The following is a 72,089-nucleotide window of genomic DNA, read 5'->3' on the forward strand; positions in this document are numbered from 1 at the left end:
TCAAGAGAATCCTTATCTCGTTGGGCCGCTGAAAACATTCTGGGCACCAGGGTCACTTCATTTTATTTTATGCAAAATATATCGGCAAACATTGGAAACTGCTTGAAAATAAATCACAAGATGCTGTCTTCGCCTACACTCGACCTCTTGAATCTCGCCTCGATATTGCGCGAATAGGTTGTAATATTAATAATAAATCATTTTAGTGAATGGGAGTTTAATAGAGCGAGAAGCTATGTTTTGCTCGTATATGAAACGAGCTAGCCACTCTCCAAGCGACACTATAAAGGAAGGATTGTCGGTATCTATAACCATCAGAATCCTTCCTGGAGGTACACCGGCTCCGGCTGGAATTGGTGATTTTATCTTATTCTGTTACAAGTTAATATTGCAGGATTTTAGCACTCTAAAAGTAATTTTAGATTGAACAAAAAACTTTGAAATAACATGCATGTCTTTATCTCTACTTTTATTTCTTATTCGTTAAAATATTTTGGGTAAGAAATCTTTTTTTTTTCTTCTGTATTTTAGAGGCTTTTGGTAACATTTCGACCATGCTCGCCCCAACATGGGTAAGAAGTCTTAATTTCTAAAAAACACAGATAAAGGCTACAGCCTGATGCCATAATTTTTTTAGGCGCTCGAAACCCTCGGTAATGCTATGTGTAGGACAGAAAAATAGGCGTCATAATTAGCAATATGATCCCTTTGACCTTTTGGGTTCAGATTCCCAAAATTCTGCTCAAGAATTACAAAACATTCATACCACGACTGAAACAAAATAGTTTTATTTATGTTGACATTTTGTTTATATTCGCGTGTTTTAAAGTCGTGAAAAGTTTACGAGCTGACGGGCACACGGAGCTGTAGTTTTACATAGAAGCTATTTGGCAGGACAACAGAAACATGGATGTAATAACATACATACATAACATCACGCATTTTATCCCCGAAGGGGTATGCAGAGGCGCAACTAGGGCACCCACTTTTCGCCAAGTATGTTCCGTCCCATGATGTGATAGGGGCGAGCCTATCGCCATATCGGGCACAAATTCCAGACTCCGGGCTGATACTGAGCAGAAAAACCCAAATATCACTTTGCCCGACCCGGGATTCGAACCCAGGACCTCAGAGCGCTATTGTACCGGACGTGCAATACAACTACGCCACCGAGGCAGTCCTTGGAACATGGATGTCCCTTAGATGAAAACAGAATTGTATTTACAAGAACATTCAATAATTAGCAGTGCTATTTTAGCTTCTGCGTGGTGCTCTGTTCTTTCCCTGGAGATAGGTCCCTTCTTTTCCTGGGGACGGGAGACCCTCTGTTTTCATTCTGGAATGTAAAATCGCTAAAATTAACTTAATGTATTTGCGTGCCAATTTTCAGATCAATTAAATTTTATTAACGCCTTCTTTTACGCACATTGAACTGCTCGGTAAATATTTTTAATAAACTGGAACTTCAATTTTCGTTTAGGATAGAATATAAAGCGAAAAGAAAATATTAAAATAATCATTACTAATGCAGATATTGAAAGACATAAGGTTCACACTAGACTATTAATTTACGGATATAAAGAAAATAAAATTGAAATTACATTTAAATCCGTCATCCATAGTCATGAGCGTTGTTTCTGTAAAAACAGGTGATTCTGTCGTGGTGAACTATTCGCAGAAGGCCGCATACGTAAATAGAGATGCCATCAAACGGCCAACTGGAGGCATTCCAGGGGTTATCGCGGATTCTCCAGCTATCCCGACACGAGAGACGGCAGGTCAGGTCATTCATGCCGTCTTTATTGCTGTGTAAATATGGGTCAAAATATAAAATAGGGAGATGTTTTTGGGAGTACAGAAGTATGGGGAATTAGACTGATTTAAAATAACGATTTAGTTCGATGATCATTTTCATAAATAAATTACAATAGAAAATTAAAATTTAAAAACCAGGTTTGGGGAGTCCACTTTTGCATTTTTTATTTAAAGTAATCGCTGTCAATAAGAAATTAGTTACATATTTTACATTTTTTTGGTAAGGCTATAATTTGTATCTTTTGTATTAATGAGAAGAAAATATAATGTATAAAAAAACTCGTGCGCAGGTATACAAGTGTTCTATTTCTAAAATTTATTTATATATTTTTTTTCAATTCTTTTCAATATCATAGTTGAAGATACTCACAGAATTATAAAATTGTATTTTCAACGCCATGAACCACACAAAGGATATTGACTAGCATTTTCAGTAAAATTCCAAACATCCCGATCGCGTTCGATACTCTTATAAAATGCCGTTTACCTATACAAGTCTATCGGTAGCATACTGCACAAATAAAACAATAATGCACCTTCTCACCTTCAGAATAGAGTTTATTTTGCATCGAGCATCGACCTACAGACATAAGAAAAAGAAAATGTAATTACGATCGTAATTGCTTCATATTAAAGTCTAATTTGATTTACCAAGCCGAACTAATCTATAGCTAAGGGAAAATGAACTCAATGCTTATGGAAATAAGCCTGTTTTTGGCTAATAATGACTGGCACCTGTTATTAATAATAGATTTGGCAGGGAACAAGTGCCGAGGTGGTACTGAACGTGACGCTAGCCAAAGTCGGTGACTCAGAGCTTTGACAGGTCAGTTAACTAGACTTGCCTTACTCCATCTGTATTTGATACCTGGTGGTAGTAACATAGGTTTTAAGACCAGGGTTATTTCGGATATTTGTTACCTTAAAGACTTATGAAATCAAAAAGTATGAAGATTCTTGTACTATGAAATAATCTATCGTCACCTTTGTTCCTTTCTACAATAATGGAATCTTAAGCAAAATATGATGATACAATTTAACAGTTCAGCATAATGAAACTATCAAAAAATGCGTTGATTGATTGTTACGTCTCTCACGTGTGAGAGTTCGCCTGGCTAGGTACCACCGCAATGTCTATTTCTGCCGCCAAGCTACAGTGTGTAGTCACTGTTGTGTGCCGGCTTGAAGGAAGAGTAGCAAGCGTAACTAAGGGACATAATGACTTAACATCTCATGTCTCAGGATAGCGAGCGCATTGGATACTAAATAATACTTACTTTGTAAGTCAAAGTGTTGGATGGTGTGTCTACTGTTTATTGGCGGTCGTGTCGCTTACCATCAGGCGAATGGCAAGCTAGTTTCGTTATTCAAACCAATAAAGAAATGCGACTCTCGCTGCTCAACATTTTTGCTTAACTACACTTCCCACTATTAATATAATCATATTGTTCTGCAAGTTTAGACATACAACATGGCTCATCTTTCCTATTCAACCGATAAATACCGCAAAGTGTAAGAGAAATAAAACAAGCGTGCGGCCTATAGCTAAAGAATGAATGCGCAACTTGCTTCCGAAAAAAATATGGTATTGGCCTCATAGACCCCAGGTTTATCATAGAACTTATATCTATATTTCAATAAGAATTCTCCAGAAGAATTTTACACATATGTTTGCCAACTCCACTAGGTCTGCATGGTGGACTAAAGTCTAAACCCTCTCAGTAGTAAAGATGTACCGTGCCCAGCAATAGGACAGCCTAACATAGACCTAGTATTATTTTTTCATTGTGCAATCCCTTTCTGATATATTTATCGTCTACATTCTTGCTCTAAAACCATTGTATTATTATGAAATTGAATTAAGTTTCACCAAAAATATTATTTTGATTCAAATCTTTCGAAAAAACTACATGATATTCAATCGTTCGCAAATATAATCTAACAACTTGAACAGCTGTGCTCGCTCTTTATGTTCGTAAACAATTGTAGCTAAAAATAATGAAACGATAGCCTTGTAGCTATGACAAAATATCGTGAGGTAATCTGTGATGCCGCGAAATGCCGATATTATGAATTTTGATTAAATAAATATGTGACCAAAGACTTTGGGATGTCTTATCTTCTCGATTAAAGACGAAACAGCTAGGAGATAAGCAAAGGGTTTAGTATAATTATAGCAAGAAGGTTCGTTCGTGTAATCTTCAAATAAATAATGATAATGGACAAAAAAGCAGGTACTATCGTATTTCCGCCCTGTGGAATGGGGGCGTTTGAAGAATTCCACCACGGTATCCCCTGCCTGTCGTAAGAGGCGACTAATAGTGGCCACGAAGGGGGTCGTCGGCGGGCAGCAGGGGGCTGTCCGCCCTAGTGCATTTTTGTGCATCCTTGCACATTTTTCGGTTGACCCCCGGGATGGACGGCAGTGTGTAGTTGGCCTCATGCTGCCGTAGACGCTGAGGGCGTCCTTCGGTGCGTGGGGGCTTTTGAGCCCCCCCCCATAGGAGACGGGCCGCAAGGCGGCACCGCGCAGGGGCGGCTGCGGACGAATACTTAGACACTTCCGTCAGAGGAAGCCCGCAGTCGTCCCTAATGCGCCGAAGAGGGCCACCGCGGAGTTTTAGCTGGTAGGCCGTGCATAGGTTAGTTGTACTCGGGTTAGGGACTCGGCCCGGCGGTCGCCCGAAGGTCGTCATCAAATCCGGGCGGCTCAACGCCGGGCCGTAAGGCACGGTTACCCCAGCATAACCGCTCAGTCGCCCCCCACGAAGGCTGGGCGGTAGTAATAAAAAAAAATAAAAAAAAAAAAAAAAAAAAAAAAAAAAAAAAAAAGTACTATCGTATTTATTTATATTTTAATAAGGTCTAATTACGTGTTTATAATGTAAACTTACTATATTACAAAACTGTATAATTAAAATACTTTACGCTTTTGAGAAGGGGGAAGAAGAGAATTACTACAATTATTAACAAAGCCAAACTCAGCGAATTTCATTTAGACGAAAGCTGTAGTCCAACCAAAGCAAAACGACTAATTCCTGTAGCGCTTATATTATAATATAGTTTATTCGGAAAGAATAAATTCCTTCCCATATAAGTAGACAATTAAACATAACAGTCTCCTTGCGAATTTTTCGTTTACGCGTGCTGTAAAATATTGTTTCTTGCCAAATGTCATGATTGTAGGTCAACGGGCAGTACCTTATATGGTTTTGATTCAATTGCGAAATCGAGAAATATGTATTATAAATGGTCAAATCTTTTGATAATTTTGACTTATAAGTTTGATTTTTTTAGGGCGGACAGAGGCTGTAGACCTGAGTACTTCATATAGATTTCAACTAGATACGTCTACGCGTTAAACTGAACCTATAACGATTCTTTTTTAGGTATAGAACCCTAAAATTATCAAATTACTTACCTTAATGGTGGTAAGTACTAAAGCTAGCGAAATATTTTACAATAGTACCACTCGTTCCAGTGAAGACACTCATCAGAGATCACGTCAACCGAAGATATCTGATAGATTTAATCACAATTCACTGTTGCTCGGAGTTTCCCTGCGAGATCGAATCAGAAATGAGGAGATCCGCAGGAGAACCAAAGTAACCGATATAGCCCTTAGAGTTGCGAAACTCAAGTAGCAGTGGGCAGGACACATAGCTCGTAGAATTGATGAGTCGGCCGTTGGGGCGGAAAAGATCTGGAGTGTGCGACCATGAACCGGAAGACGCAGCGTAGGCAGGCCCCCCACGAGATGGAGCGACGACCTGGTGAGGGTTGCTGGAGTCCGATGGATGAATCCCTATGGCGCTCAGTGGGGGAGGCCCATGTTCAGCAGTGGACGATTTCCAGTTGAAATTCACTGTTATGGCAATTTTTTTCTGAAAGTGTCCATAGCGGTCTACTAATAAAATTAACGCTTTAATTAAATTCAAATACTATAATATGATACACAACGACATAGATAGCATAGTTGGAAGTGGAACGAAATTCCGAGACGAATATCCGCAGTTTTACTTACTTTACTACACACATAGTGTATTCTTTCTAAAATATTGCTTGCTTTTAACGGTGAAGGACAACATCGTGAGGAAACATACATACATCAGTAGTTCTGTATAAGAATTGGCCAGCATGCCGGACTAAAGCCTAATCCCTTTCTGTAGTATTGGAAGCCTATGTCCAGCATTGGGACAAGAAATAGGTCGGGGATGATATTATTATTATTTTACATATTTATAGCTAAAGAGAGCAACACGACTTTAGTAAACGATATTCAATACCTATTTCTAAACAGCTGAAAATTTCGTATGTTCATCACTCATCCGAATCTATTTCAAGTGTCATACTAAAATTTATTGAAATTTACGAGCACTTCTGCAACCAGTTTCAAATTTGTTTCTCTCGTTTTTTATGCGAAAATGTAATTGCTTTTACATTACATCCTTTTCATCGTAATTTACTTACATTTTTCAATCATTGAATCTTATAATTTGAGACTTCCTTTATAAGATAAATTTAAAACGCATGACTAACAAATGTTCTGATAAATATCTTTAACAAAATATATCAGCAAAATAAGTATCTATTTCTAAATAAACCGAATTCGAACCAGTATGTTTGAAACAGGTCAAAGCGGTTAGCAGTTGAAACGCTTCCTACTAATAGATGTTCGTAAGCTCGGCGGGTCTTTCAGTTGAAAGGAAGTCGGTTTGATTACCATCGACCGATATTCTCACTTCCTCACTATTTAGTGGTTTATCATCATCAGCCACATAAAGTCCACTGCTGAACATAGGCCTCCTCCAAAGATTTCCAGACAGACCTGTCGAAAGCGGCCTGCACCCAACGTGTTCCTGCGAACTTGTCAAGTCGTCTTTACCTGTATTTAGTGTTTAATAAAAAAAGAAATACGAAAAAATGGGGAACAATAATCATGTATTTGCAGATTGAAATAGATACGTTAATTTTCATCATTTATAAATAAATCTATTCACTGTATCAAAAAACTAAAATGATACCGAGTGATCACGCACATTGATTTTAGCAAAATTCGCAACCAAATTTAATCATGTTATAACACGATATCTACAAATCTGACTAGACACATCCAAACACCGAGACCTTCACTATACCACGAAGGATACAACATAAATTAGATACATATAAAAACTCTAAGCATAACTGAAAGGCTATCGTTACAGGATAGCTTGTAACCACGGCGCCATGTCGCGACAATGCTCCACCAACAAATGAAGACGATGCTAATTCTGTCCGCGCCCTGACGTCTATTTCAGCTGTGCTATATATAGTGTAGCAAAGAGCGGCGATGTGGGTCGCCATACGTTTTGCTCTGCCTTATTGCGGCACGTGTGAAAATTGCATAATATCATCCTTTCTTCCCTTTGAAAGGTGTGGATTACCGTGCAACTGAATGAGAGGAGAGGCTCGTAAGCTGCCCAAAATATAGCCACATACGTTGTATAAATGAAACAAAATCTATAGTTTGATTAATAGAAAAAGCTGAAGAGTTTCTTTGAAGTAATTTATAACTAAACGGTTTGAAAATTGTCTTAAAATAAGATATTTTACCCTAGGAACAGACTTTAATGCAGGTGAAACCGCGAGCAGAAACTAGCAAATAAATAATTTACAACGATTCAGACTAGATTTACTTAGCTTTTATGTAATATAAGAACTGCCTACCAACACCATCCAGACTAGAAACAAACATATCCGATCAGATATTACTGACACGGGAACCGAAGTCCCGGCCTCTAATCTGAACCTCACCGTTTCATCTGTGAAGACTGCCAAATTTCATTAATTGCACTCCTCTCAAATCACAGAATGCTTTTGATGCCAACTTCATCGGTGTTATAGTAAATATCTTGCATTTGATGAATAATGCAGCTAATTTAAATCCACGTATGACTTATTGCAGTGGCTGTTACAAATGTGTCTGTGTTTAGGACGTCAATTTGAGATACAAGTTATGAATTCTCATATAATTCTTCTTCGTGGGGCAGTGAGTAACGTTTAATTAATATATGAGTATGATTTGTGAAACGTATTATATTATAGCGTAGTAAAATCTCTTGGCCTCCACCTCGAGCGTCAGTGTAGCCTTCAGCATATTTCATATTGAATTATATTTAAGATATTACAAAATACGGTGGAGACAAAAATGTTTCTCTAAACCAGTGAAAAAATGACCAAATTAACTTGCACTAGACCAGCGTGATGATGGTATATGTTGCTACGGACTCTGAACAAACTAAAAAAAAGATGTTGACATTTTAACGAACCAATAAAGAAAGGTGTCCTGCTTTTTATTTACTACGATCTACCTATTTCCTAGTATAGATTGACTATCTAAGAGTAAAAATCTCAATAAGTAGTATGACGCTAGAGTATAACCATTCGCCATCATGCCCTTTGCATTAAATACTATAACTAGGCTTACAGTACTGGAACTAACTACAATAATATTGTTCTGTCTAAATTCTTTCATAATATTTCCCATTTAACAATGTAACTATTCTTAACAGTTAGTCACAGTTGTGTCTGGACATCCGTCTGTCATTCACAATCTGGAATCTGATAAGACGAATGATGGCCTTGCTGATGTCGCAAAATTAAAACCGCCTACTTAGAGGAAATTTATACGTCGTGACGCGACTAGCTTTATAGTTCCGGTGAGTCATTGGAGGAATTCTTTGAAGGCATAATTTGAAATGTATGCCAATATATCTATGGTTCTGTTTTAAACGTTAACTTTTACGTCAATTGATACATTGCCTTTTTTCATAATATTCTATAAATAACAAGACAACTGTATCTTCAATGTATGTTTAAGCCTGCTGTTTTTCTGTGTGAATTTTATGATATCCCTGAGCTTCTGTGTCCTCCCCCCATTAAGCAGTAGGTTGATACTCTGACATTTTATAATAATTTTCGATTCAAAATAACGCAAAATATGCGTCACCTGAGAATGTTCGTGCTCGATATATCTAGCACGAGATTAAATTCTACTAAATAAACTGTGGGACGTGGTATTAGTTGTATTGGTGCCCAATTCTTCAAGTATAAAGATTTATAATATTAGCCCTGTATTATACTGTCCCACTGTTGGGCACGGGCCTCCTCTACTATTGAGACGGATTAGGCCTTAGTTCACCACGCTGGTCTAGTGCGGATTGGTGGACTTCACAGACCCTCGAAAATTTCCTATAGAGAATTTCTCAGGTATGCCGGTTTCCTCACGATGTTTTCCTTCACCTTTATAGCAAGCGATAATTCACAAAGAATACACACATATTTTTTTTTTAGGAAAATTAGAGGTGTTGCCCTTGGGATTTGAACCTGCGGACATTGGTCTTGACAGTCCGTTCCATAACCAACTAGACTATCGCCGCATAAAGATTTTGGCTCAAATAAATATGGTTTAAATCGAATTCTTTGGCTTAGTTCTTCGACGGGTCAGATTTCTTTGCACAAATTGTACCATCCTTTGGTTATAAAAGGCAAATGTTTGTTTAAATTTTTCAAGAATCATTTAATTTAATAATTTATAATTTATTGTAATCGCAAAAATATTCGTGTAATATCTACTAAATAAATCATTCTCGCGTTGCATTTTGAATGGACAGCCATCATTTATAGCGGACATTTATTATTTTGAACAGTCTTGATGAGTGACATTTGGAGATGTCTCTTGGGATTATTTGGAAGTGTTTACTTGTATACAAACACTTTTTCATGAAACTGCGTATAAATTTCAACTTCTCATTGTTTATACGTCTCTGAAAAATCAACTTGAACTTCTTATTTCCTGCTCCGCCAGAAATCCATCGAGACTCGGGAAAATCATGTTAGGTGAACACAAAGTCTTGCTCAACCCTGGATTCGAACTTAGGGCCAGGTCGACGATCCATATACGTTGCCATGAAACCAAGTACACCAACACGCAAGTATATCTAACAACCGCATTTACAAACAATACTATGAAGACACACAGTGCGCCCCGACGACGTGTCAACAATTTCATAGTTTTCTTTGTTTATCTGACAGCCAACTGAAGTAAAGTCGTATTTTGGTATAAGCCAATTACAGCGCCGCTTTGTTTTTTTTATACGAGCATAGCAAAGTGACTCCTCTGCACCTGATGGTAAGTGGAATGGAGTCTAATGGAAAGACGAATGACGAAAGATGAAAGGCTGTACAACTAACTAACTAAACTACTGCGAAGATTGTTATGTCGCAGATATTGAGAAGCAGACTTATGCTAGATTTGCTCCTTATTTTGCTAAGTAATGTTTGTGAATAGTATATAAGGGCATTAGATTCCAACTTATGATCTCTAAAAGCTCATGATGAAATATTGAGTACAATGTTTACTCAACGAATTCTTTTGGAAAACACTTTCGATTTAGTAAACATAAATTAAGTATTGCATAACAAATACATTATAGGATGGCTTGGCAAGAGTGAATGGCATAATAAGACGAAGGTATCAAGTTCAATCTAGGTAGTATTTATTAGAAGCTACTTGCATCGTTTATCTGATCTTGTCCCATTCCGATGTAGATTATCGCTCAAATTTAAAGGATATTACAGAATGAATATGGTTTAATTTGTACGAATAATAATGTATATAACGTCTCTGTGACGTGCTCTGTACATACATAAACACTTACGCGTTTATTCCTCCAGGGTAGACAGAAACTATCTCACACACCTCAGTCGCCTCTTCCACTGACTTCTCACCTATTTCCACTTATCTTTCAAGGATACATACCGTCGAGTTGCCCTATTCGGAGATAATTTGTTCGACATACTTTTCTTCGAATACCCACTTTGAACCTTTTTATACACATTCGCTGCATTATTCATCCCATCAAGCTAAACTAATTACATGATCAAAATAAAACTATGTTTAGGATTTTATCGCGGTTTATTATATTATAATTTTCTCCATGCCGTTTCGAAAACTTCAGCCTTCATGGTCACGGGGGGGACTGAGTTGTAGTTGTTTGAAGTAGTAGTTGCAGTAGTGAATTGTGTGAAAAGTCAACGTATCCTAAGTAGTTTAAAAAGTGAAGATGATATACCTTCATTTTATAATTATATTTCTTTTTAAATTAGGAATGAACTAGCTGGTGACGGTAAGATCTATGAAGGAAGAACTCCTAGTGTCTACAAGTTATTTCCATGTCTAACATTCGCGTAAACATAAGAGCTCACTACATGTTCTCTGATAACCTGCTCAGTCCATGAGAACTGAACTGGTTTATTATTAATAAAATCTTCAAAGGAGCAACATCTGGCGACCGCTGTACGATCATTTGACACGTGTACAATAAGTAGGCGTAATTATTATTGATTGTGTGACTGAAACAGTTTGACCGCGGTGTTTGCAAATTGTTGAAGTATTAATATTTCTTGTTTTTCAAATTTATGCTGTATACATACGCTGTTGCGAGGAATTTGTGTATTTGTAGTTAGTATAGATGTGTGTTTTGTAAATCTTGATTTTTAACGGTATTTGTCAAAATAAATGTACGCAACAAAAAGGTTTTTAATTTTTATGAAACATTGTTTCAAAATTTTCCGTCTCATCCGCTTTTTTTGTTAACTTCGCAATATATTAATTTTATGTATTTATTATTCGATATAATTAAGGTAAGTACGATATCTTATTTATTTTACTATTTCAATAACTAATCCACTCAAACATAGTTTGCCCTACTAATATAAGTCTAATATTAAATAATATCCAATAAGGCAAACCGGCATAATACTAGCAATGGTGGAGGGGAAAACGTCTAACTCTGGTAAACAATAGACATTCTACACAAAGTACCGAGTATAATTCCAATCTTACTAAAAGCAAACCAAAAAAGATTTTCTATTTCATTTGTATCATACAAAAACTATCGCAATTTATAAGACTCATCTCAAGGAAGGATAGATTAAAATAAACATCGGGATAAATAAAACGGCAGTATTGAAATAACAAAGAGGAGATCTGCCGAAAATAGCCGTGCGTGCGGTCGCGGCTGACTTCCTTTCGGTTTTTGATCAACGCTGCTATTTCTGTGCCCAGAGACCCTGCTCCACGCGTTAGGTAAATGTTCTGATGTATTTTTATGGGAATCCTTTTGTTTTACTTTAAATGTATTACTTTATAGTTCTTATGTATTGAGATCTATGCAGTCTTGCTTTTGCTGTGTCATAGTTAGATTTGGCTCGTGGCAATTCGGATTAAAAGTTTGTTATCAATATTGTAGCACCATTATTAGGGAACGTTAGCCGGCTACATAACTACAGCTATGGCAGCGGTCAAGAAGAAAAGGTTTTATAAAAAATAGCTATGTGCTTTATTGAGGTTTAACTTTCCCCAAACACTGTTATTACAAACTTTCTAAAGTAATTATTTATTTTAAAAAACAAATCATTGGGAGCGTATTGCCATCTAAATATAATTTGTATGTAATACTTATTCTTACTTATTTCGATAATACGAAGTGATTAAAGACATCTATTTACAACGAAAATTAAACACAAAATTAAAACAATAAAACTAACTTCTTATTTTTAATAATCTCTGGCAATAAATGTAACTACACTTTGTTATCGTGCAGATGCTTTAGCTAGACATATTTCCAAAGAAGTAACACCACACAGAATAGAAACATTAATGTAAATTGTAAGAGATTATCCTACACAAAATCCGCTATAAATACATTCTATAATCCCGTGTTACTGGGCGATAAAATAAATGCTTACAGAACATACCGTATTTAGTTAAGTTTGGATTTTTGCCAAAAATGTCAAATACTCCATTTTGTGTGACACGCGTAATGAATCTGTTAACACGTATTTCATTAATAATGTTGCACCAGTCGAAGATACCATCAAGACCAAAATGGGGATTGGATGGAATAAATAAATATTAGTTTAAGAACAAACGAGCAAATGCTCGTATTAACTATTATCTCTTATGATTGTAACTGTTTTTTCCTTAAATGTTCTTAAGCTGTGGGTATCAGAAAATGTCGCCAAATAATGATTCTTCAATGATGTTACATCCTTAAAATGTGAAACTTGATTTAAATAATAGAAATTTTTGACACTGAGTACTGTTGTTAGGAAATATAAAAATACTACAGTTGATTCAATAATAAAAAAAAACGAATATTATCCTGATATTTGACTCGCATGCGAAATAATGGAATTTTTAAACATATGACAAAGTAAATAGCTCTAGTGTCTAACAGGTGGCGATATGAATCGATATAATGATAGGGACTTATTGTGAGATAGGCTTTTCACGCAGGTGAAGCGAATAACACCTAGTACGAAATAAATATTCTCTGCTATACGCTACTTTGTGTTTTCTTTCCTTCTCCCTGATATAGTATCTAGCTTTAAAACCCTTATGCTGTTAAATTATTGCAATGAACCACGGCTACTGCTTCTTTTCATCAATAGATCATTTATCATTAGACATTAGGACCTCAGCATTAAACAGCGACAGTAAATAGGTGTTTTCGTTTATAGAATTGGACGATGCGTTGTTATCGTCGTGTGGACTGTATCGCCAAGAATCGCCTCTGATTCACGATGTAACATCGTAAAGCAAAAATATTTCGGCGGCGGCTTCAGCGTAAATTATACTAGCGATAGACTAGGAGACGTATATTGTTTTGTTAATATAATCACCAAGATAGAAGTGGTGATGGTAAGCGCTATTGCTAATAAAAATAATATTTGCAGAACATTTAACGACTAAACGATGTTGTTTTCTCGATTTAGAATTTAAAAACATCATTCCTAGATTCTTATTAACTTTCAATTGTGCTAAGAAACTTCTCTACCAAAACTACAATACCAAATTTCGAAACCACGAGTCCTTGTATATACAAATATCCTTTTGTCGATTTTCCCTCGGAGCATTATCTACGTAAGCAACATCGAGTTTTCCCTTTTGAAGGACATTGTAGCTAAATACTGATCTTTACCATTAGGTAATGTATTTTATTATGTTTTCGGGGGCAAACGAACAAACGGATCACCATGGTAAGTGATCACCGTCCATGAACATCTGCAATACCAGGGTACATTAGAGATCTATTGCCGGTCTTAGGTAGAAATCGTTATTTTTTTAAAGGTCGCCAATGACCTATATTTGTCTGGAAATGACGCTGAAAGTAATTGGTTCCATAATTTTGTAGTACATGGTTAAAATTACGTGGTAAAGTATCCCGATTATATTTATATTATATTATACTTTTAGATTCAATTATATACATGTTAAGATTCCCTAACTTGGACTTACATTATAGCTATAAGTTATTGTAATCGTAGCGTTAAGTCTGTTGGAAAACCTAATAAATAAAATAAAAATCCCGCAGACGTCGCGCAAGCCTAGCCGCTACACTTCAAATTTTGGCTCGCGCAATCAGCCGACGACCTTCCTGGTTTGCGATCGTTGTTTTCTTTTAAACTGGTATTTATCTCCCGTGAACTCCCACTGGATTTACTATTAAAATTCAATACAATATGGGAATTATGCTGGTTATCATTCAGGTATTCATTTAATATTGTATATTATAAGAAGTAATGTTTTGTCACCGAACCATGTAATGAGGAGATGCATTAGAGTGCCGAAAATGTCCTATAAAGGAACCAGTGTCGTTACTGGGGTAGTTCCAGAGGCGCTCAGGTACAGGGCGTAGACCCTGAAGGGTAGCAGAAATGATCAGATTAGGACAAAGTTTGGGTCAGGTATGGGAGAAGTTTGCACTGGGCATTTACAAAGCTAGTTATAGTGCAGAAAAGAACCAAAAAATTCTCTCCACGGCGGGGAATCGAACCCCGGTCTCCCGCGTGACAGGCGAGGATACTAACCACTATACTACCGAGGATTGTGGTAAAGCTGGTGTTTTATGGCGTATATTGGAATGTGTAAAAGCATTGTAATATAGACCTTAAGGTATTGATAGGAAGTCACCTTCGTTTACCAACGTGAATACGTGGTGTGGAGGGTGTGCTGCCGAGTTCTAATCATAAATAGATATTGTGCGAGTTTCGAATACGATTTTCCAGGTCTGAATATTCTAGAAGAGATTTACATATCGAAGCTAGCCAGCAGGGCATGAAAACTAACGGGAAGTTTCAATAAATGATCCCAATCTTTATCATCGATTGGATCGAGAATAAACCAATCACAATATATCATTTATAAGGATGTAAAATGACTTTGTTCTGATAGGACCATTGTGGCTATGAATCTACAGAAGCGATTGCAAGCGATAGTAAACAGTCAGATTTTATGGCGAACTTTTTCCTCCTTCCTTCGTTCCTCCCGGGGTTTCGAAGGCTTTGTAGCTTTCATGGTCGAACTCGGCGGATTTTTGTATTTAAATATTTTTCCGACGTTTCGAAGGCTTCACACAGCCTTCATGGTCACGGGGCGGACTGTACAATATCTACCTACATTTTACAATTATATTTATTTAAATAAGCTAATGGTCCGCTCTATGAATATTCCTACGCATAGATTATATCATCAGGTCTAGTATAATCTTCGGTAGTATAGTGGTCAGTATCCCCGCCTGTCACGCGGGAGACCGGGGTTCGATTCCCCGCCGGAGAGACCGTTTTTGGAATTTTTATAAAATGTTTATAACGATGGGTCTTTAAAATAAACGATGTTTGTAATATAATTATAATTAAGTATAATACTGATGGTAGGTGTCTCATATGTAAGTGTCTGCCTGGGTAGGTACCACTGCAATGTCTATTTCTACCGCCAAGCTACAGTGTGTAGTCACTGCTGTGTTCCAGTTTGAAGAACATTATAGCCAGTGTAACTACTGGACATAACAAGACTTAACATCTCATGTCTCTGAATTGCGAGCGCAGTAGAATACCAAATAATACATTGAAATTCAAGGTGTTGGATAGTATTCATACTGTTTATGGGCACTCATATCGCTTACCATTATGCGAACGACAAGCTCATCTCGTCATTTAAAGCAATAAAGAAAAATAATAATAAAATATCGTAGCTATGTATCTAAACTTAGCCGAATTTTGTTTCAAACGTCAGATTTTGATCTTCTGACGTTCGATACGTATTTTATTTGAAAGACAAGCTTTTACGACGCAATGGAATGAGTTGTGACGGCTGTGACGCACGGACAGGTATGCCAAACGTTTTTAGAGTGCATTCGAATGTTTATGTGCAGCGATATATTGAGATAGCGATTTAAGATTACAAGCATTTTGTAAAATACATATTTTGGGATGGACTAAACTGAATAATAATCAATATAACTTTCAATAAGCAATGGCTCCCAAGTAATAATAATAATAATTGAGCCCTGTATTATATATTTTCCCAATGCTGGGCACGGGCCTCCTCTACTACGGAGTGGGATTAGGCCTTAGTCCACCATGCTGGCCTAGTGCGGATTGGTAGACTACACACACTCTCAAAATTCCTATAGAGAATTTCTCAGGTATGCAGGTTTCCTCACGATGTTTTCCTTCACCGTTAAAGCAAGTGATAATTCACAAAGAATACACACATAATTGTTTAGAAAAATCAGAGGTGTGTGGCCTTGGGTTTTTGAACCCGCGAACATTCGTCTCGGCAGTCCGTTCTACAACCAACTAGGCTATCGCCACTTTTTGGCTCCCAAGTGAACTGTCGTAAATTCGAACAATGGTATTTTTACTTTTTTAACGATTCATTATCTTGATACTGTTGTATAACAAACAAAAATCTTCTTTTATAGATTTTTTTTTATAGTCTTGGTAGTAAATAGTGCCTGAATAACGAGTTGTACAAAAAATGGAAATCTTATTTTCTTATACACTTGTTTACTTAGGACCATTCGTAGGGTATTATTTTTAACTGACTTCAAAAAAAAGAACATTATCGTATCACACATTTAAAGACAAATAGCTACAAATCGTAAAATTTCATGTTTTTTTTTACAATTCATTTTGTAGAGTAATTTTAAACGCAATTCTCGCCGTTTTTTTAAGAAACAGTATTTTGAATGGTGCGGTTAGTCATTATAATAAACATAAAGCATACTACAACGATGTAAGGCAAAATTCTAGAAATTAGCTCGTACTTCATCTATCAACTCTCTCGAAGTCTGTTACACGCATCAAATGCAAAGGTCTTAAAATATCTCTCAATAAATCAGGGTAAGTTTATCAAAATGTTTTGATGTAGACAAATTTATTCGCTCCAGACGGGCGCGTTCAACATCGGTGGAAAATTTTAACCGTTGAATTATATTACCTAGTTTCGTATTAGTTCTCTCAAAATCACTCGCGTATGCCTGTCTTCTTCTAAATCTTTCCCTTTCCTACCTTTATAATATAATGACAAAATAGACAATAATTTCGCTGTTTAATCACCGTTCGTGGTCAAAAAAATCCAGTACCATTCAAATCGTGTTAGATAATTTACACAAAATTATTGAATTCAGGAAAAAAGTTTCTAACTCCTCCAATCTTTTTTATATAATGAATTTCGTTCCAATTTAGTGTTTCGAGACTTGCCGAGCTTCATTGCTGTGTATCAAAAAAAATTGTTCCATAATCTTTCCTAGCTTACAGAAGCAATAGCAAGTGTGAGGGCCATTATAATCGTGAGACAAACTCTTATATAAGAGAGGTTTACTGACTATCTCATGGACCCCTATTTCATACACGCGTAGTAAGAAATAAAAACTTTAAGTATGCTAGCTTTTAAGCTGAGTCTAGAGGGGGGGGAGTGTTCGCGTTTGCTTCGTCCCAGGAATAGTGCCAAAGGCTTTATAGCGTAGCCATGGACATATACTTGGAAGCTAAAAAAAGTTCGCCGGGAAAAGTTCGAATATGTTTTTCGACCAAGGCTCCTCTGTCCCATTTCCATGGGGTGGTAACTAGTAAACACACTGGGTTCGCCCTGGGAGACACAAACTCACGTTTCGCCTGGCCCGACCTTTTTCATGGTTTCTCTGAACACGCCAAACCCTACTTTATTTAGATTGTAATAAGATATAGAGGTGCTGATGGATGTTTTAAACTAGCTGTCACTAATTTAGCCGTCAGCCGATCGACACGACACGGAGGTGTGACTTACGCGCGGCGGATGATCATGAGCGGAGCGATAAGCGTGTATAGTGTATACAGTATAGGTAGTGGTTTCCCATGGGTCACACAGAGCTGATTAAAATGCATTCAATAATAGAAGATAGAAAAAGATATCTATTATTTTCTATATAAGAGGCTATTTACTTTTTTATGCGGATGAATTATATGATTTTCGGTGCGGAGCGGCCCACAGCACGACGCCACTAGGTATAGGAAACAAAAAGTAAGCCACTATTTTATAGATAGAATAGGAGCTGATACTGGCTTTTTCTGTTCAGTATCAGCCCAGAGTCTGGAACTTGTGCTCGATATATTCACACCACATCAAGAGACGGTATACAGCAGTAAGTGGATGGAACTGTTGTCTCTGCCTTCCCCTTTGGGGATAAAAGGCGCGAGCGGATGTAAATAAATTAGTCCCTAGCAACAAGATTGGTTCCGATTACATAGGTCTTAATGTAGCTAAATTACAAAGTATTGTTTGGTATTCCACTGCGCCATTCTGAGACATGAGATATTCAGTCTCATTATATCCAGTAGTTACTTACACTGGCTATAATGTCCTTCATAACGGTACACAGTCACTACACACTGCTGCTTGGCGGTAGAAATAGACATTACGGTGGCCCTACACCAGCGGACTCCCACATATGAGAAACTTACACCAGTCTATGCTTGTATGTATAAAATAATGACTACCAGCTTTACTTATCATTATAACCGCAGCTGTAACCTTTGCGTCACACGGTGCTATGCAATTGTCTGACATTTGGCGACTAATGCCAAATGCAATTTAGCACGAGCAGACGACTCCACACTCACCGGCAGGACTCATTTCATATTTGGAAAATAACTGCCATTCCTTTCAACCAGAAGGCTAATAGGAGTCATTGTGTAATGAAACTTGGTGTTTTTAGAGAAACTTTTAATAATACCTTTAAAAGCGAAAAAGTTGGTACGGTATTGAAACTTAAATAGTTAAGTATTTCAGATCAATCAACTTTTGTCAAATTTATTGGGATGCAAATTTTTTATGTGTATAGTAATAAATGAAAAATAATTGATTAGTTCAGGAACTCATAGCTTACAATATATTTAGATAAAGATTAAAATGTGTCTGTCAATTTAATCCAAAATAACTTTTACATCATAATTTCCAGTCTAACATTATCGATTTTAGTTCACTTTTAATAATGTAATGAATTGATTTTAGAATTGAAATGCTAAAATTAAATTAAATTTAAATTAGGACCGTATTAATAAATACAACTCAATTACACTCTCAAGTGCGATGTCAACTGAGACGCTAGCTAAGATCAGCATCTTAAGATTATCGGGCGGTCTGGCGGGCCCACTAGTAACAATATATTAAGCAAACCCTTCTCAAAACATCTGTAATAAGCTAAACCTCTCCATTAATTGTACGTAATTTGTATATGCAAGCTCACGGTATATCTACAAGCCAACTAACCCTGGGAGTCAAGGAGCCTGATTGTCGGTAAGCGGAAACAACGTGTGGTTGGCTATTTCTGTGCTAACATTGTAGTTTGTTTAGATATGTTCGCGGCATTCGCGGCTCATCGGTGCCGCTGCTTGCGTCATTTCATGCTCTGTTATTTATCTTTGCTCATACCTGGATTACTGGAAAGAATATGCTTTCTTTATGTATGTGGTTTAAGGTGGTGTACACGTCAGGTTTATTTTCGAAAGAATTAAAGAGCATCCAATGTGGCCAGATTCCGTTTACAACGATGATCTCTGACCATATTTTCGAGTTTCATATTGTTGAATAGTTACGTTATCACATGAATCTTGGTCGAAATCACTCCTGTTTATTCTTAAAAATACTATTTTATAATTAACAAGTTTTTGCTCGCCGCTCCAACGGCGTGAATGAGTTTTTCCGATGTAATAGTCCTGCTATATATTTTCCCAGGATCTCAACCTATCTCAATACTAAATCTCATCGAAATCAGTTCAGTGGTTCAACCGTAAAAGCATTACAGACAGATCTTTGTTTTATAAAATTATAAGTAAAGAAGTATGGACTTTGGAGGTATGTAAAAGTATCTATAGTATAGTATATTCCTTGCGTGCAATCCAGTCGAAGTAAAACCAATGCTAAAATAATTTTATTAGAGATCATAATCGACATTTCTTTATCGTTTCAATGTTATTTAAAGTCTTCAGCTCCTTCAATAGTTTTCACATCAGCAGTGGCGGTGGAATCCCGAGAAACCTTGACCCTCGAGGATATGATGATGGGTTTGATGAACAGGTTCCAAGTTTTAGCGAATATATTCATCAGGCCGATGACTGATAGACCCAGAAGGAAGCCCTGCAAAATGTTTAATAACAGAAATTAATAGAGTTAATGTAATTTTATTACCAAATGTCTTTTATTTGTTAGTTATTAGTCTATAACACACATAATATTAAAATAGAATACAAACCCAATAAGCTGAAATGAAACTGTGGACGTAACCAAGATGTCTTTCTTCAAACCGCAATGTCTATTTCTGCCGCCAAGCAGTATGGTGTAGTCACTGTTAAGTTCCGATTTGAAGAAAATTGTAGCCAGTGCAACTACTGAACATAATAAGACAACATCTCATGACAGGATGGCGAGCGCAGTGGAATACCAAAGAATACTTTGTAATTCAAGGTATTGGATGGTGTTTCTACTGTTTATGGTCGGTCGTAACGCTTACCATCAGGCGAACGGCAAGCTCGTCTCGACATTCAAAGCAATTAGAAAAAAAACACTATAGATCAATAAACTAAGAAAACACTATAAATAGATATTGCGGTGTGATTGAATCTGGAATTCGCACATTGAACCTAAAATCTAAGAAAGTTTTACCAAAATAAAAACGATAATTCAACAATTTGACGATGCGTTTCACAGGATGTTTGGACGTAAAGCAACGTCGTGGGCGGCGATCCAGGTAGCGCTGACGTTTATATACGTCATTACATTATTGCGCGTTTATTAACGTCGCTTATTTGTGCTGCAGTGGACGTCGACTCCATGTATGGAGTTATTGTTGGTATTGACGTCATGGTTATGACGATTATAGCGTTTTGCGTAGCGCACAAAACAAATACACGAATTGAGAACAAGATTGCCTCGATGACGTAGTTCTGCAGCAAGCGAGGTAGGGCAGCGCTCTGAGGTCCTGGGATCGAATCCCGGGTCGGGTCAAGTGATATCAGGGTTTTCTGCTCAGTATCAGCCCGAAGTCTGGAATTTGTACCCGATATGGCGATAGGCTCGCCCGCTATCACATCGTGGGACGGAACATACTTGGCGAAAAGTAGCTGCCCTGCTAACGCCTTTGCGTATACCCCTTCGGAGATAAATGCTTCTTTAGAAGACTTCCTGATTTTTGGAAGTCGGTCAAAAATTTGTTTGTCTCTACAAGTATTTCGTCTTTCCATTTGGCCTTAGGGATATAATTATTATTGCGCGTGCGCCACTAAATAGATACAAATGATTGCTCGATTGTGGCACAAGTGTATTTCGTAGTAGTGTAAGATTTCTCGGTAAAACTTGACAGCATCTATTCGATGCCTAAATATTATGTTGAACGGTAATTGTATAGCCTGACCAAGAACATAAAAAACATGCTTTGAAGGCTAGTTTTGCTTTTTCTTTTTATGTTTAAGTTAATGTTTTCTCGAGATAGACTTACGATGCTCCCTCCAAGATCTGACAGAAACAAATTCCAATCGTAGTTGTATCGCTCCTCATACACAGATACCATCATGCTGTTAAAGTACAGGTACAACTGAAAACAAATAGATTCAGTGTTGCAAGACTTTATAAGAATTCTAGAATCAAGTAGAATATATTTATGAGTTCCTGGTATGCAAGAATGTGCCTGGGAAGGAACCAGTATTGTGTACTTCTACTGTTAAGTATTCAGTCCTAACACTGTCGTGGTCCGGTTCAAGAGACAAACTACTGAACATTAGAATGACCAGCACAATATAGCACCATGCAGTACTTAACAGTCCAATAATCTGAGCAATACTATTTATATGCAATCACCACCAAAACCAGAGATTTCAATTTAGTACGTAGTTTTAAAAGAAACTCTACTGCTTTTTCAGCAGGGTTCATTTTGAATAGACCTTAATCCTAAATCTATAGAACTATCATACCATACTACAATCAATATGCTCTTTAAAATCTTTACAACGATTTCAGAGTACTTGTATAAATGCTGTACCTGAATCTGCAGGTCCGCGTCATTGGTTCTAGTCAGCCCTTGATTCTGAGGTGGCTCCCACGTGTGCAGCCCCTGCCTGTCAGTTACATACCCGTTGTACAGATATGAACGACAGAACCGAGGGCATTCGCTGCACTTGTGGTCCATGTACGAACTGGAAATACGAATTGATTAGCTGCATAGACTGAGATATGTGTATGAGTGACATACTCCAGGGTAGTGATCATTAGAAACGTCATGCCTGTAATCTCCAAAGAGGACAACAAATAGAACTACACTTTTAAAGCAATAAAAGCGAAATCCAAATTTTATATAACGATGTGTCGTAGCTTTCCAGTCTACAGTGTAGCCCAAGTAATAATACTCACGTCAAATAACTTGCAATAAGAGTCCTCATTCCGGTGAAGTTGTCACATCGCGGAAGGTCGCTAACCATCCAGGGTCCTGAACAGCCTGTTTCCTTCCCCACTTTGTCCCAGACGCACTGCGCAGTACACTATAACATTGCAACGAAACAGAATGAAATTAAATTCAAGTCACGTCTGTGACATCGTGACTATGGTATTAGACTTGATAATTTAATAATACGTCTATGTCTCCCTTACGGATAAATCATATTTTAAAGTACGAATTTTATCTAAATCTTACATCCACAACGGTCATTTGACAAATTGAATAACCAGACAATTCAAATAAATTATTCCGTTTCGCGGCCATTTCACGCCGCATCAGTTCTATCAAATCAATAGAAGATACCAGCATTGTGATTATCAATAATTCTACTTACAACATTAGCGCTATAGTCGGCCTTGTAGCTGCAGGGGTCGTCTTCGCCACTGATCATCGCGTACTCATCCACCTTCAGTTTGATGTCCAAGCTTTCTCCTACTTTCACGAACAGGTAGTCCACGAGACCACCATTGTACACTTCCACCTCTAGCGATCAATAGGAGCCGACATTATTATAATTAAATGACGAGTCGAACATGTCAGAAGGAACATGAGCAGAAGGAAGCTTGAAAGCCGATATCAAAGTTTATCCTCATCTCTTACAGAGCATCGTAAGATTTGCCAGAAAATATACTTGCCAGTGTAAGGTTCCCTGGTGTAGTGTATGTGGACGTGGTATCCTGGTGCGTAGATGCTGGTACTGGCAGCCACATCCGCAGCACTATGCCGCAGTGTGATGGAGTACCCAGTATTCTTCGAGGCCTGGCTGTTCCGGATCTTGGGCGAGAGCGTGTAGCACCGGCCGTAAATGAAACCCATCTGAGAAGTCAGTTTGACATCTGGGGAAATATTTATTTCGCATAAGATACAAGAACTTGATCAAAACTCGAAGTGAATTGACATACTCATCGGTTTGAGGTAACGGACGAATTCGCGCAAGATGAATAACAATTCCAAGGTAAGTTTTTATGAAGTCAACTACGGCTGCAGTTTTTCCGGAAGTCTTTGTACATCGGTTCATATAGTACTTCCAGATTAAGAACTTCAAAGGGAAAGGAGGAAGAGGAAGGAAAATCCCAACGTAAAGTATCGTTGTCTTTTATTCTAACCTCCCACGAAAAAAGAGAGGTGTTGTAAGTTTAAGGTGTGTATTTGTATGTTATGTATGGCATAGTAGCTTCCAAAGGAAAAGACTGGTTTTGATGAGGTCTTTTGGTTGTAAACTGATATTAAGAATTGCCGGTGTGTTCTTAGGGATTAGTTAGCATAGTTTTGCGTTGTTGATAGATACTTACTACTAGAAGCACCGTCAAGTCCATACTGAACGAACATATCCTGATCATTGTAGGTGATCTCTTCCCAGAGCTCGTCCAAGCTTATGGATGAGAAGTTAAACGATCTCCACGTTGATGTGTACCGGGGATGAGAGTATAGACCGTACTCCTGAAGCAGGAAGAACAAAAATAACGGTAAGTGCGGTAAATAGGAATTATTGGTTTTAAAATTCTGGTGAAACTGGATATTATATTATACGAAGGACATTGCGTTGCTCAAATTTGTAAGCATTATTTCGGCCTTTTTTTCTTCTTCCATCTCTTTATCTTTATTTCTTCATAACGTCAGTAACCAAACTTTTTCAAGCATATGACAGAAATGATTTAGCTCAGTTTTAAATTAGCCCGTTGCTTGGCGTGAAAGAATTCTGGGGGTTGAACACAAAAAAAAGTACACACAAATTGTTGTGAATTAGAATACATCACCCGCAGTCCCTATACTCTATCTCTAGAATAATGTGGATACAGAAATAATGAACATACCAGCAATTTATCATGTTTGTACGGCGGCTCCCTGCAAAATGTGACGCTGGGGTAAAGAACTGTCTGGTTGAAGTCAAAGTGGGTGTAGGTCGTTATAGGTATGTTGAAGAATAGCTTCGTGATGCATGATGATATCTGATGGAAACGAGAGAAAAGTTACCATGGTATATTTTTTCTCTAATATACTTACAATACAATGCTCATAACTCGATCGATCGATACTGATGCCAAAAATGCAATTAGTAAAATTTTTGTCTGTCTGTCTGTCTGTATAACCGTTATAGAAACAAAAACTACTCGACGGATTTTAACAAAACTTGGTACAATTATTTTTCATACTCCTGAGCTGGTTATAGTATACTTTTCATCACGCTACAATTAGTAGGAGCAGAGCAGTCAAGGGAAATGTTGGGAAAACGGGAGAAGTTGCTCCATTTTTTAAGCTTCCGTCGCGTGTGCATCCTTAATGGTTAAAGCTACACAGAAATCATGTATGACGGAAATTTTCTCCTTAAAATTATATAAAAAATATCCCACGACAGCATATGTCTATCTTTTATGGTTGACTCACAATAACACGTGTAACTCCCGATAGCTTAGCAGTTCGAAGCTTTCTCATTATATTTGTCTACTCTTACGTTTATAACACTCTCAGTCATCCCTAATTAAAAAAGTTAACATTATTATATATTCCATAAAAAAGAATCATAGAAATCGGTATAGAAACACCAAAGTTATACATGAAATACGCTAATAATAAGCCATCACGCGTGAATACTGAATCATGCTATATGCTTCCTTCGATTTCACCAGGATACCATCATCAGACCCTGACCGGACAGTCGGACCACCTGCATACCACCATACATTAAAAAAACATCCCGACAAATTGAGCACCTCCTCCATTTTCGAAGTCCGAAATCCACGCGGGCGAAGCTGCGGGCGGAAGCTAGTATTTAATAAAATAAATATTTTTAATGATAACAAGTATATTTTCTAAAGAAATGACCTGCATAACATTTCATGTTGTTATTTAATTTACTTAAGATAAGAGGAAAATTTAATTCATGATTTATTGTAAATTATTTTAAAAATAGTATTTGTTTTTTAAAAAAACAATTTGTTGTCTGTCTTAACTATACCACGAATGTATAAACTCAAACATAAAGTTTGTGTGTTTACTTCTAACAAACATCTAAATATTTTTATAAACTTCCCAGTTACTAATATTAAGGAGGTGACACTCACCAATGAATGACGTTTGGTCTCAACAAGAAAAACAAAATATTCTTTGAGCGCCTGGCGTTATCATATTAGCAAATACTCATATATATTGAATACATTCACTGGTGGTAGGATATCTGCCTGAAGGACAACATTGTACACAAAGTGTAGAACCCGCCATAGTGGCCCACGTAAGTGTGTCGCGTTCCGGGATCAGCCTGTGAGTGGTTTCACATATGCCGGCATAAGTATGTCGATTGGCGAGGGGTGATCATTATACGTCAGTCGCCACTATCTGGATCCAACTCCAGTTATCATCTCTAAAATTATATACTATATTCATTACTTACAAATAAATTATATATGATACTAATTTTGTTAATCTGAAGTATTATTGTTTGATAATTTTATCATACTTAATGAATGTTGTGTGCCTGTAGGAAATATGTGCTGTTGTACCTTATTAAATAAAATTAGATAATGATATTATCTTAGTTCTCAACTCACTTGCTGCAATACCACTACAATGCAGGCCACCACGATCAAAGTTCGAATCAAGTGCGGTCCCTTCAGGCATTTTATGCATCTCTGTTTTAATAATAGCTTCGGGTCTTCCACCTGCAACCAACACTCCTCACGTTACCTATACTTAGGCGAAGTTCTGACCACGAGAGGGTATTCTGATGGACGCTTCTAGGACCGACGCGGCGCTTGGAAAATTAAAGTACCTCAAGGTTTAGATTAGCCATAAAATTTACAAAAGTTGACTTCAAAACCAAGGGGACAAGTTGATATGGAGAATAAGAAAAGTATGAATTATGGGTAAAGTTGGGAGCACATGTACCTCCCCTACTCCCCCTCTACCGCGTTTAACAATAACATAGAGCAGAGCGTAATTACGCGTACGGAATATGAGGAATAGCATTGGTGAATTCATTCTAGTTTCGACGTACGGGAAAGATCGATCAAGCAAGTCAAGTCAAAGACTTAGACTCTAGGGGGGTGCAGCTGTCCCTCCCTGCCCCTCCTCTTGGCAACGCCCTTGTTCAAAGCAACTGTCAATTTACAGATGGTAACAACAAGCTGACTTTTGCAAAGGTAGTTTTGGGGCTGGTAGGTATCATAAATCGGATGTCTATAGAATTAAAGAAATATTGCCGCCACTGAAAACGTATCTGGAGGTCCTAGCGCAATTTATTCAAATTCAAATTATATTTATTGTGGTACACAGGTAGGATTAAGGTTTTATACATTTATATTATTAATGCAAGAACGTGCTAAAATAAGCTTTAGAGACTTGAGAAGGTATCAGACCACGAACTTCCTGACTCCAAGCTGCGACTTAGTAATTTTTAAGATGGAAAATTTATATAATAGTTATAATTATTAATAGGAAAACGAATTCTATATTTACAACATGGTGCGGTTTTGAGTCTCCTGATCAGGCTCTATCTTACCTTCTCTTCCACCATGATTTAAAGTATCCCCCACATCACGTCTTGTTCACAACAATTATCATTTGTTTGTGGGGAAAATGGTACTTATATGGGACATATACCACTATAATTGGATCATAAACTTTCACGATAACGTATCGGGTGTATTTCATAATTTTATCTAAATGGAAAGAGACCTATATGGTGGTATTCGGGAATATGTATTATTATTATGACTAGGAACTTTAAATTTAATATAGTCAAGTGCATCTATAGGTACTAACGCTTTGTTTCTACCAAGATTGTGCTGGTTAGGTTGTGTTCTTGTTTAAAAGACATTGTTGCAAGTTATCATATTTAGTACACAAGTTCAATAGCCTAATTGGTTGTGGAACGGACTGCCGAGACGAATGTCCGCAGTGAAGGAAAACACCGTAAGGAAACCTGCACACCTGAGAAATTCTCTATAGGAATTTTCGAGGGTGTGTGAAGTCTACCAACCCGCACTAGGCCAGCGTGGTGGACTAAGGCCGAATCCCTCTCAGTAGTAGAGGAGGCTCGTGCCCAACAATGGGACAGTACCTATATAATACAGGTCTGATATTATTATTATATTATATTTAGTATTGGGTATTATAAAATTCAACAATAATAATGAACACCAAGAAACAAACCTTAATTTTTTTTTAAAATAAGGAATATTTTATTTGTTGCAGTAAAAGTACCCGTGTTGATATACCAATGTAGAAATGGGAAAAAACAAAGCATTTAATACATATTCCATATCCAACCCGCAACAACGCGAATATGCCAGCATAAGCTGTATTATGATAGGACTCGTGTTCATAACTCTTATCTTTCTAACCAATATTTTAAATACGAACGTTTATGTTTAGATGTTTGTTAAATAAACGCAATAACCGCTGAACGGATTTGAATGAAATTTGACACACGGATAGACCATGTCTGGATTAGGGGTCGCAATACCGGACCATTTTTCAAAACCGGTATTTTCGGTATTGACATAAAATAAATTCCGGTATTCCGGTATTTTCGGTATTTCCGGTATTTGAAGAAATATTAGAAAAATAGGAAATATACATTTAAGTTACTAATTAAATGTCAATTTTTAATGACAGCTTAGTGGTTAGTTAAAGGCTGAATGAAAAGAGATTATTTTCGTAAGCCAACGATGGCGTTCTGATTCCTGAGAGCTGGCTCAAACCTCACTTTCCTTCTACCCTTTACCCCCTCCCTTGTTTCATTTTGATTAGAAATGATCGAGTTAACAGGAGGGGGCGGAGTCGCTATATATTTACGTAGCGACCTGAAATATAAAACTGTATTATCATCCTATGCTTTTTATTCTGCTTATGCGAAATTTCTGTTTCTTGAGGTTTGGGTCAAGAGAGTGAAAACCTTACTAGGTGTTATTTACTGTCCCCCATCTCTTGATTACTTCTCCGGTCTGGAAACAGTTCTGGAATCTATAAGATCAGAATATGCTCATCACATCATCATGGGTGGATCATCATGGATCTCGTAAACTCCTTACTGTTCTTGATTCTGCTAAACTGCATGTCCTACCACTGCAAGCCACCCACCATAATATGGATGGTCACGACACTTGGCTTGACATTATCTTCACCTCTGCTCCTTCCCCTGTTTTCTCCCACGGTCAATTTCTCGCTCCTGGCTTCTCTCACCATGATCTCATCTACATGTCTTACGCCCTAAAACCTCCCAAGCTCTCCTCTAAGATATTGCACTTGCGTAGTTTTAGTCGCATTGATGCGGATAAGCTGAAAGGAGATGCTGCTAACTTTAACTGAGATCACCTATTGGCAGCCACCTCTGTTGACGATAAAGACGCAATTTTTATGCGCTGTCACTGCACTCCTTGATGCCCATGCCCCTTTAAAGAAAATTAAATTAAAACGTCCTCCTGCACCATGGATTACACATGGAGTTAGGATGGCGATGAGACGAAGGGATCGGGCTTTTCGCCAGTACAGAAGGCATCGTTCGGAGGAGAACTGGTGTCTTTTTAAGGCTGCAAGGAATCGGTGTAATCAGATGGTACGTAATGCTAAACGCCGACATATTCTCAGCAATATTTCTTCATACTCGCCAGCCAGTATTTGGAGATTCCTCGGAATTCTGGGTATTGGTAAAGTTAAAAACATAGATGTCCACGGTGCGACTATTGGTTTGGATGACATTAATAAACATTTCACATCTGTTACCATGATTGATCACCAAACTAGGTGTCGTGCCATGAATATCTTAGCGGGTCTATCCAGGCCTAACATTAATACTTTTCATTTTTCTTCTGTGCCGTTGGGTGAAATTAGAAAAGTCATACTGTCCATTAAATACAATGCTACTGGCTGTGACAACATCAATCGTCGCATGATAATCCCTATCCTGGACCAACTTCTACCAATCATGTCCCATATCATTAACGCCTCCCTCAGCACTGGTATCTTTCCGTCTTTGTGGCGGAGAGCTATTGCTATCCCTCTTCCTAAAATCCCTAACCCATCACTTACTAAGCATTTCCGTCCCATACCCATTCCCCTTTTTCTCTTGAAAGTGCTCGAGGCCTGTGCTCACAAGCAACTGTCTGAGCATGTGCACCGAAACAACCTACTGTGCCCACTCCAGTCTGGCTTCAGGCCTAGCCATAGCACTATTACTGCACTCCTCAAAGTGACTGGCGATATTAGGGCGGGCATGGAGGATTCCAATGTCACTGTTTTGGCTTTGGTTGATTTTTCCAACGCCTTCAATACAGTCAGTCACAACATTCTTCTTGCAAACCTCTCCCACCTTATGATCTCGCCCACGGTACAGTTGGTGCGCCTAGACGATTCTTCGTCTAGCTGGCGTGATATAGACTGTGGCGTCCCTCAAGGCGGCATAATCTCCCCATTATTGTTCTCTATCTTCATACACCTCTTAACACAAAATCTTCAATGTGCGTACCATCTGTATACTGGACTTGCAAATTTATTTTAGGAGCAAGTCGATTGTGTGTCCGCAGCTGAAGATAGGGTAAATAAGGACAATTTCGGCCTTTCGGTAAGCCCCGCGAAATACCAGGCCATTATTATAGGCAGCTCAAGGCTTTTAAACAGGTTGTATTTTACATCTATTACCCCTGTTATGTTTCTCAGCTTTGTTTATCTGACAGTTTTCTGTTTGTTCAGCTTTGTTAATCTGACAGCCAACTAGATTCAAGTTATATGACAATATTAGCCAACCACAACGGCCCTACGTCTACGCACTGCGAAGGCTGCCATGCCGTCAGCACTAAGAAACAGACTTGTTATCACAGCAATGCTCCGTCCTTAGATAAATAACGTCTATGAATAATGAGGATAGACTTTAAAGAACAAAAAATATTTCTTATACGTTTTATTTAAATAACAATTAACAGTTAACACCGCTATGCTTAGAACAAAACAAAAGTAGCAATATAGCCATAAGCCATGTATTTTGCTCGGTCTTTGTAGAATATACGCCTATACCAATGAATGAAATTGCAAGCAGCTTAAATTTTTGCGATTTAAAACTCGAAAAATTAATAATTATACACACATTTTGTACTGAATTTTATAAAAATAAAATACCGAAAATACCGAAAATCCCGGTATTTGTAAAATCAATACCGGTATTTTGAAGTTTTTAATTTGGTCCGGTATTCCGGTATTTTCGAAATCCGGGATACCGGTTTGCGACCCCTAGTCTGGATTAACATATAAGCTACTTTTCAGTGGCGAATACTAGGGGATATACACAGTCTGATCCCGAAACGCGACACACGTGGGACACTGTGGTGAGTTTTAACGCCCTGTGTACATTCCTTCCATTATTCAATAAGAGCTTAAAATCACGGACAGGCACGGCGGTAAGCCGAGCGAAATATAATTTCATAGATTGATAATAGTGACATCTATAGCCAAATAATAAAAGTTTACTAAAGCGACATCTCTTCAATATATATGGAACTATTTTAAAAACAAGAGTAAAAATTTTTTATTCTTTTTTTATTTAAGGCCTAAAATTCTTAATAATATTACTAAATAATAATTATGAACTTTCTATATGTAAAAAAAAGCAACAAAATACCTAGTATTATTGTTTAATATTAGCGATGTATCAAAGTAGAGGGCGCTACTAGTACTCAAATTATATATCATAGTAGAGTGCGCTACCAGTACAGAAACTAACACGCAGTGAAATAAATAAAAGACAACTCTTTTTTAGTACCTATATTATAATAATATTAATAATATTTACAAAGACAATACTCTGTACATGCCACTATGTTAATTTTCACACATAATATCACTTAAAGCGCATACAATAAATCAGAAATGTTTGGTCGCATTACCTTTTATCAACAAAATTTCAAATTTAAGTACACACATTCTGAATCACAATAAATAAAGCGGTAACAGCTTTCACGGATTATCCGTTATGGCCGGATTAATCACAGAAATGGAAAATATGTTCGAGTTACAATGCGTACAAACACAAATCGAATAAACAATTAATCTCTAGTCATACATTTTGGTTGAATAATACATTACAAGAATACGATATTTGTTATGATTTTTATGAAGCTAAGATTTTTTTATATTTCTTAAATACTTATCGTCTCACAGGTGGACCTTTCTTGGTCTATTTAGGCCGTGATATCGGGGAGATTCTAGCTTGTATTTCTAGCTCAGAAAATTATAGTTTATAACATATTTTTGGTATAGAATACACACTTAAGCCGGAAATGTCGCTAAGCTTAGCCTATACCTACAATTGAGGTGTTATTTAATAAATCATTTATTAACCACGGCTTCCAACCACATTGTAACCCCAACATATTTTCAATAGCTTTAAAACTAAATCACTTAGAAATCACAAAAGCAATAAGCCAACTAAGCAGCACGCTTGTCACGAACGACATCGGCCGCACCTCCGCAGAGGAATTCGGCTTTATCTTCGACACGATTTTGTTCGTCGTGTTCTTCACTTTATTTATAAACTTATCCAATATATCGTATCTGGCTGTTATGTCACACGTCGTATGACTTATGGCGTCCAATACCGGAGCTGAGAACACCCTGAAATTCACTTCATTTGGATCCAATTTATCGTACATCCAAATCGGCATTTTATTTGAAAGAATCCATAAGGTATCGTTGTAGTCCACCTTTATGTCCGTGGGATACACCATTGTCTCATCGTTCATGTATATTCTTCCTTGGTTCTTCATCAGGTACTCCTTATTCGAGGTTTTCCAGCAAGCAACAGCGTTTAGGTTGACTAAAGAATAAAACAGAACTCCTGTCTTTTGGTCAATGAAGGATACACTGGATTGGGCGTTAGGGCCTCGGTTTCCTAAGAGTTTGAAGGCGTTAAAATTACTCTCGGCTACCGACTGGTTCCTTAAATACTCAGTAGAGACTGAGAATTCACCGAAACTTGCCATTGGGTGGAAGTACAACGTGCTGAAGTTGCTGCTATTGGTGGTAGGTTTTAATAGAGCGAGGCCAAAGATGGCATCAGTCCAACTGAAGTTCTGGCCTTTAACACTGAAGTCACAGGCCAAGGGGTCAGGGTGGAAATAGTGGTGAGTGATCCTCCATGACTCGTTCTTCTCCCATGAGTATACTACGATCGCTGGCTTACCCAAATCACCGGCGTAAGCGTACGTATTCTTACAATCAGTGTCTTCTATAGCTATGTTGGCAAAGCCCGAATCCTGCTTGACCTGGTCTTCAGGGAAGACGTATTTGCGAAGGAGGTTGTCGGTCTTCAGGTCGTAGATGATCAAAGCTGGTGGGTATTTGGTGGTATTCTTCTCCAAGTTACCGATTTTGCCGTTGTCGAGGACCCAGAGACGGCCGCAGCGGTCAGCGCGCACTCGGAACGGAGACACGATCTCTGGCGGCCTCCCGTCCAGCCCGGTGGAGTGGGCCGCCCAGCTTGGGTAGGGGATGAGGTTTGGAGATCTGGTGGAGTTGTCTGGAAACAGTTAAAAGTAATTATATAATAATGATTGTAATAATATTGACAATAAGAGTTGGTGATCCACGAGTGTTTATATCGGCTTTGTTTCGGCTTCAGAACTTGAATCTAAAAGGTCCACATAGTCGATACTCAAAACTGAACATTCACATGTTAATGTGGGGTCAGAACTATTTTTTATAATTAGTTTATTTATTAACAACTTTCTAAAAACTAAATCGTATTCAATGATGCAAACAATACCAATAAAGTACGTATGTGATTATTAATCAAATAATTCTTTATGATTTAATCTTTTACAAACATTTTTTAAACGTAACTCCAACTAACAGTTTAAATTGTTACGTGTCATGGACACGCACGTGATAGGGGTGGAATGGTAATTGATGATATCTAGGATACCCACCTGAACCCCAAGTACTCAAATATTAATTTGTGTTTAATTAAGTTCTTAGAAAACACTGCCCCTTAAATCTTTTTTATTTATATGGGTAACAAAACAGATTACAATCAATATATTTTAAGACAATTATGTATGTAGCCATACCATTGTATTTTGTGTTACCAAATAATAGATATTGATTAAAGTAAGGCAGGCTATACAGGAGTTGTATCTGACTTGTGCGCTGTGGATAATATGTATTTTACTGAACGTTGGAAACTCTATTTTGTGTGAATATCAAGTGCGGAATGTTTTATAGATAGTTCATTATATAAGCGGCACAGTCTTATAAGAGCATTATAGTAAGATGGGTTATTTTATCTTATAGTTATTCGCGTTGTTACTAGTTCTATTATCTATTAAGTAAGTTCGGCAATAAATGGCCAGTTCCCAAGATTAATCAAGGCGGGTAAACAAAATTGTGGTTTCGAATAAATACACCTTTTATAAATAAATTTTAAAATATCAAGTTCCTTAAAAAGGGACTTTACTGTATGTCTCAAACGAGAGTTAATCAATAAAATCTTGAAACCAGTATTACTGTGTTTCCCCGCGGTTAAGTTAATAACAGGACATTGTTAATGGCAAGCCGTTTTAACTTAAATAATAATAAAAGAAAAGAGACGGCTTTTATAATTATACTAATAACACTAATTATCACGAAGACTGTGACATATTTGTATAAAATATTGAAGGACATGCAGATTTCTTAAAATCGATTAACAAACCAATACGGATTTCAAGACATCCAAGCGACGGCGCAAGTTCAAGTTTGTTTTTTATTACGGGCAGAGCAAAGTCCCCACTGCAAATGATTACAAGTGGAGTGCCCAGGTAGAGTATTGATTGACGAGAGATGATTACAGTCCCGGATCTTGAATTTATTGTAGGCGGGGCAAAATCTGGATAATGCCGCCCCCGACCATCTATATTTTTAACTTTGTCATCATCATCATCATTTGGCGCCTCCCGGAAAATAATTTATGTGGGTAATGTTCTGGATGTCTCAGTAGTTAAAGTTTGTATTTGCCGCCCTCTGCCAAGTAGTAAATATATTGTCCTCACCGGTTAAGGACGCGACGCGTAATTTCTAAATTTTCCCTTTCCTACTAGCCCGAGCTGGCTACTTTAGGTTACTATGCCTTTTTATTAATTTTATCTCTAATTTAAGATGTCCATAGTAATAATGACTATTCTAATTTGTTTTGGCGTATCATAAGTACAACTTTGTTCGCCTAAGTGATGAATAAAGTAATTTATTTATTTCAAACATGCTTACCTTTCAAATTAATATAATTCAAGCTAGCCGGCACCCCGTACCGCCACCGCGGCACCGTAACAAACAGCCTATCCTCGTAGACTTCTAGCCCCATGGGGATGTTGTTCTCCGGCACAAAACTCTTGGAGTCCAGGGCCTGCTGCCGCGCTTCTGGCGAGGGGAACTGGTAGTCCAGCTGCTTCCATTCATAGACTATGTGTAGCTGATCCATGCAGCTGGTGATGTACACCAGCTGGAGAATGACGAGGGTCTCCAAACCCCTCATTGTGATCTGGAAAGGGTGAATCCTTACATAAAATAAACGATAAAAAAATAAATATACACATGAACGTGTAAGAGGCTATTCAGATCTATCAGGAGCATAGCATTCATGCGCTCACTCAATACATGTTTTTCTTGAAGAGAGTCAGATAAGTTCCAATCCCCTTTTACACCCAAGCGAGCGTAGACAGTGTATCCAAGGAACGGTCCATATAATCCGATTCCTGCTGGCTTCCCTTACACAATTTATGGAAAATTGAATCGAAAATTGTTCGCCTTTGGTAAGCAGTAATTTTTACTACGTAGTTGGGTCAGGCGATATTGAGTTCACTTTGTAAATAAGAGCTTCTGTTCATTCTTCAGGATTGGGTAACGTACCCACTACGTGTTGCGTTCCTAACATTAATAAGTTTTTAGTCCAAAAGTCCCATATTTGATATGTTATATAGGCATAATGAATTTAAAACTATAAAAATTGCGTGTTGCATATCTAACACTAATAAGGTTTTAATCCAAAAATTTCATATTTAATATTTTAAGTTGGCATAATGAATTTAAAACTATAAAAATACATTCAAATCGTACCAATTCACCTCCAAACCCCTTATATTACCAAAATAACCATAAAAGAGGTAAATGCGGTTCTACATTAAATTTCCGGAAAGGTATGAGTCAAGTTCCAAATGACGCACCGCCGAAATATAACTTACGTATTTCCCTTCGTTACGTATTTCATTTACGTATTTCCCGTGAGTTTAATTAAAGTAAAATTAAGGTTTAGATTAAACTATAACTTTTATTAATCGTTTAGATTATTACTCATTTTGGTTTATCGCCTTTTTGTTCTAATACCTAATACTTGGCTTGTAAAGACCAGTCCGAACAGTATTTTTTTGGTTATTAAAATGCAATTTTAATGTCCGGTATTCGAAATGTCTAACTGACATTTTGAGATTTAATAATAAAATGAAGCTCGGAAGATCACGATATAACTTTTAAAACTCAAAATAATATTCTCCATAGGTATAATACACATATAACAATTATTATTTATTCCGCTATACTCAGTCAGCAGTCAATCACTAACAAACATCTTAACAAAGAAATATCCATGAATATTAATTAGTTTACGTATTTCTTTCAGCTGGTGAAAAAATGAAAAAAAAATGAAAGCTGGTAGATTAAAACACTAAGTAAATGTGAATCTTTAAATGTAATACAATTGTTTACGTAGGTACTCAGAATAACTGGGAAACAAAATGTTTGGAAAAAGGGCATAAGAGTTAACCTTAAGAACTAGTACATATATAACGCTGATAGATGCCGAAAAAACAGACTAAGTAGATAGAGAAAAACTATATTATATTTCCGGTCTATTAAGTGACATTTCTCATGAGTGCCAGAGAAACAAAAATACGGTAGAGTTGCAATTCATTTGAAGTTTTTGATTCTTCATATTATCTACACGTAGTGATAAATAACTTTTCTCTCTAAAGGATAAGGTTTATTTTTAATATACACGTAAAATATAGTTCGCTCTCCCAGTACTTTCCAGCTCCTTGTTAAGTGATGTATATTTATTGAGCATCATTGAATTGTTGATTGATTGAATTGCGCTATAGACAAATAGCGCTTACTTTCAAACAAGTGTATAAAAGACATGGAATTATGGACTTTCATACATCAAAATAAACACCGTTAAAATTAACCAACAGAACTCTTGATTGACATTTTATATAAACGAGGAAGTGACCCTGCGCAAGGCTGGCGGAATTTTACCCGGTTCACCTCGGTGGAAGCCTTTCGTAAACTTTCCAGAATGAATTTTTAATATTGTTGTAAAGATGTTTTTATATGGTTGGCGAAATGATCATATTTATAAATAAAAATTAAAACATAAATAGGTAGATAATTAACGAAACGTGCTTTATCCAGCACTGTTTGTACCAATAGGTAAATTTATTAATTTTAGACAAAATATAGTATCATCAACTATCAACCGTCGAGATTGCATATCGATAAATTAAGGTAAACAGAGGGCCTACTTTAAATGTACGCCGACTGAGACAGGAATGAGATTCATTAGAGCTGCTCTTTGGCTCGCGATTCCCTTCTGCCTTTACGTGCCCTTCGCGCTTCCATCCGCACATTTCTATTCGCGCAAATTGCGGAAACGATTACGCTTAGATTTTATGACCTGCCATTTTTGTATAACACGTTTAAATAATTTTCGTGTTCTGTATTTTTAAATACGGAATCAACGCTAATTAACTTCGTGTTTGGTCGATACAAATAAACTAAAAAATATACTTAATAAAATGTTTTTTAAAATTAAAAATTCCTTAGCGTAGATCTTAACTATTCAGAAATTAAAATTCTTAGCGATATTACGTCTGGTTATTGTGGTAGAGCAATATTAATTCTGTACCTTTGAATATAAAGTTCAAATTAGATCGCTGAATAAGTTTAAATTTTAGACACGCTTCTCACCTAGTCAGTCATGGTGCACACGCGTTTAGTTTCACGATAAATTATTAAATACTAGTTTTTGCTGGCAGTTCCATTTGCGTGAAAGTGTTGTCGGAAAGTCCTTTAAATACATCTTTGCCATTCAGAATAGCTTCTCTAAAAGTAATGCCAATTTTTTTTTACTGTAATTCTAACATAGGCACCTACCGAAAAATGTAGAGACGAAATTCTTTATATGAAACGCTAAAGGTTGCATTGGAAACAATAAACACTAATATTATACACAAACACGCTTTTAACCTACGAGGGATAGGCAGAGATGTAACTAGGGTAGATTAAAGAGAGGATGAGCCCATTGCCATATTAGGGTCAAATTCAAAACTCTGGACTAATAATGAAAAAAAATCCAATATTACTCTACCCAACCCGGGTCCGAACTCAAGACCTGAGAGAAGTATACGGCGCACGCAATACTACTACGCCACCGAGATAGTCTGATACTTTATAGTCATGAGCGATTTAGATGCCCAGGTAGGGAAAGTAGTTCTACGTGAAGAATTGTTAAATACTTGGAAAATACTCCGATGGAAAAAGAACATTTGGTCAAAAATTAATAGGTAGAGTTCGTTTTTGAACAAAACATATAAGATTATAAAATGAAAGTTTGTTAGACCTCTGCCTATCTCCGAAAAGGGAAGCGTGATGCAAGACATATACTAAAGTTAAGGCAAAAAAGTAATTTTTGCTGCTTTTTAACATAAAAAAGCAAAACACAAAGGTGAATCAGAGGGGAAGTCAATAATTCTATTTTGGTACGTTTTATTTGCGCATTTACTTATGAACTTGATACATTTCCGTGCGTAAAAGGCAAATGTAGTCTTAATTTTATAAGAACACAGAACTAAATAGCTTGAAATATTTCATGGTGATGGCTCATATTTTAGACAAAACCTAGGAACATCTTCTTTTGAAATGGAGAATCATCAACATTCAGTTCTGAGAGACCCAGATGACGATACCACTCTTGCTATTCGTCGTAATAACGAGTTGGTGCCGTCCTGAGCCGAGGTTCATAACCCGTTAGTGGTTTGCCTTCAGCATGGTCACTTAATTTTCAGAGTTGCGCGTAAAGCACTGACTCAAAAGTCCAATATGTTTATATATTATAAAAGCTGACCCTTGTCAGGCTACCAAACGTATATCAAATTAAAAACAGAAAAGAAACCTCTCTAAACTCATAATTTTCTTCTTTAGCCTTTAAAAGTTTACTGCTGAAAATAGGTCTCTCTAAAGATGTCTGGCTATAAGAAGCAGCCTGGATCCAGCAAGGTTCTGCAACATTTACGATCTGTCCATTCAGAAGAGGACGTCACGTGCATTTAACCGTACTTGGTCTCCACTCAAGAATTTTTATGACTTGCAAGTGTGTATCGAAATAAAATTTTGAAAAATCGGGCCCGTGTAGTAGGGCTGTGAGCTGAGAATACTTGGATTTAATTTTTAAACCAGGAAAGAAAAACTCCTTTTTTTTTTAATGGAAAGCTGGTTGTATACCTATCAGTCACGGGTTATTTGATTTCTGTAAGTAAAAAAGGGTAGTCCTAGATTTCTTTAGCGTCTTTGGCCACATAAAATATTATATATTTCTATCCGTAAAAGATTCTCAGAATGTCTTTGGAGAATGTCGTCGCATCCAAACGGACAAACATCCTTTTTAACATGTAATATAATCGATATATTTAAACACTTACCGACAATACACAAATTGTTCGTAACACAATGATGTGTCGTCAACAACTCGTGATATGTCACAAACGATAACTACTTGAACAAAGTCACGCGGAAAGCATAGCTTTCATTTGTTTATTGACGTCTCTCGAGGTACTTATAGATAATGCAAACATTTGCATATCCATTATAATGTAAAAACTATTATGTTTTCAATACTAGATATGCAAGTGACTTCATTCGCTAATAGATAATTTATTTTTAACCTTATCTATTATACACACAACCTCGAGGAGTAGGCAGAAGTATATCATAGACTCTCACTTTTCGCCATGTATGTCCCATGATATGATGCGAGCTTATCGCTATGTAGGACACAAAGTTCAGACCCCGGACTGATAATGAGCAGAAAACCCTAATACCAGTGCCCTACCCGGGATCTCAGAGTTGTGGTCAAGTCGCGCACGTAATACTTCTAAGCCATCGCGGCAGTCACATTACATTTCTCAAATAATTATTAGATGGTAGACATTTTGTAAAAAAGACTGTATTTTATAAAAGAGAAATAAATAAAGAGCTGCACCATGTATTTGTAGGTAGATATTGTAACTTTGACTTCGAAACCAATACCTCAGTCTTTCTCACCATAAAGGCTGCAGTCTTCGAATCGTCAAAAGAAAATTATAATATAAATACCGCAATAAAATCCGAAAAATTGATTTATTTCAATAAAGACTGATTCCTAGTTAGAAACTGCCAGTACCTTGTAATTACTGGGCATTATGAGACTAACTTAATGTCAGGGCGAACAGCGCAGTACAGTGTATGTTTTGTAATACAACTTTAGGTGGTGTTGCTACTGTTTATGGGTCATCGGCATGAGGACGAGTGATATCCTCGTCTCATTATCTAGTAACATAAATAAAAACATAATGAAGACAGTAGATACGTAATAATATATACTTTCCAATAGCAATTTGTAAAAAATTGCAACATTGTGAGACAATACTTGTATATCAAAGGTGTCTACGGTGTAATAACTTTCTCACGTCATGACAGGGTGCAATATAAGTGGTGATGTTTCTTTTGAAATACGTTACACTAATGTTCGTTCACGGCTTCGCCCATATGACTTGTCGAAATCAAAATCTTAATATGTACTTTTTGGAATAAAAGTAGCCTAAACGAGCAGGAGGTCGCTGCATGCATGTATGCATGTTTCTAATAGATCGATTTGGAAATCTTCGGAGGAGGCCTATGTTCTGCCGTGGACATCTTGCGGCTATAATGATTAATAGGGCGTCATGTAAATTTCCGTGCGGTAGTTAGCGGCAAAAGCGGCCTTAAATCTATTACTTTAGCATTCTTTGCGTTGTCGCAATTAACTTTGAAGGCACCCTCAAACCGGAACGATGTCAGTCTACAAAATCAAAAGCTGTTCAACCTCTTCTAACAAACATCCAACCATACTCACAAGCTTCGTAGTCATTATTAGCAACATGACTCATGAAAAAATCTTTATTTAGATATAAGAAAAATACAGAAGATGATTGCCATATGTTCTAAAATTAGACTGGGTCTGTGTCTTGAGAAATAATTTGTTAAGCGTGAGTTATAGCCTCACTGTTTTGTATATATGTGTGTATGTGTTTCTCTCTCTCTCTCTCTCTCTCTCTGCGTGTGTGTGTGTGTGTGTGTGTGAGTGTGTGTAAAATATGCTTTAAAAAACAGTCATTCATTAATCGTTTAACATTAGACAAGGTCTTAAGATAAGATCCTCAAGATAAACATTGATAAATACGAGCAGATTGTATTGATTATGCCATCATTGCTAATTCGCATTAATTGTTGGCAAATCCCGCCCGTAATTGCTAACCTATCGTGACATCTGTATGCGTTGTGGTATTATAATGGTAATGAGATTTGTTCATTAAACGGAATGTTATTGGAATTCTTGGTCAATAGAATGATGTTGAAAACTTAAAAATATAGTTTTAAATCGTTTTTTCCTTCTATGATTTACAGATCATAAACTTAGCTAAATTAGAACATCTTGTGTATATTTGGATGGCACCAGGACGCAGCAAGCCTACTCTCAAATTATATACTTTTATATGTACTTGCGTTGAATTATTAGGTCTACCTATACGTAATTTCGGTGTTGACTCCCTCCCTCTCCTGGATCAAAAATCTCACCTTCAATCGTAAGTTGAATGCTGGCGACATTAATGTAAAGGGTCCTATTTCATCTACAGGGGTATATCCGTCTTTTTGCAATTACAGGCTTTCTAATCGAAGAACAGCTTTGATGACTGTATAGGTAAATGGGGTTATTTCGACTCTCTTATCTATTCGGCTATCGAAGCTGTCCTTGGAATAGAACGCCCGTAATAGCAAATAGACGGATTCGCTTCTATAGACGGAATAGGGCTCCCTGACCTTAACCAACTTTTGCTAAAATAGCTTACTTTCAGTCTGCAGCCTGCAGTATGCTTAATGGCATCTACCTTGGACAACTAATATCTTTATTATTTCCCTATCTATCTAGTTTCTTCATGGGCACAAAATCATCCGGTACCCTACCATAAGAGATGGCAAAATTTCTTCATAATTTAATTTATATTTAGAGCAAAAACTTGTTAAGCTTAATATTTGAAAAAAAAATTAAATCCGTTTTTGCGTGTTTTACGATTTACGATGTCTATTTGTTCCCACGGATATTTTTAAGTAGTAGTTTATTATTTTCTGGTCAATAATAGAAAACCGGTTTCTTATTTTTATATGTACATATAACTGGCTAATCAATTAGTTTGTCACTTGATTTTATTTAAACGGAGGAAGCAACATAGCTGATACAGTGGCAAGGAAACCTTCTTTTGTCAGTCGACAAAGATGGTTTCCTCGGCAATTGGCAAGTCACTTAGTCGTGCTGAAAAAAAAATAGATACCAGCCCCTATATTTTAAGTGAAATCGTTCAACCGACCTCTAGCGCGTAAGGCCGAGCTCCAATTACTAATTAAAAAATAAACGCATTGGCAAATCAAGGCGGCTTATACGTGAACTAACAAGACAGTCCAAGGTAAACTGGTCCGGTTAGAAGTTGGGGTAACGTTGTACGCGGAAATGGACGTTTCGCAAAACGTCTAGGCTAAATGGAGCTCGGATGATTAAGAGGACTTTGAACTTGAACTAATGCACTTGAATCATGATTAATTAATGTGTTTTTCTAATTTTAAACTTTGGCATTTTGAGTTTAAAAATAAATACGTTTATTTTTATTAAAATCTGCATTGCGACTTGATAACATGTACCAAAGAGTTTCTATAACATCATGAGTCAAATTTCCTGCAGTTTGTTAGCATGCCTATCTACTCTCTTTGCAGGCGTGATGATATACTATACCAAGAACCGGTTTAACATGCTTTCATTGGCATTTAGTTACGTATTTGATGTCGCAAATGGATTAGGCAAGTCACAGTCGCATTGTCATAACATCGAATCCGGTTAGTCGTTGAATAAAACATATTACTTTTACATACATATGACATAACTCCATTGCATTGCAGTTTAGGAGCTATGACGTTTAAATATGCTTGCTTCTCTTCGGTCGCCAACAACCAAACTATGTTTTTGTTTTCTTTTTTATGATAGGGTAAACAAGTATTCAAAATTACCGCCCCTAAAATTAATTTATTTATATTGCACTTTATATGGAACTGATTATCTATGTCAAAAGAATTACACCGATTTTCTATTGGCTGATACCCCAAAAAAACGTGTTCCTAACGTAATATGAATTGGGTTTAATCCCTGAAGTTATTACAAGCGAGTGACAGATCTAAAATTTTATAAACTCTACATAAAGTAAACATTATGATTTATTCAGACGTTTTAAATAAATGCTAATTTTATAATATACATGTTACTATGTAGAAAGGTATTATGAACGATTTATTTAAATGTTTTTGAGTGTTATTTGAACCACATTCAAAAGGCATATTTAAATAATCTTTTGTCAGAATGAAACGAGAGGCTGCGGATTCGATTTTCCATTCGAGCATGTAATTTTTTTTTTGTGGGCTAAGTTTTGACGAACCTTATATCCCCTGTAGTTGATGTTCACAAACAAAACAAACACATCATCCATCCCCGAAGTGGTATGCAGAGGCGCAACCAGTATAAGCCTGGAGTCTGAAATTTGTGCCCGATACGGCGATAGGCTCGCCCCCTATCACATCATGGGACGGAACACACTTGGTGCCCTAGTTGCGCCTCTGTATACCCCTTCTTACTGCTGCCCGGATTCGGCACAGAGATACAGCATGTCCTAGATTAATATAAAGCTATTTTTCCCGAAAAATCTCTCATATGACTTATACCGCGAAAGGTCTTTCGTTGGCGGTGTCGAACAACTTGATAATATCATCTCGCCATATAAGAGAAATAACGTATGGTTTTCGAAACTACGACCTCCGCGCAAGGTGACTGAGTTATTGGGTACACGCAATGCGGATTTATATTGTAATATCATGACATTTATGAGCAATGAATCCGGAAGTGCCGCCATTACAGGAAGTGACCTCAGTGCGCACGTGCGCGCGGACCTAGCACTTGATCTTGTGTTAATGTCACGCCTTGTAATGGGATTGGCAGGGTCTATTTCACCCCCATTGTACATTTATGTTGCAAAATCCGCTCCATTCTTATATCTTAGAATATTAACACACTCGTCACAAACGACGTTTTTTGCATAAAGAAACAATATAATTTTTGGATTTTTTTGGCTTTCCAAAACTTGTACATCATTCGCGAACGATCTCACGATGGTTCGTAAGGCCGGTATTTTCTTTCCAATCAATATCAATGTTATTAAGTGCATTTTTTTGTTTTAATTTTGACGCCTCCCCCCCCCCTATCCCCCTCCTCCTCTTAATACTACAAGTTAGGTAGGTAAGCATATATCTCCTCAACCAGATACCTAACTAAGCTCTAAGGCCAATGACCTCCGGAATTTTCCTAGAACAGCTTGCTAGTATCAATGTGGCACTCGCCAGCCCTGACCCACAATATACGAGAGCATGTGACGGTGACCGGCCTAGCTAGAGGCTTATTAGATCAATCGGAACTCAAGTTTGATACCTTACTACTATAGATATAAATTAGGTTTTCCAGAAACTGGATTAAAGGTATTCCTGGTATCAACCCTTATTGCTTGTCTCTCGTATGGGACAGGCTGTCTTAGTTGGTACAACTTGTCTATTTTTACTGCCAAGCAGCAATGTTTAAGCACTATAATATTCCTGTTCGAAGGACGTTGTAGTAATTACTGGGCATTATGAGACTTAACATCCTATGTCTCAGTGACAAGTGCAGTGGAGTTTCAGGCAGTTTGTAATTCAATGTTTTGTGGTATTGCTACTGTTTATGGGCGGTCGTATCGCGTACCATCAGGAGAACGGCATGAGCGTCTCCTCATTCAACTAATACAAAACTACAGCTGTCTAATTCATGTGGGAAGAAGCCTATAGGTATGTTGTCCAAGATTTACTCCCTTATTCATAGACGTTATTTATCTAAGGACGGAGCATTGCTGTGATAACAAGTCTGTTTATCAGCTTTGTTTATCTGACAGCTTGTTGTTTGTTCAGCTTTGTTTATCTGACAACCAACTAGATTCAAGTGGTATCTCAATATTAGCCAATCACAACGGCCCTATGTCTATGCACTGCGAAGGCTGCCATGTTGTCAGCACTGAGAAATAAGACTTGTTATCACAGCAATGCACAATCCTTAGATAAATAACTTCTATGAATAAGGTTAGTCTTTGCGTTAAATATCCGCGAATTCTGCGTTTACTTCTAATCCAAACATCATGGAAAAATAAATAAACTCCCTATCCTTCAGTTTGATTTTCTTGTTACGGGGTACGACTGATTAGTGCTCCTCGACTCTTGCAAAGATCACTGATCGGTATCATAAATTGACATTGTTGATCCTGGCTAAAAGGAGTTGCAGTGGCGGGTGTGAGAGCGAGATAGACTATCTAAACATATTTCGCATAATATTACAATAAATAAATAGTTGAATGATAAATACAGGTGGTTTAATAAAATGATTATATCACATGTGTTTATCACGTACAAATGGTGTATAAAACCCGCCATAGTGACCCATCGCGTCCGAGATCAGCCTGTGTATATCCGGTTCCAACAGGCCGACATAATTGTGTCGACTGTTGGGGGGTAATCATCTCTCGTCAGTCGAGATATTGGACCCCCACTCCACTTATCATCAGGTGCAGTGGAGTCACTTTTGCTCGTAAAAGGACTTTATTAGGTTGAAATGGTTAAACGTTGAGAAATATTAATAGCCATTTTGAACACTTCAAATTATAACACGTTGAAAAACATTAATAGCCATTTTAGTCACAATCACCTGTGACCTGCGATACGCTGTTATCATTACGGTAAACAATGCATTTATAGTTCTCAACTCTTGACTTTTATTCGTAAGTACAATTTAAAGAATTTATATTACTTCTACCTCTTCAGAGTGTCAGAAATCTTAGAACAAAGTAGGTTTTGTTAATTTTATAGTTATATAAAAATGGCTGAACCATTAGCGAAATGCAGTACAGTGCATCGTAATTCACAGTTCTTTATGATATGACTACTGATTACAGAGTTGTGTCAACCGACATCAAAACAGCTTTTCGTCTTTAGGTGCAAAAAATCTTGCTAAGATAAAAATTTAAAATTACGTTCAACAGAACTCGGGCGAATTATGCATATAAAATGTGCGTGAGTCCCTAGCACTGCTCTTATTTATAATTATAAATAGATACTTACTTGTATAAAAGTCATATTTGGCTATTTGTTAGGTATCACACATAAATCGTTAAGTAAATTTAGAAGATTTTTTTATGAAATCCCTAGCCCCTTCCGACGGAGGAATCGTCAAATACTATATAGAATACCCACATTGACCAAGTTCTTAAAAATATAAATAAAAAACTACGTATTTTTGAGAAGACTTTCACGCAAGCGAAGTTGCAAGGCAAAGCCAGTGTTGATACAAACGATTAGCCGGTCGCGCTCTGCTAAGTTTCAGTTTCACGATATTATAACATTCAGTTTAATTAAACTGTAAACTATACCCGTTTCTAACGTTTTGTTCGAGCTATGTTGAAAGAATTACTATGAAGCGTCAGAGCAGTCTAGTGAAGTCTAGTAGAAGTGGTACTGGGCATCGTACCTGCGGACTTCCGTCTCGACAATCCGTTCTATTACCAACTAGGCTATCTACGCTAAGCTATTTAATGCTGCTAGGTTATTAATATACTTCAAAATGTAGATAAAATAATTTATCATATACAATACGTCGGAAATTAATTAATAATCTATTTCACACATAATTTTAATCACAAACATTAAATGACGCATCGCAATCATTGTGAGCGGTCAAGTGCGATCCAGACATGTGCAGAATATTCCGTAGAATAGGTACTTTTTTTTTTTTTATGTGTCAAGATATTCTTAAAAAAACAACTCCAATGGCATTTCATATTTCACTTAATGAGGAATCAGCGCAACACTTTTCTTCCAGCATGTTGCAGAATTTATGTTTTTTCGATTACCTGCTACTAACTATTTTAGGGATACAAAATACCAGATACATGCCATTTTATATACAGTTAAAATATATAGCCCTTTAAAGACATTAGGCTGAAAAGACAGACAGACGCTAGAGCATTAAAATAAAAATACTTAAATGGTAACTTTTAGAGACAAACTATTAAATCAAATCAAGTTGTTAACGTTAATTCCTCTTCAAAGTGTTTACATGTACACCCTACAGTGGGGCATCAATCCAAATCTCGACAAATACGTTGAATTAACAACTCCTTCCTAACGAGGTTATCATGTACTTAAAATGTCCCATGTAAATATTTATCTTCTTCACTAAAGTTTGTCCGAACTCAAAATTATCACTAAATTTGTTTATAGTCGTGATTGGTCGATCACACACTGCGAATTTGATATAAATATTGTTAATACCATGCACTTGGTCTTGCCCGTGGATTCGTCTGCTTTTTCCGCTATAAAAGTCCTTAAAACACTGTTAAACGCTAGTGCCATCTACTTTAAAAAATAGATAAAAACATTATTTTCCATTGGAGCAATTTATGGGAATAAAAAGTAGCCTATGTGTTAATTCGTTTCACTGGTGGTAGGTCTCTCATATGTGAGAATCCGCCTGGGTAGGTACCACCGCAATGTCTATTTTTATCGCCAAGCAGAAGTGTGTAGTCACTGTTGTGTTCCGGTTTGAAGAACATTATAGCCAGTGTAACTACTGGATATGATAAGACTTAATATTTCTTCACAGTGGAATACCAAACAATACTTTGTAATTCAAGGTATTGGATGGTGTTTCTACTGTTCATGGGCAGACGTATCGCTTACCATCAGGCGAATGGCACGCTTGTCTCGTCATTTCAAACAATAAGAAAATTAAAACATCCAGTATATGGTCTACGCGCGTTTATTTCTAACAAAAATATAAACATCCAAACATTTTGACAAACTTTCGCATCAGTTAGATGAAAGAAGTAAGATTTTCTAATTACTAATGATCGCTAGCATAATCTAAACGTGACTTAATATGGTTAATCAGTTTCACCAAAAAATATTAAATTATTGAGTAGTACGATACATTATGAGACTTATCTTCTCAGGTTAAAGAGCATAATGTAGAGACTTAGGGAAGCTATAAAATACTATGAACAAAATACAGTTCAGGATAGCTTGCATCTGTTTGTGGACAGTTGTACTTACCAAGCAAGTGGACTCGCTCGTCTACCGATTAATATAATAATAATAATATCAGCCCTGTATTATATACTTGCCCACTGCTGAGCTCGGGCCTCCTCTACTACTGAGAGGGATTAGGCCTTAGTCCACCACGCTGGCCTAGTGCGCATCGGTAGACTTCACACACCTTCGAAATTCCTATAGAGAACTACTCAGATGTGCAGGTTTCCTCACGATGTTTTCCTTCACCGTTAAAGCGAACAATAAATCCACAAAGAATACACACATGATTTTTTAGAAAAGTCAGAAGTGTGTGCCCTTGGGATTTGAACCTCCGGACATTCGTCTTGGCAGTCCGTTCCACACCCAACTAGGCTATCGCCGCTACCGATTAATTATATAAAAATCAAACAACTACAATTTTCGAATTTAAATACCTTTCTAGTGGAATTCTATAACAGCTAATTCTATAAAATATGGCTCAACAGAATCTAGTCGCCTAGCCACAAAGAGATCGCACACCAGATGCACGGCAACCGATTCATATGTAAATTCATTGCTTGTGTAACCAAATCACGCGTGGTGACGGCCAGCTTGTGACACGGCTGGCCCTGTACTCCGACAATTTAGATTCTATGTAAAATGTAACAAAATCTTATAACTATAACATCTTATTAAATGCCTGTTTGAATAAACTCTCATTATAGAATTTAATAAAAGGCGATCAAATACAAAAGTCAAGGTCGCAAATGAATGGTAATGAAGGGAACTATATACATTATATATATATATATATATATATATATATATATATATATATATATATATGATAACTGACAGATTGCATTATTAAATAGATCCTAAGTATATTCTATAGCTCGCGATAGACAATAGAAACCGAGAATTCGCGTAATAATTAAAAATAATTTTAACAATTGAAGAACATTATTTTTGTTGTTCGTTTTTCGGAAATAAAAGGCTTTATTATATAAAGTAAATTATTGCAAATTAAAAAATCTGAATATTTTGCGTGTTACGCAGAAATCACTGAACTGATTTGGATGATATTTGTTCAACAGATTAACATATTAGCCCTGAACAGTACCTATATAGCGAAACTTTCATTTTAATAGAGATTATTTAGCCTAAGGTCGTACTACGGTTTTCCACCACAGGTGGTTATTTTCCGCAACCACAAAACCGCTTAACGTACACGAATTACGGATTTTTAAATGTATTTATTTATTAATAAGATAAGTACAATAAAGATATGATATACATGAAAAAAACTGCACCGAACACAGACCAATAAACCGAAAGCAGTAACCGCAAGTACATTTGCATGTTAAAAACTATAAACGGTTTTATTCAGTACGCCATTTTGTAAAAAGCTGCGGGAAAAAATCGCCAGTGTGGTTGTACCCTATACTTTTTGTATTAATATCATGGAATGACAAAATGACGCAGCGATTCACCATAATACGGCCTTACACTTTACAACGAGCGGAGCGGCGTGCAAATAATTAATTATCTGCCTCTCAAAAATAAATAAGTTAAAGCATCTCAGATGTGGTAGGGGTTGGTGTCAAGTGAATGATAAAGGATGCACGACTCATGTTATGACGTCATCGTCATCACGGCGCATGCGCGAGATCCATAGATTATACAACAAATTTATAACATTACTAATTTTTATTTTCTTTTATTTTTACCTTCAAGACTATGATACTCGCAATTCATGAAATATGTCTTTTATTTCCTTTAAGGTTATGGTACCCTTATACATTCAAGCATGAAGATGTCACAAGTCTATGAGTATTGGTAGAGTTTAGATAACTTGTCGGGTTGTTAAGAATATTGGTGAAACGATTATTTGGTTATACATGAGCCAGGAAACAATATGCATTGGTTTAATTATAATATATTGTTTTAATTTAGCCCAAGATACAAACCTAGCTTAGATTGGGTGCCACTAGCAAATACTGTATGCCTCCTAAGTCTGTCTTTGAAATGAACAAATAAAATGAACCCATCATCATAAATCTAAAGTACTCGGATTTCTGTGCTTCTAGATAACTAATTTGTAAGTTTAAAATTTTGTGAGAAGACTGTCATTTGGAAATGTACATAATAGTAAATAATTAATTGGAAATATATACATATGGGTAATTAGGTTAAGATTATTGTAAGGTATTCATGGAACAGGTTTGCCTAGTGTAAAGACCACGGGATATAAGAACTGTAAATATAATTATTGGGAAACTAATTACATTTTTATTTTCATTTTTCACTTAATTTACACTAAGTACTTTTATTTTTATATTATTTAAGATTTTTTACGTCGGGGTTTTTGATGTTAATTTATATATACGAGTATATATAGTTATCTAGAAAAAAGAAAAATGAGGAACACTCCAGTACCGATCTGAAAATCACAATAAAATTATTCCATACATCAATCTATACAAATTTATTACATAATTATTTTGCAGATTCATAAATATTATTGAGTATATGTGCCAAAGAGAATATATGATACGTGCTAATTTCTTTGACTTTTAATTTAAATATCATAGAATTTTATTGCTTTTATTTTTGAATGCTGTGATGCCAAGACAATCTCAAAAGGTCAATCTTTAAAGTAAATTATACCATTAAATTAATAATTCATTAAGCTGGATGTAGTTTTGTTTATAAAATATTTATAAACAAAAGTAAACTACATCCTGCGTGCATCAGTTAAATGAGTCTTTATTTTATGTGTAAGATATAAAAATACTAGACATAATAATATAAGGTTTTTGTATACACTATTTTATACATCATAGTAAATGTAAGTAAAAAATACGTGTCTTACTTGTAACCATTTCGGTTGTAATTTTTTGATTTCACTCTTTTACTCCAAAACCATTGCCCATAGAGAAGAAAGCACCAGAAATATAACACATAAGTCTGATTCAGAAAGAAATTTCGACAACCGGATAAAATATTTCTCATACTTTTCGTTGTAATTTGGTTTAACACTCCAACACAACTGCTACTGGGAGGTAAGAATTTTACTGCACATTTCTCGGAGCAAATTGGTCACATAGAAAAATCGAAATAAATATTAATATATAATTTGTATTCCATATCGAATGCATTTTATTATCTGTAACGAAAAGCATGTAAATTAAAGATGATATTTGACATTAATCATTGCCAAGGTTGTGGAAGTGATAGCCGAAGATGGTTGGCGCGGGAAATAGCAGAAGACGAGGAGTTTCTCGTCCCAGATGGAGTAGTTCCTATAGTAGGAAAAAAGGCCACCGCGGGTTTTAATTTAATAATACTCCTGGTAATTATCTTCCTCAGTTCTAAATTTGATCAGAATATAAAGCCTAATATGATTGTTATCATTCCCACAAGAGTAGAGAGTCAGGGATCCGATTTTTTTTGTGAAAAGTTTGATAACGCCGTCTTCTTACCCTATTCGAAAAGTTATCTCAATACTATAATGTGATACAACTATACTAATATGTGTATAGTAGAAACGTAAAACTAGCAAGTCAACTTTAGAACCAGATTTTCACAAATATTAAATTATGTGACCCATCGAACCCGAAGACCCAAGACCTCATCTTTACATAATAATTTAATGAATTCAAAGTCAATAACCATTAGTTACATTACGTAGGTTCAAACTCAGACCCTAAGCACACACCTCTGTCTTTTCAAAGTTATGTGTGAAAGAAACATCGTGAGAAACCTACACACTTGAGAATTCGCCGTAAGAATTTTGGTGAAGTCTGCCATTCTGAACTAGGCCAGTTTGGGAGACTAAAGCCTAAACCTTCTCAGTAGTAGAAGAAGCCTGCCCAGCGGTGAGAGAGTGTATAATTCAAGGATACATGCTTATCTGTTGTCAGAAACTAAGATATCTACTTACTGCAAATGTGAATTATTTTAAAATAGTTTTAACCACATTAGTGAACATGGGGAAACTTCTTCCTTCTGCCCTCAATCTACTTCAATGTTAGGTCAGTGCATAATTTTTAAACATACTTACTGGAAAAATGATTTGCCTTAGTCTTTACGGACGGCAAATCTTATGAGATAAACCTACACAGTGTTGCCCACACAATCCATATACGTTGCTGATGATACGAAAAAAACAACGGGCACGGGCCCCACGTTGGGACAATAAGTGAGCAAATATTCACTTCCGATCCGATAATGCACAGATAAATTCATAGTATTTGATAAATAATCTACCGATTTACTTTATAAGATAAATGAATAGTTATTATGCGTTTTTCACCGTCTTTTATTATGCACCTGCCTCTGTCCTCTACACCACCCCAAGGTTGACTGGGAGAGAATGCCCATGGCATTAAGTCCGCCTGTATACCATGTGTACAAAGTGTCAAATAAAATAGTATGTTTAAGTGAAGACAGGACTGGTTAATCTTTGAATGACTATTACTTGGTAAATACGCTTGCAAGGACATAAACAAAACATTTATCTCCTTGGACCATCGGGTAAAAAGAGTTCGCAAAGTTTTGCCGCCAAAAGCCTTGCATTATTGGTTGTGGATAATTATTTGTTAATTCAATCAATATGCAACATTTGATTCAATCATCAATCAATTATTGCCAATGCAATTGAGTGTTTCTGTAACATCTAGCTACCAAAAACGACACCTTAATTGTAACTTCAATGACTTAAATGACTAAAAGCAAATACTTAATAATTAAATGTTAATGAAGCAGAAAAGGTCGCCATTAAACAGGTGGCTTTCAAAATTATCGTTCCATAGATTAAAGAACACTTGCCGAATTTAAAAAAGGAAATATTAAGTTACTTAACCGTAATACAGCATGGCGCTGGGTAGAGCTAATGGCCAGTACCTAACCGTAAAAATAATAATTATAATGTCACTTGTAATTTTGAAAAAAAAACCCTAATGTATAAATAAAAAAAAATATCTACATTTTAATTTTATGCGAAATTAATAACACAAATTTAGTCTTTTTATTTATTTTCCCTCTCGTTTTAACTTCTAAATATACTTCTCATGATATCCTAAAAATATTTATTTTCCTAATATTTGTCATGTGTTAATCTTTATAATGCAGTCGAGACAAGACATTGACATTGATCAATTTAAACCGCGTTTAACCGAAAAATAAATGGAATAATTTAAATGTTTTAAACAATTTAAATATATAAGATTTATAGGTATAAAACATGTCGGTATGTACTAAATAAATAATACGTAGTTGCTAAAATGTCTCAAAAACTGTTAGAAACTTTCCGTTTCACACAACTGTTTTTATAATATAACAAATTTAATATTAAAAATGTTCTAAATATATTTCCGAAATTAAATTTCTGGATTTATTACACGAACTTGCACTGTTAAGTTTTTATATAACTACTTTAGTTGTCAATCAAGATTCTAAACGCAGCGAATATCTAACATCACTAATCATTTTAAATTCACAAGACCTACATTATTATATATAATTCTTACCAGAACTTAGCTTTTAAAACAAACACACGTTTCATTCAAAAACGGTTAAACACATGTGACGTCACGCCGAAATTCCTACACGAATATAAACACAAACAACATAGTCCAATAGCAGACAACTTGTCCAAGTTTAAGCCAAAGATATGCATCTCTAATAATTTTACACACTTTAGCGTAAACTCGGCAGTATGTTAAGTATTTACCTGAAGTTTACTGAACCGGGCACAAACAGTTATACACAACGCGTCCGCAAAAGCTGTGCTGTGCACTGACGACTGAGGTACCAACCGGACTCGCTTGCCTGCTTGGGGGGAAGTACTGTTGGTTTTCGAAAGTATCTCACCTCGATTCGAATGTTTGTTTCGGTGTTTAGGTAATCTGAGTGTCTGTCACTATGTTGGAAGTATGATCTATATTAACGGACATTTTTATTGGTAAAATCCTTGTTGATTAAGGGAAGTATTCTCAAATTACAATATTATCCCTCCGTAAGGTCACCGCAGTAAAAGGGCGACAATGTATCGTTTCTCTTACGTATTATGGCCTTTCATGAGCAACTACATGGCCACATGCCGATTTTCCCTTTTTCTGAAAACTAAATTCGAAGTTACTCTATATAAAACTGATATAAAAGATTATCTCAACCACTCAGTGACCCTTTACGAAGGCTGGGAAGTAGTAATAAGGCAGTTTCTTCACTAAACAAAAAAAAGCATATGATGTTTTTACCGTGGAGGTTTAACTAAGTACTTGTATGATTATTGCATTGTAAGATACAAACTGTTATAAAGTACCCCCAAACGGCTGTCGGTTTGGTTCAGGCTAGGAAGTTCATAGGCATAGATATTAATTAAAATATCAGCCAGGTGTTTAAGTAATTAGAGATTTCTAGGTCCCATAATAGTATTAACTAACAAGTTGAGGATCTAGATTTGATATAGATAAGCCATATAAGTGAGCTCATACTAACGAGAAAGACAATGCAAAAGCTTTAGTATACAGTTAGCAAATTCTTCTAGAAGACCAGGAAGCGTAGTTTACCTGCAACTATAACATAGGATTATATCCTCTTTGGTTTAAAATGGCCAGGTCGCGCGGACCATTGCGTCGACGATATATTTCTTTTAGCTGTCATTAATTAATTGTTGGATCGGACGGACGTTCACAATCTTTTCGCTAACTATTTTTGTGTTCTTGATTATTTGTTAATTTGATTCAAATTATTATCTTTTGTAAATTAGTACAGATTTGTTATAAGTAATAATTACTATTTTAGTTTTTGTTAATTTTTCTAATAAATAAATGTAAAAACCCTAAATATACACAATATTTAAAGAGATGTTTTAAAACTGGCCATAAATATGTGTAAAATGATGCAAAGACTCATGTCTTGAAATATAGTAATATAGATATCAGTTTCGCAAAGATATCGAATATTAAACATGAAAAAAACGACTCAAATTCAATTCGAGATTCGAGTGAGAAAATTAATCAAAGTTTACCATTAGTAGCACCGCATATGGAATCAGAAGAGCGGTGACGAAACTGCCAAGGCCCCATGAGACATTCCCAATAGGAAAAATGTCCGCATTAATCATTATGCTGTTAATAGCCTTCCGATTTACAATTATTAGAACGATACCAACAAACAAGTAAGATTGTGAGTTCGTTTGTTTGTATAATATATTAAAAAAAACTATTAATTTCTTATTACATTGTCCCTGAATAACATTAGGTAGATTTTTTTACCAAGAGGTTCGTAAACGAAGTCGCATGCAAATAAACAGCTAATTTTGTATGCAAATCGACTCTGAGATTACAACGCATAGATTCATGTTCAATACGTAATCTTTTATTCATTCGAAATAATAAAGATAAAATTTAATAAACGCGATTAAAATATTTGTGGATCATTCAAACATTTGTGTCGGTGCGGGGTTCGAATCCGGTGTATAACCGACTGATTACTCACTTCCCACTGAGTCATCGACGGTGTTATAGTAAGGTATTAGTTTACAGGTTTTTTTGGGTTTATTCACAAATATAATCAATGGTAATTATAATCTTTACAGTGTGGTAAGGACCTCTGTTGAATTTAAATATTTTTTTCTATAGTTTTGAGTTATTTACAGCCCCTACCAGTGCCGGATTTATATTTTTTTCTGAGTGTAGGCCACTTTATTTCCACCGCCCCATATAGGAAGGTTTATGTATGTATGTAGGTTTCTGAAATACTTAATAATTTTCCATTTTTTGTATTATGGAAGGCACCAAAATTGAATAAACGAATGATTAATTTAATCGAGTGAGCGTCCTCTGAAATCTGCCGCCCTAAGAGGCTGCCACCCATAGGCCGCAACCTATACGGCCTATTTACAAATCCAGGACTGGCCCCTACAAAGGCTTTAGGTATTTAAAAACATGAACCGAAAGAAAATGTTGTGCAAACCTCACAAATCGTCCACACTTTGCTCCATTTCTATTCTTTTCTATAGGTCCATATAGCAAGGCCGTATGTGTGGAATTCATCCGCTCTTGAGATCTTGTTCCTAACTATTCAAGAATCTACAAGCATCTTACTAATCAGATAATCATTTTTTTTTCTTATTGTATAAAATCTATATCTCAATACTGTTTGTTTATATTCAGTTTTTTAATATCTGATTAATCGGTCAGTTAGGGAAAATAATTGTGACACCAGAACCAACCATCCGACCTATGAACTGCTTATCTGTTCCTGCCGTTATCATCCATATTGTGTACTGCCAATGCACTTGCATGTAATTGTTAACGTTTAATAATATTTATCGCATTATTCAAGACGTTGTCTAAATACAGCCACTACATCATTAGCAGTATTCATTACAGGCCCAACGCCCATAGGTGCAATGCGTTTAAAAATTGATTTGACATTCCAAATTTGAATTTGAATGCAGAATTTCAACGCCATATTTATTATAGTAACGGGAAATGCCAATCAATGTGGCCAGTAATAAGTGCTTTTTATTAAAAATACTGCACCGAGACTATCTCGAAATTCCACAACATGTAGCCACAGCGCACCGTCAATGATTCAAGCCATCGGCAGACCCAGCGTCGAGCTGCCACGGCCGAGCGTGGCGAATTAGCCTACTAATGTGCTGGTCCCATTTAGGACTCTTAGCGAAGAGATTATACGTAGATTCTAACTAGTATTTATCAACTACATCGGTTTAAGAAAGGAAGATAAGTAACAGGACTTAAAAAATGGTCAAGAAGGATTAATATTGCAATTACAAGCTATAAATTATTCTACCCCCTGTCGAACTCAAATACAATAGCCGGTCTCAATATCTTACTGGCAGATTATCAACAAATGATATGCTTACTTTTGATAATTATCTGTGTTTCTATGAACTAAGATAGCTAAAAATACCTTACCTTTTCTATCGTAGAGTCGAATGTGATAACAGTCATTTGGGCGTTTCGTTTTTAGAAAGATTAATATGGAGCTATATATCATTGTTATAATAATCGATGCAATATGTGATTTTAATCGCTATACGTAAAATCAAACGTAAAAAAAAATATTAAAAAATTAAATAGACAACATAAGAAGTACTCAATAACATATTTAAAAAAAATCGTTAGGTACTACTACTCGGCGCAAAAAGAAAACGCTTCAGCGGGTGCACTCACTAGAGTTACGGGTGTATTACGTCGATATCAATAAGCATTCAAAGTTTTTGATATTGAAACAACAGTAACAGTTTGCATAATTTTTACTGTCGAGTTGTGTCATAAAACTCCAGTTAAAAGTTAGCAAGTTATTGAGACCAACCGTTCGACTTTTGATCTGCATGAATAAGGATAGCACTCTTCAGGGTGTCCTTCTTAAAAAAAAACAGGGATTTATTTTTAAGTGGGTGTCTATGGGCGGTGGTCATTGTATAGTAAGTTTACATACCTATTATTCCCCAACCCCTACTAATATATGTATAACATATAAAAAAAATGCACTATATACATAATTGCACTCATAACAATCATAGCTCGTAGTACGACAGCTCCTTTGGAAGGTCATAACGCAAAATTCAATTAAAATCGGCATTCAATTGTTTGTTCACTTACTCAGCGCACTTGATGTCATTGGTGGAGATATATTTTCTTACCAATACCGACGTGAGGCATTTAATTTCAATGAAATATTTCACAGTTCATTAAAAAATTTAAACTAATTTACTAGTATGTTCCCGGTACAGCCAACGCAAATCTACTTGACATGCGTTTTGGTATACGTTTACTTATAAAAAAAGTTCTTACCTAACTATTTAGCCAAATTTATATAGGTAAGTACTTCGTAATTATACATTAGGTATACACTAGCTATACCTACAAAGTCGTCTGCGTGGACTTATGTCTAATATCTATATCAGCCTGTTTAATACTCCTCCCGATACACGTCCCCCTAACTCAGATCACCGTGCCGGTGCGTGCGTCTGTGCCTGACTTAGGTATCATATACTTTACAACAAATAAAGCGCAATATTTTAATTCGCTATTAAGTTTAAAGTCCGATGGTTGATTTTAGCGTAACACGCTAACAGAAATTTTGGTAAATTGTAAGACAATTTCAAACTCGGACGTTTTAGTTCAGGTTTGTAACTATATTATAAATATCGTTTTACTTTTAGTATTAAGTAAGTAGATTATGTGTAGAGGCAGTGGTACCCTTGGGAAGGGATGAACAGGGCAAATGCCCGAGGTCTCGCGCTTAAGGGGGCCTCGCATTTGGACAAAGACAATTTTTTAGGCCTGTAACCCTATTTACCAACGCATCTTAAATGGGGGACTTGTTTTCCACGGGGTCTCGGGCTGACACTAACAATGTACACAAAGTATATTATGTCCATATTCTATTTCTTATGAATTTATATACTAGAGCTAGGATTGAATCTTCAAAAAAATAACCACATAGGCCCCATCGCAAAAACTAAACTCGGAATCGTCTGTTTCTAGTATCTGCAGTCATGATTAACGATTCAAATACTATTATTTATATTACCTAAATGACATGTATATTCAATTATATTATTATGGAATCAAATATAAAACTTATATTATTATGGAATCAAATATGAAACTAGATTTCTGTGTCGTTAAAAAAATTATAAGTTTTCCTTAATGATTAGAACAATAAAACACAAACTAAACGTCAATGTCAATTTTTTCTTCAATGCTGCCAGCTTACTACAATTTAATTTAAATTTAGGGTAATAATGATTAACTTCGTTTATTTTTATAAAGATTTTTTCTTTTAGCTTGTTAATTCTATGGTGACTTTTAAATTTCGGTAAGAAAATTAAAAATATGTATTTACGTAAGGAGACTCGAGATGATTTTAATAAAAATATAAAAAAAACTTGCTTTCTTATTTTATATTTTTCTAGGTTAAATGTACTAGTTCATAAAGGCAATGAATTTTTCAAAAAGCAGATTTCAGGGGTTGTGCAGAATGGACCTCAAGCCTAACGTATGGTATGAGAGATCTAAACAATATTTTTTCGGCTCCTGTGTCAGAGGGACTTTGACGCGGGAGCCATAAAAAAGGTAATAAAGGAAGACAAATAAAACATTATGAGGTGAATACCAATTTACTAGGTAATCTCGCATCGGCATCTGACAACACTTTTTGACTGTCAAATATCTGTCAAAGAAAATTCAATATTTTATCGGCTTCGTTTCATAAAAATGTTTTTTCAGTAAATATGTATTAATAACATTAATTAGTCAACTTTGTAGGATATAACATTCCACGTGTAATTCCAAAGACATCTAATTAAAATGACGCACGCAACTCAATGTTTCTCCATTAATATAATTACCGCGATAGTTTTTCTTTTTATCAGTAGATATTCAGCCAGTGCTTGTAATTTCAGTGTTAAAATAGAGCAGGGTCTCCGCAATGAGGGGTTCCACAGGTAATTTATTGTAATATTTAGTTAAAAATATCAAAAAGATCTAATAGTACGATTTATTTTTATGACTACTATTTTTTTTGGTTTTTATTATCTACTGCAATAAAAATAATAGATAACAACACACCTATTGAATGACCTTTATTTATGTACTTATTATGGCCTTTGATGATTTTAAAATGATGTAATTTTGTGGAGGTACCCTTATTAAATTTGGTAAATGCCATCTAGAATCTTATTGGATATGCATTGTGTGCTGGACATAATGTTACCTCATGCTTCAAAGATAAGAGTCCTAAAATAGTGGTAGTATTGAACATAAACCCACCTATGAATTAATTTAAAAATTAATAATCTCTTCCTATCTGCCAACCTCTGGTTAAGGCGATACCTCAAGGTCCATTTTCATACATTTTGTTTCGGCTTTAATCTGGGTAACTAAACAAGTATTGGCAAGTAAAGAATTTAAATTCACGTCTAGTTAGTGATTAGTTCTCGCAGTTGAAGAAAAACGTAAAATAATTAATAATCATGGATATTTCGGCCTTTAAAATTTAATATGACGAAATTTTAAAGGCAGAAATATCCATGATTATTAATTATTTTTACGTTTTTCTTCAACTGCGAGAACTAATCACTAACTAGACGTGAATTTAAATTCTTTACTTGCCAATACTTGTTTAGTTACCCAGATTAAAGCCGAAACAAAATGTATGAAAATGGACCTTGAGGTATCGCGTTAAACACTATATACCTGAATATATAAAATGCATAAATCATTTAAAAAAGAAAATTGAAAATATTACCTGTGTGCAACTGATGTTAAGTCACCTACATAATTTCTAAACATGAAGCATAAAATTAAAATAAACTATTTTTTATCACAGTTTTATATAAAAAAAATTTCTACCAATGTAAACAATTAAAATCCGCAAAATAGTTTTATTTCAATGTCTAACATTCACATAAACATCAGAAATCATTATTAAGCAGAAAAGATTAATTTCATTATTCCCTTATTAATAAATAATCTGGTAATCCTATCGGTTCCAGGAACATGACCTACACAATAATATTTGACAACAGTGAAGATTATGAAGGATTGCATAGAGAGTGCATCCTTGCTCTGGAACAAACTCTGCCTTCCGGAATCTACGCTAACCCGGATGAGTTGGGAGACTTGCGGAGAATTGATAGGGTATGTATCATTACCATTGTAATTTTTTTTATATATGTCACAGGCCTATGTGGGCTATGTGCGTTTTTCAATAAGAAAAAAAGTTTATTTATTTATTGCACTTCATACAAAATATGTAAAGGCGGACTTAATGCCAGAGGCATTCTCTACCAGTCAACCTGAGGTGGTGCAGAGATAGAACATATTAGGTGCACGTCAGTAAAATTGTACATTAAGAGACGTACCTATAAAAGTAAAAAAAAAAAAAAGTTCTATGAGGACTGGATGGCGGGAGATGCACTTGCACTCTGATGTCCAGAAATAAAAAAATAAGTCATTGAATAAATTTTTGACAATGCAAACTATGAATAGAGGTTTTATTATGGTAAAGTATGCTCAATACACACTGGCAAATATTATTAAAAAAAAAAACTTTATGATATTTTGTAGTATAGTGTGGGATCTAAAATTAAGCTTGGTGGCGCTCATGTACACGCCTGCACAAATGGATCAACTGATGTTAACCAAAATCACCCTCTATTACTGTTTTATGTATGCATATTGATGCTTGTAAGGATAATTATCTTAAGCTATTTTTTGTACCTTAAAATTAGGTGCAAAGCATGCAGAAATACACACCGTTTCCAAATAAGCATTTCTTAATATGACAAAAGTGTTGCCAAGTCAATATTAGCCTTACAACTGTCGATATAAATTTGCTTTTTATATAATTTGTCAATATAAAAACTAACAAAATAATTAAAAGCAAAAAATAAAAAACGTTTTCTATTAACATTAATAACTAACCTCATAAACCAATCTAATGTATACCTAAATAATTTTGAGTCAGCACCAAATAATGAATGAATGAAGAATTAAATTGAAAGTAATAACCAATTCAAATTAACAATGCAATGTGAAATGTCCAGCAATAGCTGCTCCCCCGTTTTTTTTTTCTCAGTTAATACATCAGACACAGGGGATGTCAATTACTTAATATGCCTCCAAAGGTTTCCTGTCCTGACCAACCTCTAAAGCAGCATCTGGCGACTCCTCCAGACCATTTTTACTCTTGCATATTTCTTTTCTTACATCTCATTATCTTGCATATTCTTATAAAAAAAAATTATTATTTCAGCTGAATGCAATCCCAAAGAAGAGGATCAATATAGAATTACCTGCTGAGTATTCGGAGCCCAGTGGGGTTTTCATAATCAGTAAAGTGACTACGGACAAGGTTGAAGTGTGGGTTCCTGTGCATGCTAGGTATCATATGGCTGCAGTTAATGGAGGGTAAGCAGCTAGCTTAAAATAATATATTCATTTTTACGGACCATGCAAAATGATGAGGTTTGCAATGTATCTTCTGATATGTGTGTCTCATTTACATTATACATATTTGTTGATGCAAATATAAAACAAGAAATCTGATATTATGATTGGTACCAGAAATTATAACAATTGGATTTTCTTCATTATTAAAGTTTGAACTATTAATTCACTTAAATAAAATATTGAACATCATTCCAGCACCTTTCGGAACGACATTGCACCGCCAAAGTTATACCTACGGTGTCCAGATCAGAGGCTGGAAGCGTGCAACATGCCCGTCTCGCCATCAGCGATGTATCTCTGTAACGGACACTCTGTAGCCAAGTGTAACTGGAAAGAGATACCATTTACTATGGTAAGTGGCAATAAAATGAAGTAAAGTTTAAGTATTCCATGATGAGAGATTTTTTGCCTGTGTTTGAGTGACGAGACGAGCTTGCCGTTCGCCTGATGGTTAGCGATACGACTGCTCATAAACAGAAGAAACACCATCCAACACCTTGAATTACAAAGTATTGTTTAATATTCCACTGCAATCGCCGTCCTGAGACATGAGGTGTTAAGTCTTATTATGTCCAGTAGTTATACTGGCTACAGTGCCCTTCAAATCGGAACACAACAGTGACTAAACACTGCTGCTTGGCGGTAGAAATAGACGTTGCGGTAATACCTACTCAGGCAGACTCTCAAATAAGAGAGACCTACCACCAATGATAATTTTTTTTAATCGCGCCTGTCGGATTTCTAATAGCAAATTCACACAATAACCATTTGCTCTTAAATTCCAGATGACGGATACATTAATATGGTTGGTGCCGGTCGGTAACCTAAACCACTTCCATCTGGTTGCAATAAGCACCACGGTGGTGGTTGTGGTCGGCTCCCTATACCTTCTGAAGAGCATCCACCAGCACAAGGTGGCAATCAGGCGCAGAAGGCTGTGATAAATGTGGTACAGGGATTGTTTGCTTTGGTCCCTGTAATTATAATTGTTTCAATTTAAGCATTGGTTCGCGAGATTTACAAAGGTTTTTACTTTGCTTGTACCTGTCTGTGTTAATGTCCCGTGATTTATATCAGAGTGGTCTGAGTCCTGAGTTTGAATCTATGGTCGGGCAAAGTGATATGTGGGATTTTCTGCTCAGTATCAGCCTGGAGTCTAGAATTTGTGCCCGATATTGTGATTGGCTCGCCCCCTATTGCATCGTGGGACGGAAAACACTTGGCGAAAAGTGGATGTCCTGGTTGCACCTCTGCATACCCCTTTGGGGATAAATGCGTGATGATGTGTGTGTGATTTATATCAGAAAAAGACTCATTAAAATTTCACAGAATAGTAGGATTTTCGCCATAATTATGTAATAACTTATACATACCAGATATTTGGGTAAGATAGAAAATATATCCTCTATGCTCTTACAAGAACTTGTTACAAAGACAGCTTACAATGTAAATTTCGTGAACCAATTCGTCAACAATATTGTAGATGGTTTGAAATAACCTCCTTTAATATACGAAAATGACTGTTTATTCAATTAATGAGGAAAAATGATAGAATTAGGATTAAAATTTCCAAGTACGACTATGCGTTATCGATACTGTATCGAGTATCGTAGTGCTGAAAATCGCCGAAATTAAATGTCCTATTTTACTTTGCGAAATATCAATTTTTTATGTATCGACATAAACATCGACTGTGGCCGTGCATAGTTTGCCAAGTATCGATTATCGATCATCGAGTAATTAGTGTCGATATTTATTTAAGTCAACTTATTCTTAAACATCAAAGGCGAAAGTATCAAATAATTTTTGGTATCGACTTATGATTTAATTTTCAAACCGAAATTGAATAATACCTTGTGGGTTATGACTGAATTCTTGACTTTGAAATGGCAATTATTACTTGTAGGTTAAAATCGCCGATGCTAATTTGGCGAAGTGAGAGCCGATTGTTTTTTTAAGATCAGCCTTATGATCAATCTTAATTATAAGGGATAGCATTGGATTTACAGCCTGTGTCACAACTTCTGAGTAGTGTTACTCGTCACATAAATGTATTATCCGACCAAATACAAAAGCCACTCTTTAATCTATGCTCCCAAATGTATGATAATAAATTAAGTGCTATTTACATTAGCTGATGAAATCGATAACTATCAAATAAAATTTACTTCATACTTGTGATACAGGCCCTAAATTTTTTATGGGGTTCAAGTGCTATAGAATTTTGACAAATAATTTGACTATGATTTAATTTATGGAATAGGTAATCAGTGTTAAAGTAATATTTACAAATCATATTGCACATTGCTTCTGCCTTTACCAACGCCAAAGCTACAGCAACATAGGAATCAAAGTAACATAATATGCCACCATTCTCACTCATTACGACTCTGGTCCACCAGTGAGTACTGAGTGGTACAATTAAATATAACACTGAAATAAAGGATAGGGTATTTCTTTTTATCTTTTTATATAAAAACCATTTGAATATAAACAAAAAAAAATTAAACGTTGAAATGTGGTCAAAGGGAAAGCGTCAACTATGTTATGATACACAACCTGCGACGTCACCCCGGATAAAGTGTATGCGTAAGAGCGAGATGGCTACATAAGTAATGTTTTTCAGGATAACTTAAATATATTACACAAATAGAACTGTGCAATATTCTTTACCTATTTCAATTGTTTACCATCTTTGGGCATACCAAAATGTACGAGAACAAATGGACCACCCTTGTTACCTTACTGCATATGTCAATATTATTATTTTTAAGTAACATTTTTAAATAAGAAAGCATTTAATCACAGCAGGCACAAATAGAACTACTCATTTCTTTCTGAACTACACTTTTATGATAAGATATAAATCTAGTCATTACGTTTAATGTAAAACGATGTATAATAAAGTATTCACAACATTTTGTTTTTTATTCCAAAAAATCTAACATGTAACTACACTGTCATTACCATCATGTGTTAAACAGTAACATAGAGTTAAAATATATACCTACCTATAACTGGTGACACTGAAAAGAGTTATGACAAAAATTGTAAGTAATCTTAAACTGGGGTTTAAAATACGGTTAAGAGTGTCGTGGTATCTACAGGAACGACTGGACGCAATACGCATTGGTACAATTAAAATTGTGCCAAAATTTCAGCAGATTATGGTTCATAGTCCCTCAATTATTTCCTGAATAATAATTTGATATCGAAACTTCATAAACAAATTATCTGCAGTGATAGGTACAGTTATGTGCTAGGTTTATGTTGATATTTGACACACCCCACGCCCTTATTCTGGAAGGAAGAAGAACTAGGCACCCATTTTTCGTTCCATTGGTGATACGGAGCAAGCCTATCGCCATATCGGCACAGATTCCAGACTCAAACAAAAACCCTATAGCACCGCCCGGGTGGAGACGGTATGTTCAATGAATAAATATAGATAGAGCATTGCTTTTATTAGAGTGGGGTGAAGTTTTGGATAGAGAAAGTATCAATCTAAGTATTTTAAAGGACCAATAAACGTCTGTCTTTTTAATGATGCTAGCTTGTGAACAATATATAAAGAGGAATCCAGGGAAGACTCGCGATAGAACCTCCAAAAGATCTCGTTGGCCCCAACGATCAATCTGTGCGATTTCACTTCAAATAAATTTAACTATTACCGCAATACAATTAGGTATAATGTTTATTTTGTACTGACAAAACCTGGTCTCTAGCACCTACAATATTGATGTGATATCCACAGGAGTAATAGTTACAAATACTATGGTATAGTTTTTTCCCTGAAAATATTCGGCGAAAAATAGTTTATTATTTTATATTTCTGTATAGCGCCATCTGTTAGCTGAGTACAAAACTGATTCTACATTTTCTGTCTACAACCTCGCATGCAGCGGCTGTGCATTGCAATGAGTTTACTTTCGCAGACACATCATAAGTACATTTTGAATGGAAACAGGCTTAGATGGCAGCACCACAATTGTTTATTGATCCCGCACTTTCTACACAGCCTTACAATTATCTTAATTACCCTTCCTTTCGGGTACATTATGTACTACGTTGAATGATGACTACTTCCCCGTTTGTTGCGATACAACTTTGTAGAGACGTTTAGCCGATATCCTTCTCTACATTGTTAATATAAATATCATGCAAACATAAATATAAGAAGGTTGTGAGGCAACGCTGTAACATTTTGTTGTACAAAACATCACAACCAAGTTCAGGCTGTAGTGGAGTAGGCAGCGATGTATCTACAGTAATACCGAGGGAAGGTTAAGTGGCTCAGCCGGGCAGCCGAACGGCGAGGGCGAGCTCGGCCGAAGGCGTGCCGACCGGTCGCCGGACGGCACCACGAGCGCGCCGCAGATATGGATTTAAGATTAACGAGGGCACACGCTCCCGGGGCGGGCGGGGGCTGGCGGGGGCACGCGGGGTGGTGTCGGCGGCGAGGCGCGCGGGGTGCGCGGCGTGTTTACACGCGGGTGCAGGCGCGGGCCCGCGGGTGCAGCGGGCGGGTATCGATCGCTGGGCGGGGCGGGGGCGCGCGGGGCGGGGCCCGGCCGGCGCTCAGTCCGCCTCGGGGCCGCGTCCGCGCGGTCGTCGCCTGTCCACGCGCTGCGGCGCGCCGGAGTGTGTCCGCGGGCGCCCGCCGGCGGCGGCGAGCCTCGCGCCGCCCGCCCCCGCGCCGATGTCGCCCGTAGCCATAGCGCGCCCCCCCGCCCCGTGCGCACCCGCCCCAGCGCCGCGCGCGCAGCCTGGCCGCCCGCGCCTTGCACGGCCGCCCGCCCGCACCGCGCTTGCGTCCCGTGTTCCTGTGGGCGCGCCAGCGCGACGGCACCGTCCAGGAGGTTCGCTGCGAGGACTACGACCCGCGCAATCGCATCCGCATAGCTCGCACCCCCGACGGTTGGCGAGTGATCCCGCGCACCGAAATCTACAACTCTATACGCGTCCCGGCTTCGGTCCCCGCGCCGGCTCCCGCGCCGGCCTCTGCGCCGCGCGAGCGCCGGGAGCGGCGCCGGCGCCGCCGTCCGGCCCGGTCCCGCCGCCGCCGAGACCCACCGCAGCAGAGAGCGACGCCCGCGTGGCTCGCTCCCGACCTGGAATCCCACATTCCGTCGCACACGATCGCGGTGCCGCGCGCGCCGCCGCCCCCTGCCCTGGAGCCGACGCCGCTCGACAACCTGCTCGCCGTGGCCGAGCTTGAGTTCAATCAGCAACGCGGCGAGGAGGCTCTCGAGCTGGAGTTGCAGGCGGACGCGGCGGGCGCGGCGCCCGGCGAACCCTACACTTTCCTACCGCCCGAAGAGGCGCGCGACGTCATGTCCTTCGAGCTCGGCGAGCCGAAGGCCGACGACGGCATGTTCTTCGAGCGCAAACAAGCACCGACCGATGAGGTATCGTACGGCGGCGACATCGCGCACAAGGACCTGTTCGAGACGATCAGTGAGGCGCACTACCTGCCCGAGCTCGGCGGGCCGCATGACGAGGCGTTGCTCGAGTCGCTCGTCGAGAAGGGCTGCGAGGACAACCAGATCCTCGGCCAAGCGCTGGACAAGTTCGCGCACCTGGTGCACGGCTCCGGCGACTATGTGGAAGAGGAGGAGGACATTCTCATGAGTGGCGCTCCAGTTGCGGATATTATCGAACGGCTGGAGCAGTCGCTGGAATCGCCGAGCCGCAGCAGCATAACAGCCGCGCAGGGCCTGTTGCACCTGCACCACATCGGCGACCACCTGCCGCCCGCCGAACACTCGCAACCCGTGGACAGCGCCTACATGTCGGACGAGGTGTTTGGAGCCGACGCGCCGCCCGACTGCGCGCTTCAGACGCTTAGCGTCGCGTCCGAAATGCGTGAAACCAACAATGTTAACCATTTAGAGTATGAGCATAATGCCGAGAAGAGGCTACAGAGTGACGTTGAATCGTCCGACGTGATGTATACTGAACAAGTACCTGATTTACACGATACTTACTCAAATAAGCCCTTTGAAGAGCAGCAGCAGTCGCTGCCGGATCAGAGCGAGGTCGCCGCGCCCAGCGACTCTACCACAGAGAATATAGCCACCGAAATAAAGGAGGAAATTGACGCCGAGAAGCTGACAGAGGATTTGTCGGCGTGTAACCCGGAAGAACAAAGTGACGTCCCGCAGGACGCGCCAATGGTCATAGAAAAGCAGGAGCCGCCGAGCGCGGATGAACTGGAGCCGACTGACTTAAGCGTGAAACACGTGAACAGTGAGAGCACGCCGCAGGTGGTCGCGAGCGCCGCGGAAACCACGCAGAATAACGAAGACAGCTTGTCGGACAAAAGCGACGAACAACCTAGAGACCTAAGCGTGCATAGAAGGCTGCCTACCCCGCATGCGTCACCGCGGAGGTTAGAAATACCGAGAGCGCCGTCGAGGGAGTCGGACGCGATGCAGTCGCCGCAGCCCAGCGGCATACCCGCCGTGCCTTCCTCACCGGAAATATTCACCATGCCGCTCACAAAAAGCAAACAGGCATTATTCCTAGAAACACTGTTGTCCTCACCTTCGCCTAAAATGTACACATCTGAAGTGACCATAACGAAACAACAATGCGAACCGTTAAATCTAGGTAAACATAGAAAATCAGCCAGTCCCACGGTCACGAGCTGTTCAGACGAGATCAGGAAGCTGAACAAGGAGTTTGGCGAGCCTCAAGAGAAGAGAGTAAGACGCGAGTCCACGGAAGACTTCGCCAAGATTAGCAAAGTATTTAATAAATGCACCGAATCAATATCCGCATCCAAACAGAAAGAAGCCGAGAAACCCGCTCAGAAGGCGTGCGATGATACTAGTCCTCTAAAACAATTCCATATGTTAAAGAGTAGTTCTGATTTCAACCTTCCAGACCCTCTGTTAGTACCAAAAGAAAAGTTGAGCACGATCCTGTCTGCGCCAGCAAGGGAAATACCCGCTCTACTAATACAAAGGCCGGAACTGAGGCTGCCCGAGGCATTCGCATTCCCCGCCGTGTTACAAGACCCCGATATCCTTGTCATATCATTATCACAGCTAGAGAACATCCTGCGGAACGATTCTAATAAACCAATATCTCCCAGCGGGAAGGAGAGTCGGCCGGCGACCAAGCCCGCGACGAGTACAGAGCAGGTCAGTACTCCGCAGCCCGACCAGACGAGCCAGCCGAAGCCGATACCCTCGATGGACGCGCTGGCTGGCGACATCGACGCGGCGACCTCGGCCGCTCTCAACCAAATGCTGTGGTTACCGTACATAAGCCAGCTCGAAGCGATGGCAAACTGCTCACAAAATATGGATTTCCTTAAAGCTTTAAATTCATCCGGGTACGCCGGGCCAAACTACCCTGATCTGTCACAAATGTTCAATCCGGCGGCGCGATTCATGGGCCCCACAGGGTTCCCCATGATGCCGCCCATGGACTACGACAACCGGTTACAATTCGCCATGTGGCAGGAGGCCATGAACCATGCGAACGCCTCGCAGCGGGCCAAAGCGAACACAATGGAAGCACAGATGAAAGACATCGCTAAATCCACTGACGTACAGAACCCGTATGTTCATTCCACAAAGAACTATCAAAAAACGCATTCATCGGCGCGGACGAGTCCCATAGCGCACAGCTACAACAACCAACGCGCGATGACGCACAACCCATTCCTGCAGGGTATGTATCCCGGGATGAATCCCAACATACGACCCAACATGCCGCTGCCGGGGTTGCAGATACCGTATTTTAATCCAAACATGATGGGTAGCCAGAGATCGCCGCGGACCGGGCAGCAGAAGAGCCCTACGTCGCCGTACTACCCCAACAACAATTACCTGCAGTCTGTAAAGCAATCGGACCCGCAGCCACAGCGAAGCAACAGTGCGAGTTCGCAGGAGTCGCCGCGGCCCCGGATCAGCGTAAAGTCGCTGCACAACTTGATGGAACCGAGCGCGGCGGCGTCGGCGGTGGGCCCGGGCCGGCGCGCGCCCAACCCGCCCGTGCTGGGCCGCCGGAGAGAGGAGCCCGAGGTGGGCAGCACCACGCCGCTCGGCGAGCCGCCGGCGATGATGCCGCCGCACCCACACGACCCCTCCACCTTCCACCTGTGGCATCCGCTCTTTGGCAAGTGAGTACTCTTTTTTAATTATCTATTTGGGCACAACATTGCGGTATTATACTGTTGATCTTTAAACGCTCATAATCAAAAATGAAGACTGAATTTTTAATCTGTTTATTTCTATATTTGCTCAAACCTGAATGAAAATTCAGTTATCGTGTTTCGTGTATTCTCAGTGTTGTGCTCCAAGATTTGCTTAAGCACTAAGCGTGTGTCAATATTTGCACTGTTCTTAATAAGGAAGTATTATATTTATCTAAACGCCGTTTACACGCGCAATTTGCGAGCACACGCAAATATTGACGAGTTCTTGGAAGTGGACAAATTAAATATCACCCAAAGAGAAATGTTCGAAATATTTCGCACACAAAAAAAGTTAAGTAGGTTTTGTTAACGCTGCAAGCCAACGCCCCGCGAAAATGGCGAGGTGTCGACGTGTTCCGACGTTGAAAAAGCGTGTATGTGTCATTCCGAGCCTTTCCGACGTGGACTAACAACGAATATTTTTACTAATTATATTATGTTATTTATGACGCTCTGCGATGCATTATTAATAAATAATTAAGTAAATATGTTTAATAACAGGATGCATAAATCAAATATCTGCATTACCCATAACGGGAAAGTTTAATTTATTAACATTATAAACTTACATTGTATACCGCGAATTAATGCCGAAGACAATATAATTATCTACCCGCAAGCTATGTATACTTTTAGATTATATATAGTATTAATTAACTAGTAATATTAAGAGCCCGTTTCGCAACTTGTAAATTCTACTCATCACATAAATGTACAAGCCGAAAAATACACACTCTAATCTATGCTCCGAATAAATGATAATAAATGAATACTATCTTCATTAGCTATACGAAAACTGTCAAATATCCGGTTCCAACAGGCCGGCATAATTGTGTCGACTGCCGAGGGTGATCTCTCGTCAATCGACATTCTATTGGACCCCACTCCATTTGCCATCAGATGCAGTGGGGGCACTGCCACGCTAGTACAAATATAAATAATTGAAACTTATTAGACAGGTCTAATGAGTATTTCTGTCATTTAATCAATAGTTAAATCTCTTAATTTAGACTACTATCGTCTTATCTATTTCCACCGCCAAGCAGCAGCGTGCAAACAATCGTGTTCCGGTTAAAACGGTATTGAAGCTAATATAATTACTGAGCATTAACTGACTTCTAATGTCTCAGGGTAACTGTGGTGTCATGCAGTATTGTAGTTATAGAACTTTAGAAGTATTATTTATAGCTAGTCTACAGCTCATTTCAAACAGGAACAAAAAACTATATTTACTTAGAAATAAACAAACTTTGCATGTACATATATTAGACTACTAATTAGGCAGAGATGTTTAACATAAACCTTTTTTAAAATGCAGGTTAATTTTATGAATGTAACATTATTTTCTCTACCTTTTTAAATCTAAACATACGAACACAGTAGAGTCCGCTAATTCACACATCACTTAAAAACGACTGAACAAATTTCGATACAGTTTTCAACCTTATCTGGAATCAGTAAGCATAAAGACAAAAGTAAATAAATAATTAATAGATTAATATTAGACATAAAACAGCAGGCGAACAAAGCTGGCACAGCTCGTACATCATAAAAGCAACTATTGATATTAACAATTTCAATCGTCACGAGAAACTAGAACACACCGCAAATAAATGTTTATTGCGGCCACTACAAGATTTTCTTATGGATTTGTAAATATCCGGACTTTAATGTTTATATTTCTGTATCATGCTAACATACTGAGACTACAGTCGAAGAGGT

At 37.4% G+C, this 72,089-nt stretch overlaps 4 protein-coding genes and 1 non-coding gene across 7 annotated transcripts in view; 3 read left to right on the top strand and 2 right to left on the bottom strand.

Annotated features, from left to right (window-relative positions):
* Positions 1-15,409: 15,409 nt before the first annotated feature.
* Positions 15,410-15,481, top strand: Trnad-guc. The gene has a single exon. It is a non-coding gene; the product is annotated as a tRNA-Asp (tRNA).
* Positions 15,482-20,158: 4,677 nt separating this feature from the next.
* LOC115447497 lies at positions 20,159-27,216 on the bottom strand. The gene is made up of 10 exons (XM_030174588.2): positions 27,169-27,216; positions 26,219-26,329; positions 24,488-24,622; positions 23,966-24,113; positions 23,309-23,509; positions 23,008-23,156; positions 22,589-22,716; positions 22,221-22,374; positions 21,681-21,776; positions 20,159-20,323 (listed from the first exon to the last, which is right to left on the bottom strand). The coding sequence occupies exons 1-10, from the start codon at positions 27,181-27,183 to the stop codon at positions 20,159-20,161; spliced, it is 1,302 nt and encodes a 433-aa protein (XP_030030448.2). The 5' UTR covers positions 27,184-27,216.
* Positions 27,217-31,409: 4,193 nt separating this feature from the next.
* LOC115447489 (protein yellow) lies at positions 31,410-53,976 on the bottom strand. 2 transcript variants are annotated; one of them, XM_030174575.2, is made up of 3 exons: positions 53,893-53,976; positions 34,902-35,172; positions 31,410-33,177 (listed from the first exon to the last, which is right to left on the bottom strand). In XM_030174575.2, the coding sequence occupies exons 2-3, from the start codon at positions 35,164-35,166 to the stop codon at positions 32,057-32,059; spliced, it is 1,386 nt and encodes a 461-aa protein (XP_030030435.1). In that variant the 5' UTR covers positions 35,167-35,172; positions 53,893-53,976; the 3' UTR covers positions 31,410-32,056. The 2 variants fall into 2 exon arrangements, with proteins under 2 accessions (XP_030030435.1, XP_037294478.1); XM_037438581.1 differs by lacking the exon at positions 53,893-53,976 and adding an exon at positions 53,690-53,711.
* A 5,388-nt stretch (positions 53,977-59,364) lies between these two features.
* LOC115447490 lies at positions 59,365-65,076 on the top strand. Its single transcript, XM_037438585.1, has 5 exons — positions 59,365-59,649; positions 60,700-60,844; positions 61,962-62,116; positions 62,354-62,510; positions 62,944-65,076. The coding sequence occupies exons 1-5, from the start codon at positions 59,513-59,515 to the stop codon at positions 63,097-63,099; spliced, it is 750 nt and encodes a 249-aa protein (XP_037294482.1). The 5' UTR covers positions 59,365-59,512; the 3' UTR covers positions 63,100-65,076.
* A 1,817-nt stretch (positions 65,077-66,893) lies between these two features.
* Positions 66,894-72,089, top strand: part of LOC115447494 — a 70,448-nt gene continuing 65,252 nt past the window's right edge. The window contains exon 1 of one of the 2 annotated variants that reach the window (XM_030174583.2): positions 66,894-70,292. In XM_030174583.2, coding sequence (XP_030030443.2) covers positions 67,492-70,292 — 2,801 coding nt within the window. In that variant the 5' untranslated portion in view covers positions 66,894-67,491. The remainder of the gene's footprint in view (positions 70,293-72,089) is intronic. The other variant, XM_030174584.2, reaches the window with a different exon arrangement.

Source organism: Manduca sexta, chromosome 14, assembly GCF_014839805.1.
Source record: "Manduca sexta isolate Smith_Timp_Sample1 chromosome 14, JHU_Msex_v1.0, whole genome shotgun sequence".
NCBI lineage: Eukaryota > Metazoa > Arthropoda > Insecta > Lepidoptera > Sphingidae > Manduca > Manduca sexta.

Coding starts and splice junctions, on each gene's coding strand:
- LOC115447490 (XM_037438585.1), top strand. CDS start 59,513: ATGACGCACGCAACTCAATGTTTCTCCATTAATATAATTACCGCGATA. Junction 59,650..60,699: donor CGCAATGAGGGGTTCCACAG/GTAATTTATTGT, acceptor TATCGGTTCCAG/GAACATGACCTACACAATAA. Junction 60,845..61,961: donor ACTTGCGGAGAATTGATAGG/GTATGTATCATT, acceptor TTATTATTTCAG/CTGAATGCAATCCCAAAGAA.
- LOC115447497 (XM_030174588.2), bottom strand. Junction 24,114..24,487: donor ACAAACATGATAAATTGCTG/GTATGTTCATTA, acceptor TTCCTGCTTCAG/GAGTACGGTCTATACTCTCA. Junction 23,157..23,308: donor CACCAGGGAACCTTACACTG/GCAAGTATATTT, acceptor ATTGATCGCTAG/AGGTGGAAGTGTACAATGGT.
- LOC115447489 (XM_030174575.2), bottom strand. CDS start 35,166: ATGAGGGGTTTGGAGACCCTCGTCATTCTCCAGCTGGTGTACATCACC. Junction 33,178..34,901: donor GAATTATATTAATTTGAAAG/GTAAGCATGTTT, acceptor AACTGTTTCCAG/ACAACTCCACCAGATCTCCA.